The sequence below is a fragment of the Pelecanus crispus genome, chromosome 18 (genome assembly GCF_030463565.1).
Source record: "Pelecanus crispus isolate bPelCri1 chromosome 18, bPelCri1.pri, whole genome shotgun sequence".
Classification (NCBI taxonomy): domain Eukaryota; kingdom Metazoa; phylum Chordata; class Aves; order Pelecaniformes; family Pelecanidae; genus Pelecanus; species Pelecanus crispus.
The window spans coordinates 1534473-1600810 of record NC_134660.1 but is presented as its reverse complement, the minus strand read 5'-3'; the positions used below and the strand labels follow the sequence as shown (position 1 = coordinate 1600810).

General features: G+C 70.2%; 6 protein-coding genes across 6 annotated transcripts; 2 read left to right on the top strand and 4 right to left on the bottom strand.

Moving 5' to 3' along the window:
* Positions 1–15061: 15061 nt before the first annotated feature.
* TBX21 (T-box transcription factor 21) lies at positions 15062–24212 on the top strand. The gene is given in 12 exon segments (XM_075722997.1): positions 15062–15543; positions 21918–21969; positions 21971–22073; positions 22189–22208; positions 22210–22311; positions 22396–22455; positions 22457–22555; positions 23406–23467; positions 23557–23737; positions 23739–23984; positions 23987–24048; positions 24050–24212. Coding segments are annotated over 12 exon segments (1632 nt in total).
* Positions 24213–25191: 979 nt separating this feature from the next.
* On the bottom strand, positions 25192–34464 carry OSBPL7 (oxysterol binding protein like 7). Its single transcript, XM_075722707.1, is given in 28 exon segments — positions 25192–25300; positions 25415–25537; positions 25635–25761; positions 25843–25861; positions 25863–25985; positions 27367–27399; positions 27401–27512; positions 27599–27666; positions 27668–27678; positions 27754–27817; positions 27895–27995; positions 27998–28031; positions 29522–29807; positions 31082–31158; positions 31825–31935; positions 31937–31957; positions 32036–32116; positions 32305–32429; positions 32544–32595; positions 32597–32674; positions 32775–32867; positions 32961–33064; positions 33155–33275; positions 33369–33488; positions 33576–33689; positions 33809–33862; positions 34026–34148; positions 34372–34464. Coding segments are annotated over 28 exon segments (2577 nt in total).
* A 2195-nt stretch (positions 34465–36659) lies between these two features.
* Positions 36660–38940, bottom strand: MRPL10 (mitochondrial ribosomal protein L10). Its single transcript, XM_075722965.1, has 5 exons — positions 38901–38940; positions 38490–38659; positions 37448–37612; positions 37175–37319; positions 36660–36910 (listed from the first exon to the last, which is right to left on the bottom strand). The coding sequence occupies exons 1-5, from the start codon at positions 38938–38940 to the stop codon at positions 36660–36662; spliced, it is 771 nt and encodes a 256-aa protein (XP_075579080.1).
* A 429-nt stretch (positions 38941–39369) lies between these two features.
* On the top strand, positions 39370–42727 carry LRRC46 (leucine rich repeat containing 46). The gene is given in 9 exon segments (XM_075723012.1): positions 39370–39459; positions 39461–39629; positions 39720–39813; positions 40060–40168; positions 40584–40630; positions 40819–40928; positions 41649–41718; positions 42008–42314; positions 42317–42727. Coding segments are annotated over 9 exon segments (1407 nt in total).
* Positions 42728–43132: 405 nt separating this feature from the next.
* On the bottom strand, positions 43133–45152 carry SCRN2 (secernin 2). Its single transcript, XM_075723010.1, has 7 exons — positions 44896–45152; positions 44606–44787; positions 44319–44518; positions 44013–44228; positions 43737–43902; positions 43418–43595; positions 43133–43291 (listed from the first exon to the last, which is right to left on the bottom strand). Exons 1-7 carry the CDS (start codon positions 45064–45066, stop codon positions 43133–43135), a joined length of 1272 nt encoding a protein of 423 aa, XP_075579125.1. The 5' UTR covers positions 45067–45152.
* Positions 45153–50475: 5323 nt separating this feature from the next.
* SP6 (Sp6 transcription factor) lies at positions 50476–51579 on the bottom strand. Its single transcript, XM_075722988.1, has one exon. The coding sequence runs from the start codon at positions 51577–51579 to the stop codon at positions 50476–50478; it is 1104 nt and encodes a 367-aa protein (XP_075579103.1).
* Between the last annotated feature and the right edge of the window lie 14759 nt (positions 51580–66338).

The following is a 66338-nucleotide window of genomic DNA, read 5'->3' as shown; positions in this document are numbered from 1 at the left end:
CCGCTCACCCTGGTGATGCTGAACGTCCCCGGGGTGACACACGGGGGGTAAAACGGACGCGGAGCCCCCCAGCCCTACGTGGGACCCCGGCGCGGAGCAGCCGTGCCCTTCACCGTTATTTGGGAGAGGGGAGCAGAGGGACGACGCCAAACCCGGCGAGGAGCCGATGGGCGAGCAGCGCGGCGCGGGGGAGAGCGTGCGGCCCCGAAGGCGGCGGGGCTGGGACCGCAGAGGAAGCGAACAGCCCACGAGGTGCCGGGTAAGCGAAACACCGAGCGGGGCAGCGCCGCAGGCAGCCCGAAGCCGGAGTCGGGGCTGCAAAGGGAGGGGGTGCCCTCGGGCACGATGCTGGGGCGATGGTCGCGGTGGATCCCCGGCAGCGGGCGGAGGTCGGGGAGGGCAGCCGGGCTTCGCGCCTCCGTCGCCTGCCCGCACTCGGCCTCCGTACGGGCTGCTGCGCCTCCCGCCAACAGCGCCAGCGAACCGGCCGAGGCGGGGGGACCCCGCCAGGCTCGGGGTCTGGGGGGGCGATGGTGAGGGTGCTCCTGGTTAGCTGGGAGGAAGGGTCTGCCCCGTGCACGGGGAAGCCCCGTCCCTCCCACCGTGGGTACCGCCACTCCGGCAGCGCTGCCGAGACCCACTCCTCTGTGTTATTGTAGGGCCTACAGCCTCCCTGCCTGCGGGCTGAGGGTCAGGGGCGGCCCCGTGGCTGATTTTGTGCCCTGTGGGGGTGCACAACCTCGGTGCTGAGACACCCTGAAACTTGGCTGCCTTTGAGAAATCCCAGCCCCTGCCTGCCCTGGCTTTGGCTGGGCACATCCATGTGATGAGTTGTGACCGTCCTCTGGCCTCTCTGCCCCGGGGGAGGCTGCAGGAGGCGGCGGGGGCTCCGGACCAGCTCCCCGAGCGTGACCCTGAGCAGGGCACGGAGCCGGTTCCCAGGCACTGCGGCACGGCAGGCTGCGGGGCGATGGTGTGAAGGAGATAGGCCCCGTGCTGCCGGTGAGGCAGCGCGGCAGCGGGCGTTATCACAAGCTGATCTCTGCATCTGGCAGGGGAGGGAGAGGAAGAGCAGCCCCTGCCCAGGGCTGAGCCGGATCCGGCCCCTCGGCTGGGCACCGGCAGCCCTGGGGTGCCCACAGCGATGGGGGGGCTGAGCTGAGGGGCAACGCGGTGGCCCCCATGCAGACGCGACGCTGCGGGGAAGGTTCCCAAAAAGAGCAAACTGGGAGCGGCGGGGTGTTGCATCCCCCCTGGGGACAAAGCCTGATCCACACCTGGGGTGGCATCGAGGGCGGCCGGCCTCTTCTGCACCTGTCCACCAGTTTGGACTGGAAATGCAGTGGGACGGGGGTGGAGGGGGGGGGCCTGGTGGCGGGCAGGGGGTGCCCGGCCCCCACCCTCTCCCGCCACCCACTCTGCCCCCTGGCTCCTCTCTCTTTTTTTGAAATCACGTGATAAATGTCAAACGGCGGGTGCCGTTACTCATCCCGCCGCCGACTCAGCACCGCTTTCCTCCGGGGGCGGCTGCCACTGAGTCAGGAGGCTGCTGGGCTCCCCCAGGGGTGCGGGGACCCCCGGCCCCCCAAAACACCTCCGGCTCCTGGGCCGTGTGGGAGGAGCCGGGCAGCTCCGGGGACACGCATCACCCCGGGGAGATGCGTCCCCGTCCCCAGTGCACGACGCTCGTGTGAGTTCAGGGGTCCTGGCGCCCCGGGTTTGGGGCGTTCGCCTGCGACGCCGCTGCCCCGCTCCTCTGCCTTTGCGTGGCGCTGGGGGGGACGGAGGGCCGGCTGCGGCCCTGGTGTGCTCCTGCTTGCCGGGCGCACGAGGCTCGGTGCCCAGCGGTTGCACCGTGCCTGCGGTCGCGGGGCCGAGCACCTCGCCACGTCCCGTGAGCAGGATGTGGGCACATCACCGCCCCCCCCGCACCCCCACCCGTGGGGGACCACCCCAGCTCAGGCCCACTCTGCGGGGGGAAACCCTGAGACGTCCCCACCGCACGAGGCACCCGATGCCTCCCGTGCCTCAGTTTCCCTCACCCACCCCGCTGCGGCTCCACCGCCCGGCGTGCAGGGCAAGTGGGGCTGCCCGAGGGAGGGGGTGTGTGGTCCCGTTTCCTCCGACCCCCCCCACCCCCGGGTGCCACCGCCTCCTCGCACCTTGCAGGAGGGAGCTGCAAACCGCAGCGCTGGGCTGTGGTTTTGGTCTCGCCCTCACCCCCCGGGGCGGCAGGGCTTTCGCCTGGGGCGCCTGCCCGGGGCTGAACCGGCTGCTCCTGGGGGCCAGTGCCCCCCAGGCTGCCTGACCACCTTGCAGGGCTCAGGGTGCCACCATGCCACCCATGCGTGGCACCTCCCCGCTGCAGTCCTGGTCCCCAAATCCACCCCGGGACCACCACTGCAGCTGCCCTGCCCCAAGGGTGCTGAGGTGGGGGGACGTGGCCCCGCTGTCCCCAGGGCTCCGGGCAGGGGACCGGGGGGCTGGGAGCATCCCCCGCTGCCGCAGACGTCGCGCCCCGCTCCCCACGGCGACAGCCGAGAACCGGGATGAGGCGGCGGCCAGGGCCGGGGGTCTGGCGCGGGGGTGCCGCCGGCAGCAGCGGGTGGGAGGACCCACGTCGGGGCTCGGGGGCTCTCGGCGGGGGTCAAGCGTCCGGCTGGACCCACCGGGTCCCTGCTGTGACCTGGCTGTGCCGGCTGCGGTGACAAGGGACGAGGCGGTCCCGCCACAGCCGTGAGAGCGCTGGGCTGCGGAGGGCTTCCTGCGGTGGCAGGGGCTGGGGTCCGTCTCCTCCAGCCCGTCCCGAGGGCAGCGGGAGCATCCCCCGGGGGGATCATCACCCGAAACAGCGGGGACGGCCCAGCCCCTGCACAGAGCAGCCCCCTCCCCACGCCGCGGCTGTGCCCCCCACCCATGGTGGCACACGCCGCAGCACGCCTGGCTCCGCGTCCCCCACGCCGGCCCGGCATCGCAGCAGGTCACACCTCGCCGTTTCCTATGTGGCAACTTTCTTTTTCTTTTTTTTTTTTTTTTCCCAGCAGAAAACCCCTCTTATTTTGGGCCCGTTGAAAGGTTTCTCTTTCCAACAGGCTTTCGGGTTGTTTTTTTTTTTTCTTTTCTCGGCTTTTCTATCATTTAGGGGAAAAATGAAGCAATGCTCACTGCTCAGGTCCCGCTTTCTCCCGCAGCTGGGTCCTGTGACTCTGGGGAGACGGGGACCAGGGATGCTCCTGCCCCATTGCTGGGTCTTTGCCCCATTGCTGGGTGTTCGGGGCCAGCTCCAAGCAGGGAGGGACGGCGGTGAGAGCCAGACCCAGCGTCCCCAGCTGCGCGCACCGGGAAGGGTATTCTCTGATGTCTAGTAAGGGTTGTGCTGATGTCTGGCCCTGGGTGTTTCTTGCTCCTTCCAACTTTGCCCGCTGAAGGGCTCCGTACGCTCGTGGGGATCACCCGCCTGCACAAGCTGACCCCCCCCCAAACCGGGCTGGAGGGATCCCCGTGGCTCCAGGATGGCCCCAGGGGACCCCCCCGGATCAGTTTAGGGGCTGCGGCGGCAGCTCGGCCCAGCTCCCCTCCGTCGGGGTTTATAGGAAACGGTGCTGCGAGAAAGCGCCCGGCGCTCCTGCCTGGGTGAGCGTTTCTTTCCAGCCGTGGGCGCCGAAAGGCCCCTCTCTGCCGCGGATCCGGTGTGAGTCAAAGCCGGAGCCCTGGGGTTTAACCACAAGCCCCAGAGCTGCCGTGTCATGGGGGAGCATTGCCAGAGGCGTTTATAAGAAATGGAGGGGCTGCCCGGCTGGGGGAAGGGACCCTGGCCGGCGCGGGGGGCTTTGCCCACATCCTGGGGGAGAAGCCTTTCGGCTCCGCGGGCAGAGGCGGCACGACCGGTGGGTGCGGCGGTGGCCGCGGGCTCTCGGCCCACGTCTTCTGCAAAGGTCTCAGGGCTGCTGCACTTCGACTTCTCAGCTCGGCCCCTTCCCAGGGCTGCCTGCATTGCCCTGGGGTGCCCGCATCACGCCAGGGTGCTCGCATCACCCCAGGGTGCCAGCGTCCAAGCTGGGTACCTGGTGCCCGCACCACCCTGGGTGCCCACATCACCCTGGGGTGCCCGCATCACCCTGGGGTGCCTGCATCCAAGCCGGGGTGCTTGGTCCCTCCATCACCCTGGGGTGTCTGCATCCAAGCCGGGGTGCTTGGTCCCTCCATCACCCTGGGGTGTCTGCATCCAAGCCGGGGTGCTTGGTCCCTGCATCACCCTGGGGTGCGTGCATCCAGCCAGGGGGTCTGGTCCCTGTGTCACCCCAGGGTGCCTGCATCCAGCCAGGGGGTCTGGTCCCTGCGTCACCCTGGGGTGCGTGCATCCAGCCAGGGGGTCTGGTCCCTGCGTCACCCCAGGGTGCCTGCATCGCCCCAGGGTGCCCGTCTCAGGCAGCAGTTGCCGGTCTCTCCCCTGCCAGCTCCGGCTCTGGTTGCGGCACCGCTCGCTGCTGGTCCCCTTCCCACACGTGTGCCGGCAGCTGCCTGACCTTTCGCAGATGCTCTTCCTGGAGAGACAGAAGGTTTTCGCACGTGCCTCGCCCTCCCCAGCCCCGGCTCCCTGCAGCCTCCGGGGGAGCAGTGGTGGCTCCTGCGGCCCCCAGGGACCTCCTGCCCTTCACGCCGGGGATGTGCCGACCCTACTGCCCCGGGGAGCGTGTGGCATGTCCCCTCCTGGCCAAGCCACCCCGGTGTCCATCCTCGTCCTCGTGACGGGATCGGCTCTTTAGCATCCATCTGTGGTGACCCCCCCCGCCGCCCATTCCCAACCATCGGGGGGCCGCGGCCTCAAATAACAGCGGGGGGGACACACACACAGCCCCGGCTGCCATGTGCCCAGCGCCGTCACGGATGCTGCGGAGAGACAAGTGCCACCGGGCCCCCCGGGGACCCACAGGCTGCCGGCCCGACCCCGGCCTCGCACGCGGGACCCGCCATCTCGCTGCGGGGAGGTGACGGAGCCAACGCGCCGTGACATGGGCCTCGCGCCTCCCCCCGGCACCCCGCCGCGGCCAGCGCCTCGCCAAGCGCCTGCCGGGGGGGACTTCACGGCTGTCACAACCCATCTGCGTTGGGGGCCGCGTCTGCTGGCGCCGTAAGTGGGGTTAAACTCGGGGTCACCCAGATCGAGCATCCAAGGAGGGGGGGGTCTAGTGGAAGACAAACACCCCCCCCCCCCCAAATCCCCCTGTGCCCTGGCACCCCCTGTCCCCGGTTGCCGCCGGGCTGGGATGCAGGGGGTGATGCTCCGTGATGCGGGGAGCGCTGGGGATGCAGCGGAGGGAGGACGGAAAAACGCATCCCCCTGGTCCCCGCGCAGCTCCTGGGGACAGCACGGTGGTGGCCGGCCATGGTGGTGGCCCTGCGGCAGACGTGTCCCCGGGGAGCTGCTCCTCAGCTCTTGCTACGGGTCCTGGCTCTCACTGCAACCGCAGGGACCCACGGGGCCGTGACAGTCATGACCCGCCGGTGGCCCCGCTCTGGCCGGTGGCCCGAAATCCAGCACCAGGCGGGCACCCGGGGGCCATCGACACCCGCGCCTGCAGCATGAACTCCCTGTGACCGCCGGGACGGCAGCCACAGCCACCACCAGCGCGCAGCCACCCCAGGCACCGGCCGCCCTTTTGGGGAGCGCAGCCCCAGCACTCCCTGCTGCAACCCTGCCCTGAACCCCCTCCACGGGAATCCTCGGGCATCCGTGGCATCCCGGCGGGGCGGCTCGGGGCTGGAAAAGTGGCATTTTGGGGACAAACCCGGCCCCGCTTGTGCCAGTGGGAGCATTCTGGTCTGATGCCGAGCCCCGGCGCTTGGGAGGAGCTGGGCTTCGGGCAGGTGGGATTTGGGGCTGGGGTCCCACCACCCATGGTGCCGACAGCGCATCCCATCCCCTTCCGCCTCTACCGCACCCCTCCCTCATTTTCGGCTCCCCCCGCCGCCGCTCGGGCTCGCACCGTGCCGGCTGGACCCGCGGGCGGCTCCTTTTAACCAGCGGCTGAAATGAAACCGGCTCCAGCTCCTTCCCCCTGACCTATTTTTAACATTTGATTGGAATTTTTTTTTTTTTTTTTTTTTCTCTTCCCGCGCGCCCGGCCCCGGGTGCGACCGCGGTGTCAGCCCCGCGTCACATCAATTAACGCGCGCGGGGCATCATTTGTCACTTTGCATTTCCCAAAGGCCCCTCGCCGTGCCGCCGCGGCGGTGGTGGGCGCACGCCGGGCTGGGTGTGCCCCACCGCAGGATGGGTGCCAGGGATGCTCCTCCTGCCCGGCATTTCGGGGTGCCCAGCTCTGCGTGGTGGGGATCCAGCGGTCGGTGCTGCCATCCGCTTTGGTGGGGTCCCGCTGCTGGGTGGGAGGGTCCCCGGTGAGGGTCGGGACACCCAAGCGCGGCCCCCCCCAGCCCCGAGCAGCCGGTGTGACACCTCCACTTCCGTCGGCAGGGCCCCCACGGGTATTTTTAACTCCCGGCTTTGCCGTTTGGCACGCAGCGAGTGTCCGTCCTCGCCGCTGCCCTGCCTCCGGCTGCCTCCCCCAGCCCCTGCTGCCCTCCGGGGCAGGATCGGACCCTCCGGAGCTGTGTGGGTCCCTGTGGGACTGCATGGGACCTGATGGGACAGGATAGGACCCAGTGGGACAGGATAGGACCCAGTGGGACAGGATGGCACCCAATGGGGCAGGATTGGACCCTATGGGGAATGATCAGCCCCTGCATGGCAGGGTAGGACCCTGCAGAGTGGGATGGGACCCTGTGGAGTGGGACTGGATGCTGCAGGAGAGGATGGGACCCAGCGAGGCAGGATGAGACCCTACCCGGTAGGGCAGGACCCTGCAGCACAGGATGGGAACTTATGGAGCAGGATGGGGCCCTATAGAGCAGGATTGCTTCCTACAGGGCAGGATGTGGGGCTGGAAAGCAGGACCAGGCTCTGTAGGGCAGGATCAGACCCTGCGGGGGAAGATGGGACCCTTCAAGGCAGCGCTGGTCCCTGCGGTGCAGGATTGAACCCTATGGTACAGGGTAGGATCCCATGTGGCAGGACCTGGAGACCCAGCTGGGGCCCAGCGGGACCGACGGGACCTCGAGGGGCAGGAATGGCCCCCGTGGGGCAGGATCGGCGCCCGTGGGGCAGGATCGGCACCCGTGGGGCAGGATCAGCCATCGCCACCTCTTCTGCTGGGCTGGAGCATCCTCAGCCCCAGCCCAGAGAGGTCCTGTCCCCGCCCCACGTCCCCACGTCACCTGTGCCACCGAGCCCACAGGACCCCTCCCCTGGCCGGATCCCCGAACGGGGGCTCTGGGGAGGGCCGCGGCAGCGGGGTGGGCGATCTCGCACACGCGTGTGCCCGCTGGGGCCGAGCGTTGTCAGAAGCTGTAGCCCGTGTCTCGCCCGCCGCCCCCCACCCGGTCAGCGCACATCACTCCCCGACCTTCGCCTCCCGCTGACGAAGAGGAAGGGCCGGGGGCCTGAGCCCCGAGCCCCACGCGCCCCCGTCACGCTAAGCCAGCCAGACAGGGGCTGCAGCCCCCCGGGCCTCCCCAGGGAGCCGCGGCTTTTCACCGAGGATCTGGCTCCCGCTGAAGCAAATCTCCTCGTACAGGAGCGGGGCGAGGGGCCGGGGAGCGGCGGCGGGGGGTGAAACGGACTCCCCCCGGCCCGGCGGGCACCGGCGGGGGGGCCCTCGCACGCCCAGTGGACCCCCCACGCCGCGCACGCCGTGGGCCTCCTGCGCGCACGCTCGCACCGGCATCCTTGCACGCACGCGGCTGGCTCCCTTGCGCGCTCACAGGACACACATGTGCACGTCCATGCGCACCCCGGTCCCCTTGCACGCACGCACACCCCATGGCCCCTTGCACACCCAGGCTCCCTTGCACACCTGTGCATGCACCAGCAACCTCACACAGCTCCTGGTCCCCTTGCACACCTGTGCGCACACACTGGCACCCTCTCACACCCATACCCCTTGCACACCCACACCCAGCCCCTTGCACACCCATGCACACTCATGCACGCATAGGCTTCCTTGCACACCCATGCACACATAGGCTTCCTTGCATACCCATGCACGTGTAGGCTTCCTTGCACGCCCATGCATGCACAGGCTTCCTTGCACACCCATGCACGCTCCCCCAGCCCTCTTGCACACCCGTGCACGTTTAGGCTTCCTTGCACACCCATGCATGCACAGGCTTCCTTGCACACCCACGCACGCTCCCCCAGCCCTCTTGCACACCCGTGCACGTTTAGGCTTCCTTGCACACCCATGCATGCACAGGCTTCCTTGCACACCCACGCACGCTCCCCCAGCCCTCTTGCACACCCATGCACACACACCGACCCCTCGCACGCCCACACAGCCCCACGCTCGTTGATGCTCCCGCACCATGCGCGGCGGGGACGGCAGCACCCCGGACGCGGTGGCACCTGGGCAGGGACACGGTGGAAAGCTGCCCCATCACGCTGCCACCTCCCACGCAGGCTCCCGTGGCCAGGGTGAGGAAGAGGAGGAGGGACCGGAGCTGAACTGCGGTTCAGCCTCCTGGGGCCAGCAAGCAGGATCCGTCCCGCAGGCGGACGCAGCGTGCCCGCCACCGCTGACCCCTGTGACTCCGGGAGCTGGGGCTTTGAGCGGGACCACCCCACACCGGGGCATCGAGGGGGTCCCTCAGCCGGACCCCCAGTGCCACCCCACACCAGGGCATCGAGGGGGGTCCCTCGGGTGGACCCCCAGTGCCACCCCACACCGGGGCATCGAGGGGGTCCCTCAGCCGGACCCCTGGTGCCACCCCACACCAGGGCATCGAGGGGGGTCCCTCGGGTGGACCCCCAGTGCCACCCCACACCGGGGCATCAAGGGGGTCCCTCAGCCAGACCCCCTGTGCCACCCCACACCGGGGCGTGGAGGGGTTCCCTCGGCCGGACCCCCAGTGCCACCCACACCGGGGCATCAAGGGGGTCCCTCAGCCAGACCCCCTGTGCCACCCCACACCGGGGCGTGGAGGGGTTCCCTCGGCCGGACCCCCAGTGCCACCCACACCGGGGCATCAAGGGGGTCCCTCAGCCAGACCCCCTGTGCCACCCCACACTGGGGCGTGGAGGGGTTCCCTCGGCCAGACCCCCAGTGCCACCCCACGCCGGGACCCCACGAGCGCAGTGGTGGCGGTGGCGGGGGCGCGGGGGTTGGCGGCGTGGGGCCGAGCACCAGGAGGGTTTTGGATGGCAGCGGCTGGAACGATGTTAATGACTTTTCTTCCTGTTGCTCTCCTTTTACACCGAGGGCAGCTCCGTAACCAGAGCTGCTTCCTTCCCTGAGATTAAGGAGCCGTCTGCTCGGCACCCCCCGGCCGCTGACACCCCCCCCCCGGAGCTGCCACCGACTTGTCACCCCTGGCTGGCCCAGGCCTGGCCCGGGCGGCGCTGGGGAAGGGGCAGCACCCATCCCCAGCACCCATGGGTGCTCCCCTTCCAGCGGGGTCCAGCTGCAGGAGGTGCTGAGCATCCTCGCATCGCCGGTCAGGATCCCTCCCACCACCCCCGGGGAGGTGGTTTGAGGGTGCTCGGGGGAAGCCCCACGGCGGGACTGGCTCGCCACGGCCCCCTGCTCCCCTCCTTCCCCCCCCGGAGCTCCCCCGTGGGGCTTCCCCCCGAAGCGGGGCTGCCGACGGGCCCGGGTGGAGCGCGGCGGCCGCCTGCCAGCGCCCGGCGGTTTGGGGCAGGAAGGAGGAGGGTGCTGGTGTCGGGGTGCAGGGTGGGGAGCGGCGGCGTGGGGAGGACGGGGGTCGGGGCCCAGCACGGGGAGGGCCGAGCCCCCCAGAGCGGCCACCGGCTTTGCCTCGTTCCCCACTCGGCACCGCCCGTGCCTCAGTTTCCCCTGCCCGCTCTGACTCATAGGACACCACTGGTGGCTTGGGACCCGGCTGCGCTTTCGGGGGGGCGGGACAGGGTGCGTGGGGTGCCCTGGCTGCGGGACAGCCGGCCTGGGGGTGCAGGGGAGGGCTTTGCAGGGTGGGAGCCCGGGTGGGCTATCGGCAGGGGGGGGCTCAGCAGCCTGGCTCCGCTCTGGAGCACAGCGGGCAGGGAGCAGGGATGCGGCTCCGTTTTTCCCCGCGCCCTTCGGAACCCCTGGGCTGCAAAGCACCCGGGGCTGGATGCAGCCAGGTGCAGGATGTGGCCCCGGGCTGGGCTGCGCTGGGGGTCCCCTGCGGGGGTGGCAGGTGGCCAGCCTGGCCCGGCCGTGCTGCGATTTGCATTCATGCCTCCATGAACTTCTCAGCAACGCGCTGCCTTCGAGCAGCAGCGAGATGCAAATTCCTCCGGGGTGGGGGGAGTATTTTTGTTTTTCCCTGAGACCAAATTTAGCCCCCGTGGGTGCCCGGTGCCTTCGCGTTCGTTTTAATAATGAAAACAGGAACAATGCCATTTACTAAGAAAATAACCCCCAAGTTTCCCCTCGGTTCCCCAGAAGCCAAATTCCTGCTGGAAAAGCGAATCCCCGCAGCAGCACTGGCACCTGCCTGGGGTCTGGGCTGGAGGGTGACGTGGGGACAGCGGGGCTTGGGGACAGCGGGGCTTGGGGACAGTGGGATGTGGGGACAGCGGGGCTTGGGGACAGCGGGGCTTGGGGACAGTGGGATGTGGGGACAGCAGGACATGGGGACAGCAGGACGTGGGGACAACGGGACTTGGGGACAGCGGGGCTTGGGGACAGCGGGACGTGGGGACAGTGGGATGTGGGGACAGCGGGATGTGGGGACAGCGGGACTTGGGGACAGCGGGGCGTGGGGACAGCGGGGCGTGGGGACAGCGGGACGTGGGGACGGCGGGACGTGGGGACAGCAGGGCATGGGGACAGCAGGACTCGGGGACATTGGGGCTCGGGGACAGCGGGGCATGGGCTTGCACCCTGATGGGGGCTGGCTCCTGCCCAGTGCCCCTGCCAGGGATTTGGTCTCGGGCTCAGCAGGGCTGACGTCGAGGAGCAGTGAGATGCAGGACGGAGATGCGTCGCAGAGGTGACATGGAGCGGGGGGGTGTCCGGGATAATCCCCCCACAAAGGCTCTGACCCCCATCCCGTGCCGGCGCTGGAGACCCCAGGGATGGGGATATTCAATCCTGCAGCTGCAGGAGGAGAAACTGAGGCACGGGGCAACACCGGGACTTGTCTCAAGCCGGGGCTCGGCTCTCGGGAGACTGGAAATCCTGCTGGGGATGGGTGCAGGCTCGGTGCTGCGGCTGGTTCGGGGAGGGATGTGGCCCGTGGGGCAGAGCCTGCGAGGCGGCAAGCGCGGCCCCGGCCCGTGGGGCGTATCCTGCACCGCGAGCCGCTTCCTCCCCAGCCCCTCTCTGGGTGCCGGCGTTTCGGCGAGCTCCGGAAACCAGACGGGTGGCCAGGAGGGACCGAGCACGGGGGGCACACGCTGCCGCCCTTGGCCGCCGGCCCTGCGCTCTCAGGGATGCTCGGATGTGCAAAGCGCTGTGTTGCATCAGCCGTCTGCAGAGGGGAAACCGAGGCACGGGGCTTGACGTAGGGGAATTTGGCCCCGAGGAGGTCCCAGGGCTCTCCAGGGAAAGGCCCTGCAGGTGAGGATGCCCGGCTACTGCAGAGCCGCTGCCCAAATGCAGGTTTGGGGGAGGTTTGGACCCCAAATCCCGGCGCTCCCTTGCCACGGAGGGCTGAGCTGAGGCCGCTTGGCGTTGACTGCCCCATCCCAAGGGACGCCGCGTCGGAGGGGACCAAGCCTGAACCCCGGGCTGAGGATGCCCCGGAGCATCCCTGCCGCTGGCAGTCGGGGCCGTCGGAGGTGACGGCCAGGACACGGCTCCCAGCTCTGCTCCCTCCTGGCCCCAGGCGAGTCCCCCCCCGCACAGGGACACTTGTGACAACCATCGCCCGTGAGTCCCGCTGTGTGTCCCAGGGAGGGCAGGGTCCACGGTGTCACTTTACTGTGGCGGGGGGTGTGTGTGGGGGGGGAAGACTCAAGGACGTGACATCCTGGGGACAGGGCCACGCTCCTTCCCCCGCCCCACCGGACCCCGCTGTCGGCACCGTCTGAGACCGGGACCCCCGGGGACGAGGGGGATGTGGGACAGCAGTGGCAAGTCCCCGGCCACGGGCGCCGCGGGGATGCTCGTGAGCCCGACACCCGTCTGGGTGGCTGCGGCGGCTGATCTCGCAGCGGGGGGGTGCGCCTGTGAATTTATCCTCGCCGGCGATGGTATAATAGGAATGAATTAGCACGTCGTGACGTCAGGGAGTGCATGTGCTGCGGCACTTGCTTCCCCCCTCTGTTAATGAGTCGCTCCCCCCCCATCCGTAACCCCCCTCCGGCCTTTATTTTTCCTCCTAGAAAAAAATTCTGGAAATATCCTTGTTTTCCTTCTTTTTCTCCCTTGAGAACTCGGCGGGGGGATTCCTGCCTGATGGGTCGGGAAGGGGTGACGGTGCCCAGGGAGCTGGGAGGTCCCCAGGGAGCCGGGGTTGGGGGGGCAGCCGCCGTGCTCTGCCCTGGACGCAGACGCCGTGCACAGCGGCTGGGTCCTGGGGGGAGCACACGCATGTGCGTGTGCATGTATGTGCATGCACACACAGGCCAGGGGTGAGCGTATGGGGCGGGGGGGGCCGCCCTCACTGCAAAATCCGTGTGTTGTGTGTCCCCCCCCGCTGCCACATGCCCCAGCGCCAGCCCTTGCCCCCGCTAACTCCCAGGGGATTAGGGGCCGGAAAGGCAGGAGGGGGTCAGCGGCGGGGGGCTTTGCATAGAGATTGAAGCCCGGGACCCCTCTGAACAATGACACCGGTGAAAAGCCGGCCCGAATGGCTGCTAAGCTGTGTCTGATGGGCCAATACACAACCCCCTGCGAGACCCCCGGAGGTGACTCACCGTGGGGATGTGGGGGTCCTGTCCATCCGCCCCCCACGGCCCGGCCGTGGCCCGCACCACCCTGCACATCCTTAACTCCCCATTTCCTCCTGCCCCATGGCCAGACCCCTCCGTGGGGGAAGCAGAGCTGTCCCCATCCCCATCCCCATCCCCATCCCCATCCCCGTCCCCATCCCCATCCTCATCCCCATCCCCATCCTCATCCCCATCCCCATCCCCATCCCTGTCCCCATCCCCATCCCCATCCCCATCCCCATCCCCATCCCCATCCCCATCCCCATCCTCATCTCTGTCCCCATCCCCGTCCCCATCTCATCGCTGTCCCTATCTCCATCCCTGTCCCCATCCCCATCCCCATCCCCCTCCCCATCCCCTTCCCCGTCCCCATCCCTGTCCCCTTCCCCCGTCCCCATCCCTGTCCCCATCCCCATCCCTATCCGCTCCTGGTGCCCCCCAGCAGCACCGTCACCTGCGACCCCGGTGCCGCGGAGCCCCGTGGGTTTAGATGTGGGTTTGGTAGAGACCCACATGTGCTCCTTTCTCCCCCCGCCCCACACACACCCCCAGCCCCAGAGGGGTCCCGCAGGTGTGGGGAAGGCTGGGCCAAGCCTGGACCCCGGGAAGGGGACAGGGTGGCCGGTGGCAGTGCCGCTCGTCCTTTCGGGTGGTGTGGGAGCGACGGGCGCGGGGTGGCACCCAGCCGTCCCCCACCCTCCCGCGGCTCTGCCCCACTGGGAATGGAAAATATTGACGGGTGCTACACTGGGCAGCTGCCAAGGGAAGCGGCCCCTCCGGAGCAAAACGCGTTCGTGATGGCTGCAGGGGACACGGGGACTTCCCCTGGCACGGCGGGGTCAAGGACGGGTGCCGGGAAGGCCTGGCCTTGGGGTGGGCATGGGAGCAGGCACGGAGGGTGGGCACGGAGAGTGGGCAGGGAGGGTGGGCACGGAGAGTGGGCAGGGAGGGTGGGCACGGAGGGTGGGCATGGAAGGTGGGCACGGAAGGTGGGCACAGAGGGTGGGCACAGAGGGTGGGCACGGCTTGCCTGAGCTTCCCGGGGAACCCGGAGCACCCCAAGCCCAGCAGAAGGGCCCCCCCAAGAACGGGACGAGCCCCCAGCCCCGGTCCCCGGTCGCTTGCCAGCCTGAGCCACGTCCCCCATGTCTGCTGTGACACCAGGGTGTGCGGGGGGGGGACGACACCCCAACCATCGGGCACCCGAGACCCGCACAGAGTCTGGGGGCTGCCCTGGTGTCCCCATGGGGAAGCAGCCCCGGGCAAGCGGGCTAATTGAGGGATTAATTTGGGGTCCTGGGAGGAGGGGGACAGGGCGTTAGCCGGCCCCCAGGGCCCTGTGTCCCCCCAGAGCCCCAAAATACAGGCAGGAGTGTGGCCCCCGCACTGTCCCCCTGGCCACTCCATGCTCTGTCCGTGTCCCCCCCCAGTGTCCCCGTCCCCTCCCGTGTCCCCACCCCTGCCAGCGTCCCCACGGCCCCGGCTCCTCCCGCGTCCCCCCATCCCCTCCCACCTCCCCGTTCCCCCGTGTCCCCCCTCCCCATCCTCTCCCCACGCTCCGTGGCCCCCGCGTGTCCGGCTCCCCGCGTGTCCCGCCCCCCGGCCCGCCCCCCGCCCCGGTGGGGGCCGCCTCCGCGGGGGGGGGGGGGGCGGGGGGCGGAGCTCCCGGTGCGGATCCGCTTCTTTGGATAAGAGGCGCGGGGCCACGGGGATGGGCAGGTGGAGCGGCTGAGGGCACCGGCGGCGGCACCGGCAGCAGCGGGGCAGGGCGGGACCCCCCCCCCCCCCCCCCCGCCCCCCGCGCCGCCGACCCCCCCCCACCCCCCCGACGGCACTTTCGGGGGCTTTCCGGGTGTTCGCTTTTGGATTTTTGGTTTTGTCTTTTTTTCTTTTTTTTTTCTGGGTGGGTTTGGGTTTTTTTTTTTGTCTCCCCCCCCCCCCCCCTCCTCCCTTGGCTTTCCCCGGGCCGCCCCGGCTCGCCCCCCTCCCCGGGGCTACCGGGCATGGAGGGGGCGGCGGGAGCCCGGCCAAGCGGGCACCGCTGAATCGCGCCCGGCTCCCGGTGCCGGGGGCCGCCGGCGGGGACCCCATGAGCGGCTGAGCGGGGCCGGTGCCCCCCGCCCGTCCATGGGCGCGCTGGAGCCGGGCACCGGAGCCCCCCGCCCCGCCGCCCCCATGCTCAGCACCGCCGCCAGCTTCGCCAAGGAGCCGCCGGGCCCCCGGGACGCCGCCGCCGCCGCCGCCGCCTACTACGGTGATGGGGGGGGACCGGAGCCGGGAGTCCCCCCGCTGCCCTACGCTGCTCCCGGTGGCTTCGGCAGCCGGTTCCTGGGACCCTGCCCGCCTTACCGGGCACCGCCGCCGCCGCCTCCCGCCGCCGCCCCGGTGGAGGGTTACGCCGTCGAGGGTTACGCGGGCGCGGAGCTGTACGCGGGAGTGGAGGGCGCTTACGGCCCCGGGGCCGGCCCGCTGTGCCCCCGCACCGGGCCGCTCTGCGCCCTGCCCGGTTACCGGGCGGCCGGTAAGGTGCAGGTGATGCTCAACAACTACCCGCTCTGGGCCAAGTTCCACAAGCACCAGACCGAGATGATCATCACCAAGCAGGGCAGGTGAGCCGGGGGGCAGCGGGGGGCACAGCCCGGCACCGGGACCCCCACGGGCATCGGAGAGGGTGGGGGTGCGGTGTGGGCAGGGGTACAGGCAGCGTGGCGGCGGTGGGGTGGGCGCGCCGGCAGCGTGGGTGCAAGAGCGGGGTGCGGGACGGGCCTGTGGGGTGGGCTGGGGGTGGCCGGCGCGGTGAGGGGCTGGAGGGGGCTGCCTCACGTCCCCAAAGGGCTGGAGGTGTGGGAGGTGTTTGTGGGGCTGGGGGTCCCCGTCCGCCCGTGGGAGCGGGGAGGGGAGCTGTGCAAGAGGGGATCCCCGTCCCTGTGGGGCTGGGGGCGATGCCCGTCTGTGTGGGCAACGGGAAAAAAGTGGGGGTACAGCAGACCAGACCCCCCAGGTCTCATTTTCTAGGGGCGTTGAGGCTTGCTGGAAGGAGAAGGGGGTCTGGGGGGTGTCCCCCCTGTGTCAGGGTGGGAGAGCGGAGTCCGGACCTCCCGTGCCCAGGCAGGGTTTGTTGTGCCAGGAAGCTCACGGAGATGGTGCCGGCGGCCTGGAGGCAGCGTTTACCCAGCCTCGACCCACGGGCCGCATCCAGAGCTCCGCACTGCAACAAGTAGTGAGAGCCCGGTGCCTGCCGGGGCCCGGGAGGGTGCCAGCGGCCCCCGGCCACCGCACGAGCACAGTGGGTGGGTGGGTGACACCCCCTCTACTTGCCATCCTCCGTCCGGGATGGAAATCCCCCACCCTGCTCTGTGGGGCGAGCAGAGGCTGGGTGCACCCCGTGTGCCCGGGGACGGGGGAGCATTTTGGCAACGTCCCGGGTGCCGAAACAGCCGTGGGTGACACTGCAGCCGGGCACCGGCTGTCCCCTCCGTGCTGCCTCCCGCCTGGGGTGTTCACGGGCTGCGGGTTCCTGGGGCTGGGGGATACGTGGGGGGGACACCGTCCGCCCCACCCCTGCAGCACCCCTGCTTGCAGGGTCTGGAGGGGGCCGGGTGCGATACGGGCCCTGGGGGGCCATGGAGTCGCCCCGACTTGGAGCAAGGGGAGCCCGAAACGCTGGTGCCCACCCTGAGCCCGTCCTTCGGCCCCACACCGGGGTGATGTGGGTGGGGGGAGCCGGGCCCTGGGCTGCAGTTTGGGAGGTCTCGGCGGGATCGTGCTGGGGGCGAGGAGAGGAGGGTGGGCCAGGGCATGGGGCTCAGCCCTTTCCGGATCAGGCTCAGGGGCTGTGCCGTGGCTCCCAAAAATCCATGGCAAGAGGGAGACAGGGCAGCGCACGCCCGCTGCGTGCAGGGCAGCTGGCGGAGACCCCCCCCCAGCTCCTTCTGCTGCAGCGACCCCCCCACCGCTGCCATTCCTCCGCCCCGGGCTCCTCTTTCTGCCCAACGCCGGGGCTGGGCGCGGGGGCTGCCGGCAGCGATGCTCCTTGCCCTCTCCCCTTCCCTCCCTCGGCCGAGACAGACGGTGTCACTTTGATGCTGAGACCAACCTGCTTAATGTGTTGGAAGTCTAAACACGTTAGGGCCGCTTGGTTTGCCACAGCCGTTCCCAGGCCTGCTTCCCCCGCCGGGCTTGCGGCCGCTCGGCAGCAAACCGGCACCGGCACGGATGGGGTGACGTGTCCCCAGCATCGGCCGAGGGGGTGGCAGCAACCTGGGGCCCCCCCAAATGGTTGTTCTTCGCCTGCCATCGTTCAGGTCCTACAGAAACACGCTGGCATTCGCCCCGTTGCTTTCCTCCTCTCTTTTCCCGGCTGTCGTGGCGGGCGCCGGGGCAGTGCCCATCCCCGCCGTGTCAGGGCGGCTCAAGATCTGGTGCTGAGGGTCTGGAAACTGGGGTGCCCCCAGAGATCCCATCCCATCTGCCCCGCCGCGTGTCTGGGCTCTGCTGCCAGCTCCCAGCCTGAAACTGGGCCAGTTTGGGGCCCTTTTTCCAGCTCCGTCCCACCCGATGGCTCTGCAGAGGGGCTGGGGTCCGGGGGGGCCATGCTGTGTGCTGGGGGGGGGGCTCACAGCAAACCCAGCCTGGGAGATGTCGAACTCCGAGCCACAAAACATCCGTTTCCCCCAACCCCGAGCTGCTTTTGCAAAAAATCTGTGTGCAGGGCCAGGCTGCAGTGCTGCCGAGGCACAGGAAAAACCCCAAAGTGGGGGCTCGAGGGTGACGTGTGCCCTAACGCGGGCACCCCCCGGGCTCCGGGGCAGGGGATGCGTCCCGTCCCCGTCTTGCCAGGCTACGTGGGTCCCTCCTCGCTGGCACCCCTGGGGTGCAGCCCCCCGCGCCCCCGCAGAGAGGAGCTGAGGGCGGCTGGGAGACAGCAGCAGCAGGGCAAACCTGGCCGGGTGCTGGGGTTTAACCCCGCTGGCAGCTTCCCTGCCTGCTCCTGCCCCTCTACCCCGGCTCTGACGCCATCCCGTGCCATCCCACGCCATCCCGTGCTATCCCACGCCATCCCATGCCATCCCACGCCATCCCACGCCCACTCGTCCCCAGCAAAGATAATTTCCTGCAGGTTTCTCATGCAGGTCCCCATCCCTCCTCCGCTCTCCCCGGCTCTCGGGGCTCAGCCAGGGCAGGATTTCTGCGGAAACCCCCAAGGACTCGCCATCACCCCCGGCTGCGAAGGGCCTGGGGAATTCCTGCCACGGGTTTCTGCTGCGAAGCCAGGGCTGGCTTTGCCTTTTGGGGGGACACAGGGGCTGGCGTTGCGTTTGGGGGGGGACTCAGTGCTGCCTTTGGGGGATGCAGGGGCTGTCCTTGCATGTGGGGACGCAAGGGTGGCATTGCCTTTGGAGGCGACGCTGGGGATGGCTTTGCCCTTGGGGGACACAGGGGCTGGCGCTGCCTTTGGGGGGGACGTGGGGGACAGTTTTGGGGACACAAGGGTTGGTTTTGCCTTTTTGGGGGGGCTCAGGTTTGCCCAGGCCGGCAGCTGCTGTTCCCATCCAGGCTGGGCTGGGGGGACCCAGTGCCCGGCTGGCAGCTCTGCGGGGTTGGAGGCAGCAGCGCAGCCGTGCCGTGCCGTGCCACGCAGCCGTGCCACGCACCTATGCCATGCTGCGCAATGCAGCCACGCAGCGCCATGCAGCCACGCGCTGCAGCCACGCAGCACCATGCTGCCGTGCCATGCAGCCGCGCCATGTCACCGTGCCATGCATTGACATGCAGCCGCGCCATGTCGCCGTGCCATGTCGCCGCGCCATGCATTGCCAAGCAGCCGCGCCATGTCACCGCGCCATATCGCCACGCCTTGCCGAGCAGCTGTGCCATACAGCTGTGCCACGCAGCCGTGCAGGGGGGGCAGGTGGAGCGCGGTGGGCGCTGCGCCGCTCTCCCACGCGGCCGTGGTTCTTGCGGCTGCTTGGGCTGGGGCGCGCTGGGGTGCCATTGGGAGAGGGGGTGGCTCAGGAAGCCGGTGGCCCCCCCGGCGCTGCTGGGGTGCAGGCAGGGCTGGGCAGGGGGGGCACCGCTGGCGGGGGGGGGGGGGGGGGTGTGCTCCTGGCCATGGGCAGGTTTGCAGGTGGCTGCACCCCAGGTTTCTCTTCCACCTGGGTTCACCTGGACACCCTGTCCCTGTTCCCAATGTCCCCAGGGTCCCCCAATGTCACCTAGCGTCCTCTTGACACCCGCGTCCCTGGGATGTGCCAGCGTGCCCCCCCGCTCCCCATGTGCCCTGGCTCCCCTGCCCCATGGCCACATGCCCCGTCCCCCCCACACCCCCCCAAGTTGAGGGGTTCATTGAGAGACAAACCTGGGGGCAGCCTGAGAGCCAGGAGCCCCTTCCAGAGCTCCAGAAACAAACGTGCAAAAGGAGGGGAAACCAGGGGTGCCCACCAGCTTTTGGGGGGGTGGTGGTGTGAGCCAGCCAGGGCATCCTGCACCCCACCACGGCACCTCCCAAACCGCGGGGACCAAACCCAGGGGAACCAAGTCCTGCCCGAGCAGCAGCCCCCGGGAGCTCGAGCACCAGGGGATTTAAAAATAAACACGAGGCGTGCATGGTTTCGGGTCTTACCCCCGCCCTCCCGTGCCCCGGCCGAGCCCTGCGGTTTGCGCTGCGGCAGCGTTTGAGCTGTAACTCTCTCTCGCTGCTCCCCCGGCAGCGCGAGGCTCAGGGAGCCGGGGAACTGGTGGTGTCGGAGCAAGCAAGGTGCAAAAAAAAAAAAAAAACCAAACCAAAAAACCCCAGAAAAAGGCTTTCTTCCTCTCTGCTCCTTGCAGCAGCTCGGGGCTGGTGCAACACCCAGCCTGGCTGCTCGCCCCATGGCCAGCCATCACCCCGGCTCTCTGGGGTGCTGGGTGCCGGTGCAGGTGCCGGCGAGGCCTTCGGCACCTGGGAGCGCAGCGGTGGTGAGGCAGCGCCCGGCGAGAGCTCGGCGGGGGCTCGGAGGCAGCGCAGCCCCTCGCTGCCGCCCTTTGATGTGGCTACAATTTTTATCAGTGGCAGGAACCACCGTCCCTTGACACGGCCGCGTCGCGCTCGCTCCGGAGGCGATGTGGGCCCTGGGGAGATGCCCGCTTTTGGCGCACGGCCGGGGTCTGCGAGGGCTCGGCCCACCCTGGGGTACCGGGGCTGCTCGGGGCCGCCGTCCATCCCAGCCCCGGCGAGCACGTGTGCAGCTCCTCGCCATGAGCGCCGCTTTCTTTTTCTTTTTCTTTTCTCCCTCTCTCTTGCAAGGGCAATTTTGAGTCAGCGGAGCCCAGCGCGGGCTGTGCACGCTCTTTCCACCACCCTTTGCATGCTGCTTCCCCGGTGCCGCAGCGCTGCCCGAGCCGCGCTTCCTGCCGGGGCCGCGGCCGAGCCCCCACGTTCCTGCCTCGGCACCCGGCGCTGCGTGCGCTCCCAGCCCCTCGCTTTGCTCCTCACCCGCGTTTCGGCCCTCCTGGCCCACCCCCCAGTTGGGGTGCAGGGGCAGGACAGTGGCCCGGGGGGCTCGGCTGGTGCAGCACAGCCCCCTTGGCGCAGCGTGCCATCGCTGTCACAAGCTCTCAGGTCTCTGCCGTGGGGTGCGCTGGGGGCTGGGGTGGCCAGGAGCCGGCAGGGCAGGCAGGGCACCCCCTTCTTGGGCAGGTGGGAGGCAAAGTGACCCCCACCACCACCCAAGCTCCTGCCAGAGGTGAATCCTGCCGGGGGGGGCAGCCCCGCTGCCGGCTCCATCCCTTGCTCCCGCCGGGCTGAGGTCGGCTCCAGGGAGCAGCCCACCCTCCCTGCCCAAACCCACCCGGGTTCCCTTCTGGCACAGGGGGGGAGCAGAAGCCCCCAGCCCCACACGGGACCCCCTCAGCCAGGCAAGGCTTTCCGGGGCCCTTTCGGACAACGCTGGCACCCGCTTTATGAGAAACGCTGGCACTTCGAGGAAATGGGGAGGGAGGGGGCGAACCCAGCAACCCCCCCCCCCCGCCGCCCCCCGCACCTTCGCCCACCGGGTATGGCAGGCGTACGGCAGACGGGAAGCAGCACAGCCCGAGGGAGGGAGGAAGAGGGGAGGGGGCTGAGGGTGTGTGGGGTTGCAGCCCCCCAGCCCCCTTCCCCCCGGGGGGGTCGGGGTGAATTCCCCATCACCCCATGTGTATCTCACCCAGGCAAAGCTGGGAGGAGGGCTGAGGGTCCCCCGTGTCGGTCTGGGGGGGGGGGGGAGAGGGGGGCTTCATCCTGCTCCCCGCCGGCATTAATGCGGGTGACACGAACGGGGCAGCGGGGCCAGGGCTGCTAGTGGTGCTGAGGCTGGTGCCCAAATTTGGCTGCCAAAAGCCAAAACTCCGGTGGGTGCTGAAATGCCGCGGTCAAAGAGCCGAGCTCTGCCGGGGGGGGGGGGGGGGCTGAACCAGTGACCCCGGCCACGGCTCGAGGCCAACCTGCGCCGGCAACTGGGGCTACTGGGGCCGGTGATGGAAAAGGAAGGGGTGGGGGGTGTCAGATCTCCCACCCCAGGGCTGGGATTTGGGGTCCCCAGCCGGGTGTGGGGCGACAGCGGGATGCAGCCCCGCGGGGGGCAGCAGCTGCAGCCCCCGGGGCCGCAGGGTCCCCCCCAGCCGTCCCATCCCGTCCCCTTCCTGCCCTTGGCGCAGGCTGGCGCCCAGCCCGAAATAGCAGCGGGTGTTGGTTTCCGATCCGGAAGGTGCTCAGGGAGGGGGAGGAAGATGCCGGGGAGGGGGGGATCGGCCCCGAGAGCATCCCCCAGCTGCTGGGGTCAGTCAGCTCCTCCTGGGCACCCAGCCGGGCATGGAGCGGGGGGGGTGTCGGGCACCACGCTGCCTCAGTTTCCCCATCACCGCTCTTGCAAGGCAGCACCAACCCTCCCCGTGCAGCCCCTTGGCCCTGGCATTGGGGCGAGGGGGGGGTGTGACGGTGTCCTCGCCTCTGTCCCCTCCCCAGGCGCATGTTCCCCTTCCTCAGCTTCAACCTCTCGGGGCTCAACCCCGTGGCCCCACTACAGCGTCTGCGTGGACGTGGTGCTGGTGGACCAGCATCACTGGCGCTACCAGGGCGGCAAGTGGGTGCAGTGCGGCAAAGCCGAGGGCAACATGCCAGGTACGCCCCCCCCCCCCCCCGCCACCAGCACCCCCCTTCCTCATCCTCCTCCTCCTCACGGATGCCGGGCAAGGGGTAACCCCATCCCTGCTGCCCCCCCCCCCCCCCTTCCCAGGGAACCGCCTCTACCTGCACCCCCGACTCGCCCAACACCGGAGCCCACTGGATGCGGCAGGAGGTCTCCTTCGGGAAGCTGAAGCTCACCAACAACAAGGGCGCATCCAACAATGTTGGCCAGGTAAGGGGTTCCGCCGCCATGCCGGGCTGTGCCGGGTCCCCACATGGGCCCCCCGCCTTGACCACCCACTGCCCCCCTCCCCAGATGATCGTGCTGCAGTCGCTGCACAAGTACCAGCCCCGGCTGCATGTGACGGAGGTGAAGGGAGGGCGAGGGCGAGGAGGCGTACCCCTCCCCGCACACCCACACCTTCACCTTCCCCGAGACCCAGTTCATCGCTGTCACAGCCTACCAGAACGCCGATGTGAGTATGAGACCCCCCCGGGTCCCTAGCGTGGGGGTACCCCCCTCAAACAGCCCGCCCCAGCAGCACAGGAACCCCAGCAACCCCCCCAGCATCCTCCAGGGCCACAGAAACCACTGATACAACCCATTATCGCCCCAACATCACAGCAACCCCCCTGAGCAGCCCCTGGTAACCCCCGCCCAACACCCTGTAAGGCCCCCCCAGCATCAGGGAAACCCCCCTGGCATCCCCCCCAGGGTCCCCCCTCTGCCAACACCCCTGTCTGCAGCATCTCTGCAACCCCTGGTACACCCCCACATCCCCTCAGCATCCCAGTAGCCCCCCCCAGTACCCCCTGCATCCCCTCAGCATCCCAGTAGCCCCACCTGTACCCCCTGCATCCCCTCAGCATCCCAGTAGCCCCCCCCAGTACCCCCTGCATCCCCTCAGCATCCCAGTAGCCCCCCCCAGTACCCCCTGCATCCCCTCAGCTCCCAGTAGCCCCCCCCAGTACCCCTGCATCCCCTCAGCATCCCAGTAGCCCCCCCTGCATCCCCTCAGCATCCCAGTAGCCCCTCCAGTACCCCCTGCATCCCCTCAACATCCCAGTAGCCCCCCCCAGTACTCCCCCGCATCCCCTCAGCATCCCAGCACCCTGCAATGCCCCCCCCAGCCCCCCCACCAAGCACAGCCTGGGCCCCCCCAGCTGCAGCTGAGTCCCATGGGTGCTGGGGTGGGGTGTCCTGGGACAGGCAGGGAACTCTGGTGGGAAAAGGGATGGGGGGACATCACGGGGGGGGGGCGGGGGGCAGGCTGGCAGCAGCCCCAGCCCCCCCATCTCCATGCCCCCCCCCCCCCCCCCCCCCAGATCACGCAGCTGAAGATCGACCACAACCCCTTCGCCAAAGGCTTCCGGGACAACTTCGACTCGTGAGTGTCCCCCCCCCACCCTCCCACCAGTGCCCCCCAAACTGGGCCGGCAGGAGGGCGTCCCCCCACTCCTACCCTGTCCCCCCCAGGATGTACACGGCCTCGGAGGGCGACCCCGCCTCACCCCCGTCTCCTCCGGACGCTCCCGGCTGCCAGCAGCTCCTGCCCGCTCCCCGCTTCCAGCCCTTCCTGCCCGAGCAGTACCCGCTGCCCCCCGGGCACTTCTTCGGTGGGGAGCGGGGGGCTCCGCTGCCCCTGCCCCCCAAGGACCCCCCCGCGCTGGTACTTCACCCCCCAGCAGCCCCCTGCCAGCGGGCCACTGGAGTACGGTGGCTACGAGGCGGGGTACGGGGGGGGCAAGCTGGTGCCCTACGGGGTGAAGCCCTTCACCCTGCCGCCCGCCCCCCACCCTCCCCTGCCCTACTACCCCGAGGGGCCGGGGGGCTTCGGGGCAGCGGGGGGCTGGAGCCCCGGGCAGTACGGCCCCAAGGGCAGCCCCGGGGCTCTGGGCTGGTACCCCGGGAGCCCCGGGAGGAGAAGGGGAAGGAGGCGGAGGGCTGGCCCCCCGAGCCCCCTGCCACCCGCCTCGGGTGACTCCTCGGACTCGGGGCTGTACGAGTGCAAGCGGCGGCGGGTGTCCCCGTACCCCTCCAGCGCCGAAAGCTCCCCCCCACCCCGCAACGGGGACATCTACGACAAGGACGCGGGCACCGATGGCGGCTACTACGGCTTCTACGGCAACTGAGCCGTACTGGGGGGGGGGGGGGTCCTCAGACACCCCCCCCGCCCCAGGCACCCCAAGACCACAGGAGCTGGGAGCAAGGGGGTCCCGTGTGCCCCCCCCTATTTAACACCCATATCCTGGGAAGACTTGAGCGGAGGGGGGGGCTGCAGCCAGACAATCAGCCCCCGGTGCCACCCAGGTGGGGTGCGGGGGCAAGCGGGGAGGGGGGGGGGTGGGTGGGTGGGTGTTTTGTTTTTTTTTTTTTGTCGTCAGTGGTTTTTAGGGGGGGGGGGGGTGTTAATGCTGAAGTATTTATTGAGCCCCGCCCGTGCGCCTGGCATGGGGGCCGGGGGGTCGCAGCATATCTTGCAATAAAGGGGACGCTGTGGGGCACGGCTCTTTGCTCTCCTCTGTGGGCAGGCGGGAGGGAAACTGAGGCACTGGGGGGGGGGGGGGGCTAAGGGACACTGCCCCCCCCCCAAAATTCCTTGCTGGGGGGACCCAGGTGTCCTGGGGCCGGGAGGGGGGTCCTGAGCCGCAGGGCCGGGCAGTGGGAGAAGGAAGCTCTCTGCACCCCCCAGCTCTTTGCAGCCTTTATTAGAGCAGCCCCTGCGCAGTTTGGGGGGGGCTGGAGGGGTCTGCCCGCCCGCGGGCACCCCGGGGGTGCCCTGCTGCCCTCCCCCCCGTGAGCCAGGGCCCCCGGCATCCCGTGCCCCCGGGGCAGGGGGCACCCGCCAGCCCCTGCCCCCAAATGCCCCAGCCAGCCCTGAGGCTCTGCCCTGGGGTCGGGGGGGAGGAACCGCCTGTGCCCCCCCCCGCTTTTGTATCACAGTTTCGCTTAAATACCGGCAAAATGGGGGGGGGGGGGGGGCACTGCACCCCCAGTGCTGCGGGGACCAGCCCCGCTGCCGGGCACCACTGCTGTGATGAGCTGGGGGGGCTCAGCACCACTGCTGTGATGAGCTGGGGGGGCTCAGCACCCCACGGGGGGGAGGGGTCGCTACCACAGCACCGCGCTGTCCAGGTGGGCGAAGCCGGGGTCCAGGCGCAGCTTCCAGTAGGTGTTGTTGGTGACCCACGACTCCTTGCCGTTGGCGTCCGTCAGCCGCCTGGGGATGGGCTGGGGGGTCACGCCTGGGGTGCCACCAAGACCCCCCGGGGGTCTCCCCAATTCCCTGAGTGCCCCGCACCCCCCTGAGCCACGCGGTACCCCCGTGCCGGACCTGAAGAAGCGAGCCTGGTGCGTGATGTTGTTCTCCTCCATCACCCGGCGCCGGTCCCGCTGCAGCTGCTCGATCTGGCGCTTCTGCGTCTCGGCCGCCGGCACGTTGCCTTCTTCCAGGTACCTTGGCGGGGGGGGGGGGGGACGGACACACGGCATCGCTGTAACGAGCTGGGCAGCCTCAGCACGCCCCCCCCCGCCCGTGCCGGGGTGCCGCTCACCGCTGGTCGGGGCGCAGGCGGGTGTCGGTGGAGGGCAGGACCCGGCGTAGCTCGGGCGTGAGCTCGTTCAGCTCCAGGGCAAACTGGGTGAAGCCGTAGTTCCTCTCGTGGTCGGGGGGCATGGGGTCTGCAGGAGAGGGGCGGGGGGCACGCTGCTGAGACCCCCAGGACAGGGGGTCCCCCCCCGAGCGGCCCCCCCCATCCTTACTGGCTCTCCAGACGCACTGGGCCCGGGGCCGGCCCGCGGTGCAGCCCCTCGTGCCACTTGCCGGCCAGGCGCTCCAGCACCGTCCCGCTGCGGCTCAGCACGGCCCCCTGCACCTCGTTGGCCCCCGCGCCCCAGTACCGCGCCTGCAGCCACAGCGGGAGGGGCGGGGTGGGCGGGGGCCGGGGTGGGGTCATTTGGAAAGGGTGGGGGCCGTCGGGAAAGGGGCGGGGCCGCCGGGAAAGGGTGGGGCCCTGAGTGGGGGGCGGGGCCTTTGGGAAAGGGGCGGGGGCTTTGGGAAAGGGGCGGGGGCTTTGGGAAAGGGGCGGGGCCCTGAGTCGAGGGGCGGGGCCATGGGGAAAGGGGGCGGGGGCCATTGGGAATTGGTGGGGCTGTCAGGAAAGGGTGGGGCCATCGCGGAAAGGGGCGGGGCCATCGGGAAAGGGTGGGGCCCTGGGGGGGCGGGGCCATTGGGAAAGGGTGGGGCTGTCAGGAAAGGGTGGGGCCATCGGGAAAGGGGCAGGGCCCTGTGTGGGGGCAGGGCCATTGGGAAAGGGTGGGGCTGTCAGGAAAGGGTGGGGCTGTCGGGAAAGGGGCAGGGCCCTGTGTGGGGGCAGGGCCATTGGGAAAGGGTGGGGCTGTCAGGAAATGGGTGGGGGCCCTGAGTGAGGGGCAGGGCCATTGGGAAGGGGCGGGGCCATAGGGAAAGGGGCGGGGCCATAGGGAAAGGGGCGGGGCCATAGGGAAAGGGGCGGGGCCCTGAGTCGAGGGGCGGGGCCATGGGGAAAGGGGCGGGGCCATTGGGAATTGGTGAGGCTGTCAGGAAAGGGTGGGGCCATCGCGAAAGGGGCGGGGCCATCGGGAAAGGGTGGGGCCCTGGGGGGCGGGGCCATTGGGAAAGGGTGGGGCTGTCAGGAAAGGGTGGGGCCATCGGGAAAGGGGCAGGGCCCTGTGTGGGGGCAGGGCCATTGGGAAAGGGTGGGGCTGTCAGGAAAGGGTGGGGCTGTCGGGAAAGGGGCAGGGCCCTGTGTGGGGGGCAGGGCCATTGGGAAAGGGTGGGGCTGTCAGGAAATGGGTGGGGCCCTGAGTGAGGGGCAGGGCCATTGGGAAGGGGCGGGGCCATAGGGAAAGGGGCGGGGCCCTGAGTGGGTGGTGGGGCCATTGGGAAAAGGGTGGGGCTGTCAGGAAAGGGTGGGGCTGTCAGGAAAGGGTGGGGGCTGTCAGGAAAGGGTGGGGCCATCAACAATGGGGTGGAGTCATTGGGAAAGGGTGGGGCCCTAAGTGAGGGGCGGGGCCATGGGAACAGGGTGGGGCCATCCAGGGGCGGGGCAAGAACAGGCAGTGTTTAGATTGGCGTGTGGGTGGAAGGGGCGGGGCCACACCCGAAGCGGTGGGGCCAGGTAATGATGATGTGGAGGAGGGCGGAGTCGGGAGCACAGGGAAGGGGGGCGGTGCTACAGGGTGGGCGTGGCCGGGGGCTAATGGGCGTGGCCGGGACAGGGCGGGGCAGGGCGTGGCAAGGCACACCTTGCAGAAGGTGATCTTGCAGTGGTAGGAGGCGGTCGCGGGTGTTGCGGATCAGCACCTCCCCGTAGTGCTCGATCCAGCGCGGGCCGCTGAGGACGTTGTGGATGCACGTCGTCACCTTGTTCCACTCAAAATGGTCGCCGGTCCTGCGGGCACCCCCGCACCGTCGGCTGCGGCAGGCGGGGCAGGGCGGCGCCGGGCGGGGCCGGGGCCACGGGCCGGGGGTCCTCACCTGGGCAGCCGGACGTTGACGGTGCCCACGGGGACGATCTCCAGGGATTTGCCCCAGAATTTGTTTTTTCCACCTCATGTCTGCGGGGACGGGAGGAGGTGAGACCCCCGCCCCGGCCCCCCTCACCCATCCCCAACGCCCTCCTCGGCGCCCACCTTGCCAGAAGACGAAGTTGTCGGACTCGGCATGGCAAGCGGAGATGGGGGGGTGGTGGCAGACCTGGGGGGAGGCAAAGGGACACGCCACCCGCCCCGTCCGGCCCCGGCCCCGCTCCCCGGCCCCGGCCCCGGCCCCACCTGCTCGCTGATGAAGCGGAAGCCGCGGTCAGGCCGCACGCACTCGTAGGTCTCGCCCAGCACCGGGTTGAAGGGCTTGCTGCCCGCCCGGTAGTAGGTGAGGCGTAGGCGGACACGGCGAAGGCGGCCACGTAGACCTGCCACCGCAGCCACGCGCTGAGGGCGGGGCACCGCATCGCCACGCCCCCCCACGAGGGGCGTGGCACCCACTGGCCCCGCCCCCCTGGCCCACGCCCATGGCCAGTGCTGCTGGGGGGGGGCGGCTGAGCACCCCCCCCCGTGTCCCCCCGACCCTGCACCCCCCCCTGCTCCCACATGCCCCAGGAGCCCCCCGTGTCCCCCTGAGCTCCCTCTGTGTCCCCCGAGCCCCCCGAGTCCCCATCCCTGACCCCCCCGTGTCCCCCCGGCCATGCACCCCCCCTGCTCCCACATGCCCCAGGAGCCCACCCGTGTCCCCGTGTGTCCCCGAGCTCCCTCTGTGTCCCCCGAGCCCCCCCGTGTCCCCATCCCTGACCCCCCCATGTCCCCCCCACCCTGCACCCCCCCTGCTCCCACATGCCCCAGGAGCCCCCCCGTGTCCCCTAAATCCTCAAACTCCTGTCCCCCGAGCCCCCCAAGTCCCCATCCCTGACCCCCCATGTACCCCCCGCCCTGCACCCCCCCTGCTCCCACATGCCCCAGGAGCCCCCCGTGTGTCCCCGAGCTCCCTCTGTGTCCCCCGAGCCCCCCGTGTCCCCATCCCTGACCCCCATGTCCCCCCGGCCATGCACCCCCCCTGCTCCCACATGCCCCAGGAGCCCCCCATGTCCCCTAAATCCTCAAACTCCCCACGTCCCCACGAGCTCCCTCTGTGTCCTCCGAGCCCCCCGTGTCCCCATCCCTGACCCCCCATGTCCCCCCGGCCCTGCACCCCCCCTGCTCCCACATGCCCCAGGAGCCCCCCGTGTGCCCCATGTCCCCTAAATCCTCGAACTCTCCGTGTCCCCCGAGCCCCCCTGTCCCCCAAGCCCCCAACCTTCCCGAGCCCCCCGTGTCCCGCACATCCCCCGTGCCCTCGACCTCTCCATGCCACCCTCCCGCCCCCAAAGTCCCTCGTGTCCCCCGAGCCCCCCATGTCCCCCAAGCTCCCCCTGCCCCTGATGTCCCCCAAGCTCCCCTGTGCCCCCTGAGCCCCTGGTGTCCCCCACGCCCCCTGAGCCCCCTTGTCCCGCGAGCTCCCCCTGTCCCCATGCCCCCCGTGCTCCCCAAGCCCCCTGAGCCCCCCGAACCCCTGGTGTCCCCCGTGCCCCCTGAGCCCCCCATGTCCCCCAAGCCCCCCCGCCCCTGATATCCGCCATGTCCCCCAAGCTACCCATGCCCCCAGTGTCCCCCTTGTCCCCCGAGCCCCACCCCTGCCCCCAGTGCCCCCTGAGCCCCCCAAGTCCCCCAAGTCCCCCCTGCCCCCGAGCCACCCGTGCCCCTGGTGTCGCCCGTGTCCCCTTGTCCCCCGCGTCCTCAAGCCCCCCGAGTCCCCTGAACCGCCCATGCCCCCGAGCCCCGCAAGCCCCCGCTGCCCCCGAGCCGCCCGTGCCCCCGGTGTCCCCCGTGTCCCCGGTACCCCCGTGTCCCCCCAGCCCCCCGGGCTCACCAGCCGCTGGCGGGGGTCGCGGGCGCGGCTGGCGCGGTCCAGCAGCCCGCTGTACTCCAGCTCCTCGCAGAGCCGCTGCAGCGTGTTGAGCGGCTCGTTGAGCTGCACGGGCAGCGCCACGCGTGACAGGTCCTTGCCCACGCTGCTCCGCAGCAGCCCCCACAGGCTCACGTCCCCCGCCGGCGCGGGGGGGGCGGGCAGGCGGCTCCGCCGCCGCGGGTCCGGACCCGGCAGCTCCAGCGGCGGCGGCTCCGCGGGCGCCCCGGGCCCCTCCGCTCCTGCCGGGCACCGGGCACCGGGCGCTGGGGCGGAGCCGGACCCCCCGCTCCCGGCCCCCCCCGTCCCGTTACCCCCTGGTCCCGGCTCCCCCAGGTCCCCCCCATTCCGTACCTGTGGGGGCTGCCCCGCCCCCCCCGCCCCAGTCCCCCTCATTCCGTACCCGTCGGGGGGCTGCCCGGCCCCCCCATTCCATACCTGTCGGGGGGCCGACCCCCTGCCCCTGTGTCCCCCCCCGGCCCCACCATTCCATACCTGTCGGGGGGCCGACCCCCTGCCCCTGTGTCCCCCCCGGCCCCACCATTCCATACCTGTCGGGGGGCCGACCCCCTGCCCCTGTGTCCCCCCCGACCCCCCCATTCCATACCTGTCGGGGGGCCGACCCCCTGCCCCTGTGTCCCCCCCGACCCCCCCCATTCCATACCTGTCGGGGGGCCGACCCCCTGCCCCTGTGTCCCCCCCGGCCCCACCATTCCATACCTGTCGGGGGGGCCGACCCCCTGCCCCTGTGTCCCCCCCGACCCCCCCATTCCATACCTGTCGGGGGGCCGACCCCCTGCCCCTGTGTCCCCCCCCGGCCCCACCATTCCATACCTGTCGGGGGGCCGACCCCCCTGCCCCTGTGTCCCCCCCGGCCCCACCATTCCATACCTGTCGGGGGGCCGACCCCCTGCCCCTGTGTCCCCCCCCGACCCCCCCATTCCATACCTGTCGGGGGGCCGACCCCCTGCCCCTGTGTCCCCCCCGGCCCCACCATTCCATACCTGTCGGGGGGCCGACCCCCTGCCCCTGTGTCCCCCCCGACCCCCCCATTCCATACCTGTCGGGGGGCCGACCCCCTGCCCCTGTGTCCCCCCCGGCCCCACCATTCCATACCTGTCGGGGGGCCGACCCCCTGCCCCTGTGTCCCCCCCCGGTCCCGTTCCACCCCGGCCCCCCCATTCCATACCTGTCGGGGGGCGACCCCCCTGCCCCTGTGTCCCCCCCCGGTCCCGTTCCCCCCCGGCCCCCCCATTCCATACCTGTCGGGGGGCGGCCCCCCTGCCCCTGTGTCCCCCCCGGTCCCGTTCCCCCCTCGGTCCCCCCATTCGGTACCTGTCGGGGGGCTGCCCGGCCCCCCCGGCTCCCGTCTCGCCCCGGTCCTCCCCATTCCGTAGCTGTCGGGGGGCTGCCCGGTCCCCCCCAGGTCCCTCCCATTCCTTACTCGTCGGGGAGCGGCCCCCCTGCCCCTGTATCCCCCCCGGCCCCCCCCGCCCCGGTCCCCCCCTTCCGTACCCGTCGGGGGGGCGGCCCGGCCCCCCCGGCTCGGCCGCGTCCTCGCCGGCGCTGGCCTCGCTGGCGCAGGATTCGTCGTCCGAGGGCTGCGGGGGGGCAGGGACCGTCGGCGGCTTCGGGGGTCCGGGGGGGGGGCTCTAGGGGTTACCCCACCGAGGGGGGGGGGGGGCAGGAGGGGCTGCACCGGGCAGGGCCCCCCCGGGACGAGCCCCAGGTACCTGGGATGGGCGGGGGAGGGGGCAGGATGGGGAGAGGGCGGGGGGTATCGGTGGGGCTGCAGGAGGGGGGAGCGGGGGGGGGGGGGCACCTGCAGCACCCGGCCCCCACCACCGGGCTCGGAGACTGCGGAGACCCCGAGCGCCTGGAGAAAGGGGGGGGGAAACGGGGGCTGGGGGGGATACAGGGGCTGGGGGGGGGACACGGGGAGCAGGTGGGGGCACGGGGATACAGGGGCTGCGGGGGCCATGGGGAGCAGGGGGGACACAGGGACCAGGGGGCCATGGGGACCGGGGGGGGGACACAGGCACCGGCAGGGGGGCCATAGGGGCTGGGGGGGGACACGGGCACCGGGGGGGGGGGGGGGGGGCACTCCCAGGCTGGCTATCAGGGAGGGGTCGGGGAGAAGAGAAGGGAGAGATGAACCCCCAGCAACACCGGGAGGGGGACGGGGGGGGGGGTCCGCAGAGCCCCACCCCTGCCACGGCCCCACCCTGCCATAGCCCCCCCCCCCCCCCCCCCCGTCCCCGTCCCACCTCGTTCTCAGAGGAGCTGGCGGAGAGGAAGACCTCGCAGGCGTCGAAGAACTCGGTGTGCGAGTCGGCCAGCGAGACGATGCTGCGGTTGGAGAGCTGCTGCTCGCGGCCCCTTGGCCGGCAGCGCGTCCGGCTGCGGGGACAGCCACCGCCTCAGCACCCCCACCCGGGGACCACCCGGACCCCCCACCCCATCCCGGCTCCCCCTGACCTCGTCAGGGTGCAGCGAGGCGAAGGAGTCCAGGGTGGTGTCGGAGGAGACGGAGAGGGAGTGGAAGCGGCGCAGGGCGGCCTGCGGAGGTGGGGGGGGGGGAGGCTGAGCCGAGCCAGCGCGGGGACATCGGGGAGGGGGCATCACCCTCAGCACCGGGCTGAGACCCTGCCGACTCGCCGTACCCACCACCAGCGACCACCCCCGGGCCCCGGCCAGACCCAAAGCCCGGGGGGGCGGCCCTGCCCGTCCCCCATGCGATCCCTCACCCCGGTTTTGCCGGCACTGCCCGGGCGTGGGGCTGAGCGCCGTCGGTCCAGCGCCTGCCGCATCTCCTCCAGCCGGGCCCTCTCGGCTGTCAGTGCAGCCACCACACTGCTGAGCGAGCCGTGCACTGCCGGGAGACACGGGCAGGCGGTCGGGCCGCAGCACGGCACCCCGGCACCCACCCTGCCGCCGCCGGCATTCCTGGCGGGGCTCAGCACCCACCCCCCCCAGCCCATCCCACCTTTCTGGGCCAGGACCCAGAAGCTCCTCTGCAGCTGGCTGTACTCGGGGGGGGAGGCTGAAGGGCAGCTGGCTCTGCGACGGCTCCAGGTAGCGTGAGAGGTTGGGGACGGAGCCGTGCAGGCGGCCCACCTTGGCGGGGGGAACGCGGGGGTCAGCGGGGGGCTGCGTCCCCGGGCAGCGGCTCGGCCGGCAGCAGGCAGAGCCCGGCAGGATGCCCGCTCCCCCTCACCCTGCCGATGGTGTCGTCCTTGGCGAAGCTCTGGGTGCACCAGATTTTGGTGGTCCTCCTGCCCTTCTTGGGCCTCTCCGCGGCGGCCGAGGGCTGTGAGCGAGAGGAGGGGGCTGCAGCCGGCCCCTCCCCGGGAAGGGAGGCTGCCACGCCGCTCAGCCCCGTGCCCACCGCTGCCGCGCTCACCTGGCTGCCAGAGATGAGGGGGGCCGAGGGGATGCGATGCAGGGCCTCCAGGCTCTGCAGCATGCCGGTCAGCTCCTGCAGCTTCGCCTGGCACTCCGACAGCTCTGCAGCGGGCACAGAGCGAGCCCAGTCGGGGATGGGGGACAGGGCATCCCCCCGCCCTGACTCCGCGCATCCCCTCCCGCCCTGCTCACCGGCCGAGCAGCGCTCCAGCCCCTCGCTGTCCTTCAGCCAAGCGTTCACCTTGTCCCGGGAGCTGGCAAGGGCGGAGAGGGCAGGGGCACTGCCCGAGGGCAGGATCCGCGTCCACGGGCCCTGCGGCAGCAGAGAAGGGGCATCGCCGGGGCTGCCGTCGGGACCCCCCGCGCCGGACACGGCCTCGCATCGCCACCCCGCAGTGCCACCCACCTGCGCGTTGGTGGGGGTCCTCCCTGCGGGACCCCCCCTGGGCCAGGGCTCGGGCCTCTCACCCTGATGATGGGAGCAGAGGCTGCTCACCCAGCTGCTGAAGAGCTCCGGGGACTTGATCTGCGGGACAGGGGCAAGTTGGGGTGGGGGGGGACCCGGAGGGGGGTTACCCAATGCCCCAGCCCCGGCTCCAGCCCCCACCAGCACCTTGAGGTGGTAGATGTTCTCCCCTGTGTCCAGGTCGACCCGCTGCGCCTTCTTGTTGATGGACATGACGGACTGACGGACGTCGATGGCTCCGTGCAGCTTGCCCTTGAGGACCTGGGGGAGCCCGGGGACGCCTGTCAGGGGGAAGACCCCCTTCCTCCGGGGGCCATGGGGTCTCCCCCGCCCCGAGCCCTCGGGGAGGCTGCACGGACACAGCCTGCCCCCGCACTCACGTCCTGGCGCGTGGTGGAGTATTTCAGGATGCCGTTTTCCAGCACAAAGTACCTCTGGGGACAGAGAAGGACGACGGTTGGGGGCGGGCGGGGGGGTAGAGACTGGTCCCTGCAGCCCCCCCATCCAGGGGCCCAAATAGCCCCAGGGATGGGGAGGGCACCCAGCACCGGCCGGGTGGCCGGGGGTCAGCTCCCAGTGCCAGCTCTGCCCCGTTACCTTGTGCCAGCCCTTCAGGGGCCATTTCCTCTTCTTGAGCAGGTAGCCCTCGTGCCGCTGCGGCTCCTGGCCCGGGCTGCCCCGCACACACGGCTCCTCCACCACCTCCCAGCTCTCCGAGCCCTGCCGGGGATGGGGGTCCCTTGGCACCGCGGGCAGCCGGGGTGCTCCCCACCTTGTCCCCAGGCAGGGACACTTGGCACTCCCCAGGGGATGGAGCATCTCTGGATCCCCCTTCTTAAAGTGGGGTGAAGCCCCCCGATGCCCTACGGCACCCCCAGTCCAGCCTGGGTACATCACTAGGATCCCGCTGGAGCCCCCCGCCCCAAGCCCGGAGCCCCCCGACCTGCTGAACGCTGCTGTGCTTGGAAGACACGGTGCTGTTGGAGCGCGACAGGGCCCTTTTCGGAGAGGACAGGTCCTTCTCGTGGCTGCCCATGGCTGGCGAGAGGGGAGGGATGGGGGGACCGGGCCAAGCCCCCCTCCCATCCGCACTGCGGGGCTGGTGGTCTGAGCTTGGCTGTCACGGCCCGGGCGGTGGGAGCCACTGCAAGGAGGGGACGCTGCGTCAGGGAGCCCAGGGAGGGCATCTCCCACCCTGCCAGCCATTTTTGTGCCCTGCCAGCCAGGTCCTCACAGGGACAAGGGGTGAGGGGGATCCCCCTGCCCCCCGGAAGCAGGAAGCCTCACGCGTGACTGCGGTTGGGACCCAGAAGCTTCTGCGCGAGATGGAGCCTTCGACCCACCCAGCCTTATCTCGCCGCCTCCGCCAGCGCCCAGCCCTCGCCTGCCCGCCGCCCGCATGGCGGGTCCAGAGTCTGGCCCCGCCGCCCCGCTCCCATCGCCCCACGGACTCGGTGCCATAGGGCAACCCCGCGGCGGGCACAGCCAGGACGGCGACGCAGGGAACGGAGACCAGGATCAGCCCCAGATCGTCTCGACGCCCCCGAGCTGGGACATGGCCCCTGAAAACCCGAATTCAGCCACGCTCCCTCCTGGCAGGGCATCCCTTTGCCCTTCTCAAGTACAGGAGGGGGAAACTGAGGCACGGGGGAGCTTCCCCCTCCCTTTGCCAGCCCCGTTCCAGCGCTGCTCCTGCCAGGGTATCCAGGCATCCCGGCTGCTGTCGTCGCGTCGAGTCCCTGGATAACCCTGGATAACGGCGGCCAGGCCCCGGCACGGATGATAACCGCGGCATGGATAACGGCGGCACCGCGCACCCCTGCTCCGAGGGGAGGAGGACGGGGGGCTCCCACCGCAGCCCGGCCCCCCCTGCCCGGCTTGGCAGCGAGCGGGGACCCCCCCTGGGTGCTGCCGGGGGGGGACACGGACACCCCGCAGGGGAACGGGGCTGGGCCGGGGTCCCCCCGAAGCCCCCACCGAGACGTTGGGGGGGGACACACAAAACCCCTGCCCTTGCAGGGCCACGGCCACGACCCCCGGCAGCGTGGGGTAAAGCCCAGCCCCGCGTCCCCCCCCGCCTGCCCCACGCAGATGCCGAGCCCCCCGGAGCAGCGGGCAGCAGGGGCCGGGTCCCAGCGGGGGTCCCGGCGCCTCCCCCCCCGCCTCCCGGGGCCGGGTCCCCGGTGCTCACCTGTGCGGGCGGCGGGCAGGCAGCCGGGGCCGGGGCCGGTCGCATCCTGCCCGGCGGCTGCAGGAACCGGAACACGGAAGGAGGCGGAGGCGCCGGGCCGGAGCCGCTCGGCTCTGCCCCCTGCACCGTGGAGGACCGGAGGCGCCAGCACCGGGGGCCCGCAGGGGCACCGGGACCCGCCCCCCCGCTTCCACCGCCGGCTGCCAGCACCGAGCCGGACCCACCCGCGTCCCGGGCACGGGTGGAGCCGGACCCCCCGGCTGGCACCGGGGCTGCGGGACGGCTCCTCCTCCCGGGGCCGTGTACCGGGAACGGGTGGCACCGGCTCCCCCCTCCCCGGGCCGGTCCCACCCCGGCAGGGGGGGAGAGAAGGGGCCAACCCACCGGCTGCACCTACGCAGGGCAGGGGTACCCCCGGGAGAGTCACCACCCCACGGGGGTCCCGGCACCCACACCCCTGAGCTGTGCTTCAGCCCCCCCCCCGGCATTCCCCACACCCCAGGGCCGCTGGAGCAGTGCCCAGCTTCTCCCCACGGCCTCAAGGGGCAGGAACCCCCCACACCTGGCCCCCCAAATCCAAGACGAAGCCTTGGGCATCTCTGCCACCACGCAGCTGACTTTAATGGCCACGACCGCGATCCCGCGGATGCCAGCGGCACAGCACGGCTCTCCCTTGCTGTCCCCATTTGGGAGGGCGCGGGGGTTTGGGGTGCTGGATGTGTCCCCCCCACGCCGTTGCCAGCACCGCCACGGGTCCCCGCCGCGCTCGGCCTCCTCCAGCCGATCCCAGCGACCCTCCAGCCGCAGCCCCGCAGCGCCCGAAACACAGCTGGGATGTTCCCAGGCGCCGTCGGTGCAGGGACCGAAGGGAAGGGGCTCCCCGAAGGGGCCGGTGGTGCTGCAGGACCCTCAGTCCCAACGCTGGCTGCCCACCCCGGGGCCAAACCTTCGATCTGTGACGCCCCCACCCCGACCGCAGCCGGTGAAGGAGCCGACTCCCGGCCAACACACGGGGCCCGGCTGGGGGCCGGGGGCCAGCGTCAGCGAGCCCCCGAGCTCTGGGCAGGGGTGGGCTCGGCCAGGCTCCCCGTCTCCCCGTCCCGCAGCTGGCGGATGTGCTCATCCAGGAGAGCCGTGAGGTGCGCGGAGCCGCGCTGGAGCAGGGAGGACGTCTGGGAGGGCAGGAGGGCCAGGGCACCCAGGGTCTGCCCCTGGGCAGCCTCCAGTGAGGGCAGCTTGGCGAAGTTCTCCACTCCCTGCCTGCTCAGGATGGTGTCGTGGATGCAGGCGCCTGGAAGAGAGGAGCAGAGCTGAGCTTGGGAGATGGGGAGCTAGAGCCAGAGCCCTTTCGTCTTCCACAGCCGCGCAAGAAAAGCTTGCTCCTGCAGGCAGGAACTCCCAGCCCTCACTGTCTGTCCCCTCATTTTAACGGACACGGCAACGATCTCGCAGACTCCGTTAGCGTGGGCCCAGCAGGCAGGAGCACCTCTCCCCGGCGCTGGAGGAGAGCCCCGAGCCCAGTGCCGGCAGCTGGGGATGCGGGGAAGGCTCTCACCCAGGAGGTTGATCTGTGGCACTCCCTTCAGCACCCGCAGCATCTCCTTCGCCTTCGCCTCCCGGCTCACCAGCAGGATATTGCGGGCCACGAAGAGAGGGAGGAGGTTCTTGTACTTGGACTGGGACAGCACGGGTCTGACGATCTAGAGGAGAGAGCTCTCAAAATGCAGCTTTGCACCCCGGCAAGCAGCACACACAGTCGTCCCAGCTCTCATCCACCTCCTCCCCCTGCCAAACTACACCCAGATCTTTCCGGCAGCTCTGCTCCTACCTCGTTCAGGACGAACTTGACCTCAATGCTGTGCTTTCGGAGGTAGTGCCTCATCAGCACCATGTCCTCGCTGGGCATGGAGTTGTACTGACAGACGGCAATCATCCGATTGTCCCGGAACACCTCCTCCACCTGCCGCCGTAACAGCCGGGCATAACCGTCGTCCTGAGGGGAGCAAGCAGCGATGGGCCGCAGGGAAGGGGCAAAGGCTGCTGCCTCCCCCAATCCCACCCTGCAAACGGACCCATGGCCGCGAGACACTGCCATGGGTCACAGAATCACAGAATCATGGAACGCTTTGGGTGGGAAGGGACCTTTAGAGCTCATCCAGCCCAACCCCCTGCAGCGAGCAGGGACAGATTTAACCAGATCAGGGTGCTCACAGCCCCGTCCAACCTGACCTGGGATGTTTCCAGGAATGGGGCCCCAACCAGCTCTCTGGGCAACCTGTGCCAGTGCTTCACCACCCTCAGTGTAAAAAATTTCTTCCTTATATCCAGTCTAAATCTATTCTCCTTTAGTTTAAAACCATCACTCCTTGTCCTGTCACAACAGGCCTTGCTAAAAAGATTGCCCCCATCCTTCCTACCAGCCCCCTTCCAGTACTGAAAGGCCGCACTAAGGTCTCCCTGCAGCCTTCTCTTCTCCAGGCTGAACAACCCCAACTCCCTCAGCCTGGCCTCGCAGGAGAGGGGCTCCAGCCCACGGATCATTTTTGTGGCCCCTTTTTGTGGATGGCGAGATGCCGCCAGGATCGGGACTCACCTGGTTTCCAGCACTCGATTACCAGCTGGGGCATCTCCCAGCCACCCACAACGTGATGAAAAGGGGCAGCAAACGCCCGGGCAAGCTCTCGTACAGGCGGCCAGCTGGGCTAACCCCGGGGCAGGGCCGTCCCGGAGGTCCGTACCTCACCGGGTGGGAGCCGCAGACCCCGCGTCCAGTCCCCGGAGCAACACGGGGAGTGCAAAGCCACTCGGTCTCCTCGGACACTGAGGCCCCGCAGACGCCCACCCCCAACGGCCACACGCCAGAAAATTACCTCCTGGAGCGTCTCCTTGCTGCGGGGCAGGCAGCGCGGCGGGACGGCCGGCCGCGGGGCCAGATACTCGGTCACGGCCATCAGCTTCTGGCGCTGGAAGTGCATGGCCTTCCAGTGCCGGGTGACCGCCTTGGAGCCGCGGCGGACGAACTGCAGGGCGGGCAGCCAGCCTGCGGAGAGGGGGCACACGGGCAGCGCTCAGGGCCGGTGCCAGGGCCCCGGGGGAGCGCGAGAGGAGCCGGGACCGGGGGGGAGCAGGGCCCGGGGGGGGGAACAGGGACCGCGTAAGGGCCGTAGGCACGCCCTCCCCCGCCAGGCCCGCGCCCGGCACCGCCTCCCACCCCTACCCGAGCCCCGTGGAGGCGCCAAGCCCCGGCGCAGAGCCCCGAGCCCCGGTGAGGCGCCCCTCACCCCGCCGCCATGGCGCTCCGCCGCCGCTCAGCGCCCCCATCTTTGCCGCTGTGGGGAGGCGGTGGAGCCGCGGCGCGCATGCGCCGAGAGGACGCGCCGCGCCGCCAGGGGGAGCCGCGCCCGAAGCCCCGCCCCTTCCGGGGCCGCCCGTCTCCTAGCAACGGGCACGCTGCGGCCTGCGCCGCGCCCGCCCCCCGGCAGCCCGGCCCCGGGGTCTCTGTGCCCCTGCCCGGGCGGCCTGGTCCCGGTAACCCCCCGGCCCCGGGGGTCTCTGTGCCCCCGCCCGGGCTGCCTGGTCCCGGTAACCCCCCCTCGGCCCCGGGGTCTCTGTGTCCCCCGCCCGGGTGGCCTGGTCCCGGTGACCCCCTCCCCCGGCCCCGGGGTCTCTGTGCCCCCCACCCGGGCACCCTGGTCGCAGTGACCCCGGCCCCAGGGTCTCTGTGCCCCCCAGCCCAGGGATCCCAGCCCCATGGTCCCTCCAGGCCCTGGGGTCTCTCTGCCCCACCTGGGGGTCCCAGCGCTGATCCCCCCCAGCCCAGCAGCCCTGTCCCCACCGACCCCCCCCAGCCCACAGGTTTCTGCCCCCCATTGCCCCAGGACCCTTCCCCTTGCAGGGAGCAGTGGGGCCAGCCCAGCCCCCCCAACACACCCACCCAAGGGTCCCAGGAAGGGACAAGGATCCAGGCCACCCCCCCACCATGACTGGGCAGGGGGAGACCCTGCTTGGGGGTGAGGGAGCCATTGAGTGGCCTGCTCATGTGTCAGCGTGGGGGGCCGGACGCCACTGCACTGGGCCCTGACACTCTGAGTTTCCTACAGGCCGTGAGCAGATGTCCCCAGGGGTGACCCTCACCAACAGCCTCATCGCCATGAGGAGCCGAGGGCTGCAGCAGCCTCCGCACCCAGAGAACCGGTGAGCACCCGCGCAGAGCCCACCAGCATCGCCTGGGGAGGGTCTGCTGGCACAAAGGGCACCCCGAGCACCCCTCTTCCTTGGGTCTTGCCTGTAGACCTGCTTCCAGCCACCACGCCAGGAAACATGAAATTATGACTCTCCCCTTCACTGGTTTAGTGGTGGACTTGGTAGTGCTAGGTTAATGGTTGGAGTGGATGATCTTAAAGGTCTTTTCTAACCTAAACAATTCGATGATTCCTCTAGATCCATGGAGCCGGCTTCCCCCCCGACCATCCGCTTGGACCGGGAGAACATCTGTGCTATCGGGAGGCTCCAGAGCCTGCGGGAGATTCACAGCCTCTACCTGCAGCAGGTAAGGTGCTGCGGCAGGCGCCAGGCAGTGGAGATCAGCTCCGGTCCTGCAGGTAAAGACCTCCTCAGGGGCACCGCAAACACCCCCAGTTCTGCTCCAGAGTTTTGCCTCTGCATGGCCAGAGGGGCTGGCAGCGCTCCCCTCCGATGACAGTGCCACTGACGGAATTTGAGTGAGGGCCTGGCGGCAGCCATTCCATGTTTTTCAAACCCACATGAGGAGCCTTAGGGTCCTCCTGAGCTTTGCCGGGCTCCCCGTGCCATGCAGCCCCAGACCCTCTCCATAAAACTCCCGTGGCACTGGTGGGACATCATGTCACCTCTGTGAGGTGTTGGAGTGATTCCGGGGTGCTCCCGAAGTCTGATTTTTCACGCAGTAGAAAAACGTGTTGCTTTTTTTTTTTTTTTTCCCCCAGAACCAAATTGAGAAGATTGAGAATCTGGGCTGCTTTCCCAACCTGCGGTATGGGCAGCTCCTGCCCCCAAGGAGGTCGTTTCCCATGGGCAGAGGAGAGCAGGGCTCCCTCCTTCCCTTGGCAGAGCCGGGGGGGTTCGAGCTGCAGCCCCTGACAGCCTGGTGCCGCTGGCTCTGACCCTGGGGGGCCGTGGCATCCTCCCGCCTCACCCCACTGCCCTCCCTGTGCTCTGCAGCTTCCTCTCCCTAGCTGGAAACCGCATCCGCAGAGTGGAGAACCTGCAGCCCCTGCGACACCTGCGCATCCTGGACTTGTCCCACAACCAGATACAGACGCTGGACCCAGGTGAGAGGCAGGAACGGGTCCGGACGTGGCCTGTGTCTGCCCAAAACATGCCTCAGGTACCAGGGAAACACCAGCAGATCCTTGGTCCAGGATCCACCTGGGCCTCTGGCCCTCGGGTCCCAGCCAGAGCCCCAGCAGAGCCACCCTGGGGCTGTCCCACTTGTTCCAGCGTGACAGCAGAGGAGCCCGGGGGCCAGGTTTGAGCCGTCCCTTCCACTGCAGACTCCAGCTGTCTGCTTCCACCTCGTGTCCTGCTCCGGCAGAACGTTTCAGCGGCTCGGATGAGACTTAGGGATTCCAACCTCATGGCAAAGCTGCTCCAGCCCTGACAACCCTTCCTGCATCTTTCAGCCGGCTCCTCCAGTGGGTGATTTTTGGCAGAAGAGGGAGGGACAGAGGGATAATATCTCCCTCCCTTCCTCTGCAGCATTGCTATTGTGGCACCAGGCCCTCTGCTTGCAGACAGGGGTGAGAAAGGGAACAGTGAGGGCCTGGGAAAGGGAAAACCCTCAGCTCTCACACGGGAGTGTGTGCAATACACATTCCCGCCCTCCCTGCCTCAGTTTCCCCAGCTGTGAGGCGAGACGCTGCTTCCCACGGCAGGGCTGTCGCCTCGGGAGTGGGTGAGGAGCTGCAAGAGCCGGGGGGTGCCGGGGTTTGGCAGAGGGGGGTGTCAGGTCCCATCTCAGCACCCTTCTGCCTTCTCTTTGATCTCCGCAGACGAGCTGCCCCGCACCCTCCGTCTCCTTGACTTAACGGGAAACGAATGCACCCACCAGCACGGGTACAGGTGGGTCGGGGGAGCCTGTGTGAGAGAGCAGAGGGCGAGATCAAGTCCCTCAAACCACGTGAGCCCCTCAGCAGGGTACAGCCCCCCCAGATATCAAATACAGCCTGAGCCCCCCCCCCAAACCCCAGAAATCGGAATCTGTGCCCAGGCCAGGCTGTGGGGTGGGCAGGGCAGAGCGGTGCCGGGGGGGTTCGGTGCCAGGGGGGTTCAGTGCCACCCCAACGCACCCCCAGCCCCAAGGCGATGCCACATGGCGGGGGAACATCCGCTCTTCCTTGGGTGCTTGCAGGGAGCTGGTGCTAGGAGCCCTGCCCCACCTCCTGCAGCTGGATGCCCAGCTGGTCCACGGTGGCCTGGGTGAGGAAGAGGAGGAAGGAGGCTCTTCCAGCAGCGAGGATGAAGACGACGAGTTGCTCTCTGAGCCAAGTGGCCCTTTCACTGCAGGCAAGGGTGCGCAGACTGAAGCAGGACATGTTGCACGCGTGGGGGTTAAGCAGGCCGGTCCCTCCATCCCCAGGAGCGACAGAAGCGGCAGGGAGCTCAGGTGGCCCTGCCAGGTCTCCTGTAATTCTCCTCCCTCTCCCTCCCTCCGTCCCTGGCAGATTTCTTTGCGGATCTGCACCGGGAGCTGGCCGGGCACTCGCGGCGGAGGCAGAGGCAGACCCTGGAGGAACACCGGACCCGTCTGGAAGAGCTGGAGGAGCTGCGGGAGCGTCGGGATCTGCTGCTGCCTCCCGCACCGCTGAGCCCAGGCAGGCAGGGAGCCGCCTGCATCGCAGCCCCGGGACCCAGGCGGTCTCAGCCCCGTCCCCAAGCAAAGCCAGGGACGCAGCTGCCACCGCTGCCAGGACCCGGCAGGCAGCACGCCTGCCCGCAGCCCCGGCGAGCTCCTGGCAGGAGCCAGCCCCGGAGCAAAGCTCTGGAGGAGGAGACTCACGCCAAAGGAGCAAGAAATAGGCAGCTACCCCAAATACCCCGCACCAGCACGGCACCGCGCAGCTGGGATTAAAGTCTCTTTATTCCTACACTGACCCGCCTGTCTGCCACGGAGCCCCCAGCCCCACAGCCAGCCCCAGAGGGGCCGGGCGCAGGCAGCTCTGCCTGACAGTGGGAAATAACATGCCGGGCTGTGGGCAGGACTCCAAAGCCTGCTCCACGTCCCTCTCCTTCCCTCCGCACCCGCATTTCAGGCCACGGCCACCTCCCAAAAGTGCTGATTCCTCCAGGGCAAGTTAGGGGGGCTAGAGGCTCCGCACCCCCAGGCAGGTCGAGCCGTTCCCCACCACGCCGTCAGCAGCAGATCCGTGGCGGGAGGAGGCGAGGAGCCGGGGCCGGGCACCGGGAAGGTTTTTGTCATCCCCTATCCAGAAGCAATGCCGTGGGGGGGGACCCAGCCCACCCACCTGCGCGGGGTTTATGCGTAAAACTTCATCTCTGCCTCCACGCAGTCGAAGAAGAGGTCGGCCAGCTCCTCTGGGCGGGGGGCCACCGTGCCCCTCAGCAGCGCGTTCATCCCCTCCAGGCCCTGCTTCTCCAGGTCCCGCAGAATCTGCAGGAGCTTCTGGCCCCGCTCCTGGCGGGGTTGGGGACAGAGGAGAGCTGAGACCGGGCACCCTCAGGGAATTCGACTGCCTCCCACATCGCCGGGGGCAGCACGAGGGTCCCCGGGCAGTGGCGGCTGGGGAAGGGTCTGGGGTACCTGGTCCCTCTCCATCAGCTCCAGCGCTGCCTGATGCCGGCGGTAGAGTTGGTGCCGCCGATCGACCGTGCTCTGGAAGCGCGGGATCTTCTTGGCGGGGTCGTCATGGAAGGTGGGAGATCTCACCTGCGGCACAGGCTTGAGGCCAGCCACAAAGACGAAGGGCTTGAAGACGGACCTGCCAGAGAAGAGCATGGAGGCCCTGGGACCGGCCAGCGCGAGCACGGATGCTGCTCCCGGGGGACGCTCAGCCCGGGGCACGGCTCTGCCTCGTCCCCGTCACCCCCGGAGCGGGGCTGTTCCCCACTGGTGTCCACACCTGGAGGGGTCAGGGGTGGCCGTGAAGAAGTGGACGCAGGGCAAGGCGGGGTCCCGGGGCAGCACGGACACCATGCTGCCCGCCGTGCGGAAACCCTCCGAGTCCATGCAGATCCCGCTGGCCTTGTCCCGCAGGATGGCCATGAACGTCTCCGCCGTGATGTGACCTGGCAGGTGAGGCAGAGCCACGTCACCGCCGGCTGCCGCGGCCACGGGAAGCGTGGAGATGCCAGGGCAAGCCGTGGGCGGACGTCCCCTTCCCCGTCCCCGTCCCCACCTGCGCGCTGCCGCAGCTGCTCCTTGCCGGCGCGGTAGCGGGCTTTGGCAGCCTCCATACGGGCAGGCTGCTGCGTCAGGGAGAAGACTTCGGCGAAGCTGAACTCGCCATCCCCGCTCCACCAGCCCTGGCTGCGGGCTCGCTGCCGCAGCCCCGCGTGCTCGGCCGTGATCTCCCTCCCGATGCTGAGCTGGTTGGAGATGTTGCGGCTGCCCTCTGCGAAGGCCGAGGCGGGGGGTCACGCTGGGGGACGCACACACACAGACAGGGCTCTCCGTCCTCCTGGTACAACCACCGCCTGCTCACCTGGGATCCGCTGGGCCGCCCAGTATCGCCCAGCCGTCTCCAGCACCCAGGCCTCGGCGCGGTCAGCCAGCAGGAAGGTGTTGTGGTAGACGAAGGGCACCGGCTCCTCCTTGCAGCTCCCGCCCTGGCCGTAGCGCTCCAGCAATCCCGTGATCACTTCCAGGGCTTCCCGGGCAGAGCTGCCCCGCTCCAAACCCAGCCTGTCGTGCCAACAGCACCCCGTCGGCCGGCGGTGGGGGACGGCGTGGCCGGGACAGGGGTGGGGACACGCACGGCACCGTCCTCACCTCACCAGGTCCATCCCCAGCAGCGCCTCATCCTCCCCAAGGGGCTCGCGGGTCCAGACGCCCTCGTTGCCCACGCAGACGCCGTGCTCGTTGGCGCCCATCTCGGCACCCCACAGCCAGGCGGGACGGCTCAGCACCACCGCGTGGGTCCTCTCCGCCTGCTCGATCTCCAGGTAGGTGCACTGCGGCGTTTTGGGAGGGGCGGGGGGGGGACACACGGAGCGGGGCTGAGACCTGGCGCGCTCGCCGCACCGACCCCGGCAGCCGCCCTGGTCCCGGCACGCTCTCACCTGGACTTTGTCCCCGAGGCGGTGGACGGCAGCGGGGACGTAGACGATCTCCTGAACCTCGTGGCGCGGCCGGTCAGCGTTCTTGCCAAAGATGACGGCGGGCGTCGCGGTGTGCGGCGGCAGGGCCACGAAGCAGTCGCAGGACGAGGGCGCGGGATCCCGCCCTGCCATCCTAAACCGGGCGCAGGGGACCGGGGGGGGGGCACCGAGGGGGATGTCACCCTCTCGTCCCTGTCCTGGACATGTCCCCAGGGTCCCTGTGGGGTTGGTGGCCGTGGGGAGATGGGTGGGGGGGGTCTGGGGGATGACACGGTCCCCCAACCTGGGGGGACATCGGGGACCCCATCCCGGCACGGCCTGGGGGGCACCTCCTGTCCCGGGACCCCACAGCTCTTCACCGACCGGGGACAACCCCCTCGATGGCCCCGGTAACCGGGACCCCCTGCACCGACCACGGACGAGACCCACCCCCCCCGCCTCGCACAGCCCCGGTTCCCGGGACCCCCCACCACCACAGCCCCAGTTCCCGGGACCCCCTCCCGCACAGCCCCGGTTCCCGGGACCCCCCCACACACAGCCCCGGTTCCCGGGACCCCCCCCACACACAGCCCCGGTTCCCGGGACCAACCCCCCGCCTCGCACAGCCCCGGTTCCCGGGACCCCCTCCCGCACAGCCCCGGTTCCCGGGACCCCCCCACACACAGCCCCGGTTCCCGGGACCAACCCCCCGCCTCGCACAGCCCCGGTTCCCGGGACCAACCCCCCGCCTCGCACAGCCCCGGTTCCCGGGAACCCCCCCCCGCACAGCCCCGGTTCCCGGGACCCCCACACACACAGCCCCCGTTCCCGGGACCCACACACACAGCCCCGGTTCCCGGGACCCCCCTTCCCGCACGACCCCCTTCCCGGGACCCCCCCTTCCCGCGGACCTGCCGCTGCTCCCGCCCCGCCCCCGCCGCCGGTCCCGCCCCCCCGGCCCCGCCCGCTCCGGGGGACGGCGGCGCCCCCCTGTGGCCGGAGGCCGCACGGCGGCAGCGGGCGGGGACCGGCACCGGCACGGGCACCGGGCCCCCCCCCGTGGGGCGGGGGGCGACCGGGCCCCAGAGGAGCCCGGGCAAGGGGGTCCCAGGTCGTCCCCCGTGGGGCAGGGACGGGGGACCAGGGTATGAGCTGGGGGGGTCCCGTGGGGCAGGGACCCCCGTGGGCAGCACCCCTCGTGGGTAACCCCCTCCCTCATGGGCAGCACCCCCGTGAGCAGCATCCCCCGTGGGCAGCACCCCCATGGGCAGCACCCCCGTGGCCAACGACCCTCATGGGCAGCACCCCCCGTGGGCAGCCCCCCCCCCCATGGGCAGCGCCCGCCCTGGGCAGCCCCCCTGTGGGCAGCACCCCCATGGGCTGCACCCCCTCATGGGCAGCACTCCCCGTGGGCAGCCCCCCCTGTGGGCAGCCCCCGCCCCGGGCAGCACTCCTCGTGGGCTGCCCCCCCCCCCCCGGGCAGCATCCGTCATGGGCAGCACCCCCATGGGCTGCACCCCCCCCGGGCAGCCCCCCCATGGGCAGCACCCCCGTGGGCAGCACCCCCTCATGGGCAGCACCCCCGTGGCCAACGACCCTCATGGGCAGCACCCCCATGGGCTGCACCCCCTCATGGGCAGCACTCCCCGTGGGCAGCCCCCCCTGTGGGCAGCCCCCGCCCCGGGCAGCACTCCTCGTGGGCTGCCCCCCCCCCCCCCGGGCAGCATCCGTCATGGGCAGCACCCCCATGGGCTGCACCCCCCCCGGGCAGCCCCCCCATGGGCAGCACCCCCGTGGGCAGCACCCCCTCATGGGCAGCACCCCCGTGGCCAACGACCCTCATGGGCAGCACCCCCCTGGGCAGCACCCCCTCATCGACAGCCCCCCGTGGGCAGCCCCCCCGTGGGCAGCCCCCCCATGGACTGCCACCCCCTCATGGGCAGCTCCCCCGTGGGCAGCCCCCCCGTGGGCAGCACCCCCTCATGGGCAGCCCCCCGTGGGCAGCCCGCCCGTGGGCAGCACCCCCTCATGGGCAGCCCCCCGTGGGCAGCACCCCCTCATGGGCAGCCCCCCCGTGGGCAGCCCCCCCGTGGGCAGCACCCCCTCATGGGCAGACCCCCCGTGGCAGCGCCCCGCCCTCCCCGGCCCCTCCGCAGCACCCTGCCCGCGGGGGGACCCTGGGCGCCCGCCCGGCGCGTCCCGGCGAGCCCGGAGGGGTGCGGGACGCAGCCCCCCCGGGGGGGGCTCAGCCGCTCCTCACCCCCACACCCCCCTCCTGCACCCCCACCCGAGCAGCCTCGCAGGCCCGAGGCCAGGGTGGGGGTCGGGGTGCCCGGACAGCAGAGATTTTGGTGGAGGGGGGGGTCAGGGTGCGCGGACGCCTGGGACCCCCGGCAGAGACGCAGCCGGAGAGCCGGGGCGTGGAAAACACGCGGCGTTTATTCCAGTACAAAAAAAAAAAAAAAACCAACCAAAACAACAACCCACCCCCAAACCCACAGCCCCCGCCGCCTCTTCACAGCACAAACTCCCCTCCCCGGGGGGGTGGGGGTGGGGGGGGCACCCATCGCCCCCGGCCTCAGCACCCCTCGGGCCACCCCGCTCCCGGGGTCCCCCGCTTCCCTTTGCGCCCCCGCAGCCGCCCCCCGCCCCGGGCTGGGGTTCAGGGTGTGGGGGGGACACCCGGGGCCCCCGGCTGGGCCGGTTCCTCCCTGCCCCGGGGAGGCGGCTCGGGGGTGGGAGACGCGGCGGTTCGGGGCGCGGGGCCGGGATCCCCACGCCGCAGCAGGCTGGACTGGTTTCGGCGGGTGGGAGCCGGCCTCCGTCCCTCCCCACCCGGTTTTACAGCCTTCATTGCCCCATCGCGGCAGGCAGGGCCCCGGGGGGGTGCGGGGGCAGAGCACACCTGGGGCCCCTCCTCGCAGCCCCCCGCCGGGGTTCGGAGCCGGGTGGGGGGGCCCAGCCCCCGGGGGGGAGGGGGGCAGCGTGGCGAGGCTGAACCCCGGCATCGCCACGGGACCCCCTGCTCGGCGGTTCCCTCCCCAGCCCACCCTTGGGGTGCCCCCGCCGCAGCCCCCCCAAACCTGCCCTGGCAGCTGCAGCACGGGGGACCCCGACACGCTGGAGCCCCCGGCCGCTGCCAGAGCCAGGCTCGGCTACCAAAATCCGATGAGCCGCCAGCGTGACGCCGCGGCACCCCGGGGAGGGTCCTGAGCCCCGCCAGGGTCCCCCTCGAGAGGTGAAATCCCATCCGGGGGGCACCCAGGGGGAATTTTGTGCTGGAAAAGGCAAATGCTGGAGTCGGGGACGTCCTTCGAGAGCTGCGGGCAGCCCAGGTCACCCGAGTCCTGCGGAGGGACGGTGGCGGCCGTGCCGGGGCTGGGGACGTGTCCCCACGGACCCCCCAGCGAGACTTCACCTCGTGCTGGGTTTCTCCAGCCCCACGGCTCGTCCCCGGCCCCACGGCGCAGTGGGGCTGGCATCGGCCCTCGCGCACCGACGGGGACGGGGATGGGGACAGGGACGAGACCCTCTAAGGGGGTCCTACCCCCCTCCCCATCCGTAAGGCCCACGGCCACAGCTTCAGCCCAAGACGTCCACTCTGCCTGAGTGGCAAAGCCTGGCTTCACCTTAATAAAATAATAATAATTAATAATAATAATAATTAATAATTAATAATAATAATAAAACAATTGAAACCGAAGGCCTCGGGGTGCCCTCTGGGCACGGACCCCGCTCCACTTCACCTCCACCCCTTCCCACCCAGGCCCCGGGGTGCTCCGAGCCCGGGCAGCCCCCACAGCCCCAGACACGGGGCGCCTCCGAGCCCCCCAGGATGGGGCCACGCCGGGAAATCAGCCCCCCCCCCAATCTCCCCCCTCCCTGGATTCCCAACCGGTGTGAACTGGTGCTGGCTGGGGGGGTTAGAGCAGCCCCCAGCACTGGCCCCCAACACGCCCCCCGGTCCCAGGTTCAGCGTCTCCTTCTGTGTCCAAGGGGTTCTGCCAAAATCGGGGGGATAAGACCCAAAAGGACCAAAACCCAAGAGTTTTGCGGACCATCAACCAGGGGGGGAAGGACAGAGATGGGGTCCCCTGGGGAAAGGGGGACGGCCCCAGGGAGGGAAGATACGGGGTCCCTGGTGGGGGACGCCCCAGGGTGTCCCCAGGAGATACAGGGACCTGGGAAGGGGCAGTTTGGGGTCCCCGGGGGGACAGGCAGCATGCACAGGGTGGGGGACAACAGACAGAGGTCCCCTGGAGATACGGGGTCCCGGGGAGGGATGGCTACGGGGTGCCGGGGGGACGGGCAGCATGCACGGGGGGGACAGCTGGGGTCCCCTGGAGATTTGGGGTCCTGGGGATGGATGGCTCCGGGGGGACAGGCAGCATGCACGGGAGGGGGACAGCCGGGGTCCCCTGGAGATACGGGGTCCCCGAGGGACCTGCAGCACACCCAGGGGCACGGCTGCGGTCCCCAATGGGGTCCCCGGGGGAGGAGGGCAATGGGGTCCCCGGGAGATGGGCAGCAACGCCCGGGGGAGATCCCCCACAGTCGCGGGGTCCCCGGGGAGCGACGGCCGCGGGGCGCCGGGGGGGCAGGCGGGGGTCGTGGGGCGGCGGGCAGCGTGGCCGTGCCAGGCCAGAGGAATGTGGCCGCCCCGGCTCTCCCGGGACCGCGGCTGCCTTGTGTGCTTCCCGCCCGGGGCCGCGGCGGTGGGTGTGGGAAAGCTGCAGGTGTGCGCTTGGGCAACCGCCCGCCGCCGCGCCACGCGCCCGCCGCGGCCCCCCACGGCCCCGCCACCGCTCATCCGAGCGGGATTTCTTTTTTTTTTTTTTCCCATTTTAGCCTCAATTTGGGCCAAAAAAAAAAAAAAAAGAAGTTTTTTGCACCCCCCAAACTCCCCAGCCAAAGCGGGGCTGCAGGGGATGTGGGACCCCCACTGGCCCAGCATCCCCAGCCGGGGCAGGGGGCCGTGGGCACCCCCCGAGCCCCTGTGGGCAACCCTGCGGGTGCCAAAACCACACGGGTGGCGAAAAAGCTGGGCTGGCGCTGGGGGGGGGCCGAGCCCGGGACGCCAAGGGTTTGTGGGGAACCACGGGGAAGGGGCCGGAGGGCTGCAGCCGTCCTCCCCGAGCGAAGGCTCCCGGGTTTCTCCTCTCTCCCTTTCTCCTTCTCCTTCCTCCCCTTTGGGGCTGGACGTGCCCGGGCAGCGCCTGCTCCTTCGGCTCCCATTGATGTTCCTCCCAAACAGCCCCGCCGCCTGCCAGCAGCCTCCCGAAAAAAAGATTTGGGAAGCCGGGGGAGGATGGGGGGGAACCGGGGCGGGAGAGCGGGAGCGGGACAAGTGAAACCCCCGCGGGGCAGCTGCGGCTCCGGCGCTCCCCAACCGGCACCCCCCCAGCGTGTCCGCCCCCTCGCCACCGCTTTGAGCACAAGGTGCCAGCCCTGCGCACCCCCCCTCCCAAAACCGACACCCATCGGAGACCGGCCCCGAAGGGTCCCCTTGGCCCCCGGGTCCTCCCCCACCTCCATCCGCGTCCCCCCCCGGGGCTCAGCGGCTCAGTTTGTGGGGGCGGCGTTACCCCCCTCCGACTCCCTCTTGCCTCCCTTGCCGGCCGACGGGTCCCCGGCGCCCTTGACCTCGGGTTCGCCCCCGTCCTTGCCCCCATCGTGCGTCTTCATGTGCTTGCCCAGGTGGTCGCTGCGCATGAAGACGCGGCCGCAGATGGGGCAGGCGAATTTCTTGGCGCCGGTGTGGGTCTGGAGGTGCCGCTGCAGCTCGTCGGAGCGGGTGAAGCGCTTGCCGCAGAAGAGCCAGTTGCAGACGAAGGGCCGGTCGCCGCTGTGCCAGCGCAGGTGGGCTTTCAGGTGGGAGGTCTTGGCGTACGCCTTCCCGCAGCCGGGGATGTGGCAGTTGTGTAGGTGCTTGCGTTTCACCCCCTCGGGGCAGGGACCCCCCCTTTCCGCCTCCTGGCAATTGGGGCAGCGGCACGCCGCCTGCCCCCCGCCCCGCGGCACGGCACGACGGGCGCCTTTCGGCCGCCCGCCGCCCTCCGCCTCCGGCCCCTGGGGCTCGGGGGGTCCCTCCAGCACCTTCGCCCCCTCCGGTCCCAGGAGGTGCTGGGTGGGGGGGGGCAGCAGGTGGGCGGGGGGGGCGCAGAGCTGGTGCTCCCCCCCGCCGTACCCCCCTAGGGCTGGCGGCAAACCAGGGTGCCCGGGCACCTGCAGCCCCCCGCCCTGCCCGGGGGGCAGCTCCATCCAGCTGGCTCCGGCGTGGAGGTCCCACCAGTTGACGCCTCCCTCTTCGCCGGGGGGAGCGGGATGGGGGGGCCGAAACCAAGGCTCGTAGGGATGCGCCATGTCCGGGGCAGCCGGCAGCAGCTTGGCGTAGGTGCCAGGGGCGGCGGGGCCTTCGGCGGGCAGCTCTAACCGCGGGGGGCCATGGGGCTCGTAGGTGCCGGGGGTGGCGAAGGCGGCGGCGGCTTCGGGACCCGCCAGCGGCAGCTCCGGCGGGGGCAGCGGGGAAGCGAAGTCGGCGGCGCCCGCCGCGGCGCTGCCGTGGGGCTGGAAGGGCTGCAGTGGCTGCAGGTCGAGGTGGCTCGGAGAGGCGCGGGGCGCGTCGGAGGGCTGGGTCCCCAAGGAGCCGCAGACCGCTGTGAGCATTGCCGAGCGGCGCGGGGCGGCGGAGCAGACAGACCTGTAGGGCCGAGGAGGGCCGGGCGGGGAGCAGGGGGAGAGAAGAGCTGTGAGAAAAGTGGGGGGCACACCTCCTAACCCCCCTGCCCCTCGGCACGCCGGCACAGGGCGGGGTTTGGCACCGGAGATAGCCCCGGCACCGTATTCCCCGTCCTGCACCGGTACGGTCCCGCCATGCCCCGGGTGACGGCGTCCCCAGCACCCATCACCCTGTCACCCGCGATTTGGGGGACCCCCTGCCCCAGCAAGAGGGTTTCTCCGCTCCGCAGCCCGGTGTGACACCAGGACGGTGGCATCGGGCAGGGGGTCACCCCTCAGCACCCGTGCCCCTGCCCCTACGGACCCCCTGCCAGCCCCAAAGGGGTCGGTGCCTCATTCCAAAATCTAAGGAAGCCGCCGGCATCTGCCTCGTCACCTCCCCGACCACGTCCCTCCAGCGCAGCCGGGGTCCCCGAGGGGACGCGAGCGGGGTCCCCAAGCCCGTGCCCCCACCACGGGGTGACACGGCACCCACGGGGGGACACGGCGCCCACGGGGCCACCCCGGTTCTCCCGCACCCTGGCCGGGCTGGGAAACCATCGCGCCCAGCTCCACGCCCACCCCAAGGCCCTGGCCCGGCTGGGAGCCCCCCAGGCTGCCGCGGGGGCAAAATGCAGCCGGGGGGGGCCCCGCGCCCCGGGCTGGGTGGCAGCAGGATTGGGGAGCGGAGCCGGCTGCGGGGAGGCAGCGGAGCCCCGGGGCCGAGCCCCCGGCAGCCCTTTGAAGCCGGGCTCTGGGCTGCCTTCGCCCGTGGTCCCAGACCCCCGGGGCAGCCGCTGCACCCCCGGACCCCCGGGCACCCGCTGGCTCCACGGCACGGCGGCCGTGACTCACCGGGAGCTGTGCAAACCCCACTGGGGACGGGCCCCACCCTGGTGTCGAAATCCACCTGCCGCCACCGGCTCCCGCCCCCCGACTTCCCACTGGCGCCGTGGCGGGGGGCGGCTGAGACCCCCCCCTTCCTGCAAACCCCCACCGTCCCCTCCCACCACCGTCGCCCGCTCCCAGCCACCCCCCTGCCGCCCTCAGCCCGTGTGGGGCAGGGACAGACCCCCGGGGATGCACCGGGGGGGTGCTGAAGCTTTTGGGGTGGGGGATCCCCTGCACAAAGGGGGCCCCCAGAGCCCCCTGATCCCCAGCACCATGCACCTGGGGCAGGGAAGGGGTCCCCAATGCTGAAGACCCCCCCAGCGGCATGGGGACACTGTTTTTCCCTGCCAGGCAGCACTGGGGAGGGCAGGGAGTCCCCAAGGATAGGGGTGGGAGCCAGGGGGTCCCAAAATCCCCCCGACGGGACCCACCTCCACCTGCCATACCCAAGTCCAAGCGGGAGCACGGGCGGTCACGGGTGGGACGAGGCCCCAGGACCGGTGGCCTGAGCAGGTTTTGGGGTGCTGCTCCTCAGGGGGGGCTCAGCGCTGCCCACCCCAACCCTGGGGGGGTTGGCACCAATTTTGGGGCTGGCTCCTGGGGACTACCCCTGCCTCCTGGGGATGCCAGCAGGGTAGGTGATGGCTGGCCACCGAGGGGGTCACGGCTCCCAACCCAGCACTGGTCCCTGGGGGGGTCCTGAGCCCCCCCAGCCCCCTGCTCCCCGTGGGTGCCAGATCGCAGTCAAAACCACGAAACCCCATCGTGACGGCCCTTTGCAGGGCTACAGAGTGGCAGCCTGCACCGCACAGGGCCCCCAGGATTGGGGGACAGGGAGGACCTGGCAGGGACATCCCGCAGCCCCCCAGCCCCGACGGGAGGAGAAGGGACCCCCTGCGGGGTCCCGGGCAGGTCCCACCCGACACGGACCTGGCACAGCCACAGTGAGCTCTGGGCAGCGACGGCCGCAGCCGTCCCGGCGCACCCCGCTCCCAAACGTTCCCCTCAGCTCGGGGGGGTCCCAGCGGGACCGAGCCCCCCAGCCACGGCCCCGGGCGTACCGAGCCCCACAGCCGCGTCGCACCATCTCCGCCGCGGCTGCACCCCGTCCAGCTCCACTGGAAACCCCTCTCGAAGCTAGGGAAGAGGGACCAGCGCTGGGATGGGGGCACTGGGACGGACTCCCCCTTCATCAGCCCTGCCCTACCCGGCCACCCCAGCCACGCGTGGAGGCTCCCGGGGCGTTTTTCCACCCGGGAATGATGACAGGAAAAAAAAAAAAAAAAAATCCCCAGGGGCCCCCAAGCGTCGCCCTCCTTGGCGGGGCTTGACGACGCGTTGGCCATTTCACCGCAGGGAAACTGAGGCACCGGCGAGTGATGCGTCCCGTGAGTCACGGTCCAGGCTGGGCAGAGGCGGCTCTGCCCGTCTCCCGGCCTCGCCGGTGCCTCGCCCCGCGGCAGGGCTGGGCAGGCGGCTCTGCCCTCGGCCCTCGGCCTTGGCTCCCGCCCGGCCGGGCATGGGGAGCCGCGACGGAAGGCTCTGGACCGACGACGCTCGGTGCCGGTGCCGCGGGTTTGGGGTGACGCTGCGGTTTGGGGGTGATGCTGTGGGTTTAGGGGCGATGCCGCGGGTGCGGGGTGGATGCTGTGTGGGTTTAAGGCGATGCCGCGGCTTCGGGGGCGAACGGCCGCCGCGTTCACCCCACAGCCACGCTCCCACCGGAGCGAAACTCCCGGGGGGCTTTGGTGGGGGACGGGGACAGCACCGGGGGGTGGGGGCAGCTCGCCCAGCCCCCTGCTCCGCACCCGAGCTTGGCACCGGCGCGGGGTCCCCGTGGGGCAGCGGGGGGGGCGGTGGGAGGGGGCTTGGCGCTGTAAACGGGGGGGCGAGGGCCGGGCGTCGCGGGTGGCCAAGGGGCCGGCAGCCTCGGGGCTCGGTGGCCAGTGGACGCGGCGGCGGCGGCAAGCAGGGACTTGCCGGGGCTGGGCCGGGCCGGGGCGGCGGAGCCGGCGGCAGCGCGTTCCCAGCCGCCGGTCGGGGCGGCCGCCGCAGCCCGCAGCCAGTCGGGGGTCCCCGCCGGGGCTCCCCCCCGCCGCTCGCCCTCCCGCGGCCGTCGGGGCGATGGAGGGCGGGCAGCGCCCGGGGCTACCTACGGGTCTAGCGGCGGCGAGCTCCCGGCGGCTCCGTCCTCATCGGCGTGGCGTGGGCGCTGGCTCCCGAGGGGACCCCGAGGGACCCTGCGCGGCTCCCCAGGGACGGGGCACCCACTGGGCCGGGCGAGCAGGAATGGCTGGGTCCCAGCCCGGCTCCCGGCTCTTCCCTCCTCCCCACCGTCCCAGCTCCACCCCTCCCCGGCCCAGGTGATTTTAACCCTTGGAGGCAGAGCCCCAGCCCCGCCGCTTGACAGGAGCCTGGTCCCGGTCCCAGGATCCGGCGCATGAAAGCGGAGGGAGGGGACGGGAAGTTCGCAGCAGACACCGCAAGCAGGGGGGTAATTAAAGAAGAAAGAACCGACCGCCTCCCTCCCGCGCCCGTGGCCGCCCTCCTCCTGCCGCCCTCCTGCCAAAACCCCCCGGGGACCCCCGGGCACCCCGCCGAGCCCCGCCGCCTGTCCCGTCCCCCCCTGCCCGGGGGTGGCACCCAAAGGTGGCCGCCTGCCCCTGTCCCCGGGGATGGCACCCGTCGAGGTGGGGGGCTCGCCGCCCGCCCCGGTGCCCCTCGGCCGCATGCCGCGGGCTAAATGGGACAGGCACAGGGGACAAGTTTTGGGGCCAGAGCTGGACCCGCAGAGGAGGGAGCGGGATGCTGGTGGGCAGGACCCACCATGACCCAGATGGATTCAGGGCACCCCAAAAAGGGTCCCGGAGGTCCTGACTGAGCCCATCCGTCCCCGCTCGGCCCGGGGGTGTCCAACCCTCCCGCCGAGGCTGCCGGCACAAGGGGCTGCCGGGAGGGAGAAGCCCTGGGAACTGCGAGGCGGCAACGCGGCGGCCGGAGGAGCCACTTAATCACCAGGGCGTCGTGTCCCCATTTCCACGGCCGAAATCCCTGGGCCGGCACGGGGCTGGCTGCCGGCGGCTGCAACCCTGCGGGGACCCCCATGGCCCCAGGGGAAGCCCACCCCGCTCCGAAGGCCACGGGGAAAGGCGTTTGTGCCTCGCCAGAGCCGGGACCTCGGCCCGCAGCACTGCGAGCCCGGCCGGCCGAGCCTGGCGTGCCGGCGCGTGGGAGCCCACGTCTCCCTGCCATGCTTGCCAAGCGCCCGGCCGGGCGGAGGGCGCAGGGAACTCCTTCGCCCAGGGGAAAACTCTCCTGGTTTTCATCATCCCAGGGATGGCTCCACTGCCGCCACCGAAACACGGCTGCCTGTGGGGTGAGGGTGGCCCCACGGCTTGGCCAGGCTGCGGGATGGGGACCCCGGGATGGGGCCCCCGCGGCGGGCAGGGGCAGGGCAAGCCGCTGACGGGGGCTTGGCTGTAAATAGGTGGTGGGGAACACGCGCCCCGGTGCTCAGGTGCTCTGTGGGGGATGCAGGGGGACCCCAGCCCCAGGGTCCCGCCGCCTCTTCTCCCCTGCGCCCACCCGGGAGGTGCCGGCGGCTGTTCCCCTGGCCATGGGGAAGGGGGATGCTCCAGTTTGGGGACACCCAGACGCTGTTTGGGCCTGGGTGGTGGCCCCATCGCGGCCACCAGCAGCTCTCCGGAGCAGGGAGCGGTTTGCAGACTTTGCCCGTACAGCTCCGGGCACCATCCAGCCAGACCCCCAGCCCGAGCCCCGTCCCGGCGGTGCCGCCGGAGCAGGGACCCCCCGGCGTGCCTTTCCCCGTGCACATGGTGGGGACGTGGCTCGCCCTGCGTCACTTCGCTCCGGGGTCTCCTCCCAGTCTCCCCAGCGCTTCAGGGACCGGTGGTGCGGGAGGGAGATGGGTCCCTGCCCGGGGGTCCTGGGTGCCGGCTGCGGGGGCTCCTCTCCCCCCATTCCTGTTGTGGCCCCGCTCCCCGCCTCTTGGCCACGGAGGGGCTGCGTGGCAGGAGGATGTGGGGCACCCGGTGCCTTCTGGGGACAGGGACGAGGACCTGGGGAGACCCTGATGCACCCAGGCCACCAGCACCCACCCCAAGGCCCCCCCACCATCCTCTGGACCACATCCCAAAACACCGCTCCTGGGCTGGGGGGGAAGGAGCCGCCCAGGATGCGGCCGGGAACAGCGGGAGGCTGAGAGCTCGCGGCTGGATGGGGTGGTGGCACAAGGATGGGGGGACGGGGGGCACGGGGGGAGGGGAGGCTGGGGGGCTGGGGGCGGGGGGTCCTGGAGCCACCTCGAGCGGAGCTGGAGCCCCGTCTGGGACCACACATGGGGAGGAAATCACGCCGATGCCAGAGGATTCCGGGGGGGCATCTCCTCGCCACCGAGTGTCTGAAACCCCGAGCCGTGCCTTGAAATTACAGCTAATTACAGAGCCCATTTGCATAAATTACAAGGCGAGAGGCAAATGCTTCCAATCCCTCCCGAGCGCTCCGGCAGCAGGAGCTGCTCCAGCCGCTGAGGGGGGCTGAGGGGCAGACGGGGGTCCTGGGTCCCACACGGAGCCGGGACGGGGGCGGGAGGGGTCGGCGTTCCCCAAAACTCCACCGGACCCGCGGTGTGCGGGTGGGCATGAGGCAGCAGCCTCCCCCCGCACCCCCTGCCCTCGACCCCTTGCTCGACCCCCCAGAGCTGGGCACGGCCGGGGGGGCATCCACAGCCCTCGCTGCGCCCCGATGGGCGATGGGGACCAAAGGGGCTGGCACGGGGTGCGGGCGGTGCTGAGCTGGGGGGGTGCAGCCCTGTGGCTCCTGGGGGTTGGGGACACCCCTGTCACCAGGGGGAGATGGGGGGGGGGGGATGATGGAGGGATGGAGGGATGGAGAGACAGAGGGACAGAGGGATGGAGGAGAAGAGGGACGGAGGGATGGAGGGATGGAGAGACAGAGGGACAGAGGGATGGAGGGATGGAGGGATGGAGAAGAGGGACAGAGGGACGGAGGGATGGAGGGATGGAGGAGAAGAGGGACAGAGGGATGGAGGGATGGAGGAGAAGAGGGACAGAGGGATGGAGGGATGGAGGGATGGAGGAGAAGAGGGACAGAGGGACGGAGGGACGGAGGGATGGAGGACAAGAGGGACAGAGGGATGGAGGGATGGAGGAGAAGAGGGACAGAGGGACGGAGGGATGGAGGAGAAGAGGGACAGAGGGATGGAGGGATGGAGGGATGGAGGAGAAGAGGGACAGAGGGACGGAGGGACGGAGGGATGGAGAGAAGAGGGATGGAGGGAAGGAGGGACAGGGAGATGGAGGGACAGAGAGACAGAGGAACAGAGGGATGGAGGGATGGAGGGATGGAAGGATGGAGGGACAGAGGGATGGAGGGATGGAGGAGAAGAGGGATGGAGGGATGGTGAGACAGAGGGACGGAGGGATGGAGGGATGGAAGGACGGAAGGATGGAGGGACAGAGGGACGGAAGGATGGAGGAGAAGAGGGACAGAGGGATGGAGGGATGGAGGGACGGAGGAGGAGAGGCATTCCTGGTCCCCCCAGGGCCAGGGGGATGGGGAGCCAGAGGAGCCGAGATGTCCCCCCAGGCTGCAGGAAGATGTTGGGGGACAGAGGGACGGCCGAGGCCCCTCCCGGCCCCGGGGCCGAGCACTTCCCACGGCTCCTGGCTCGGGGGAACGGATGGCAATTTCCTCTGCTGCCATAAAACAAATTGGTGTCTGTGGGGGGAGCGGGGCCGGCGCGGCACTGAGAGTGTGTGCATGCGTGTGCACACATGTGCAGTGCTGCTGCATGCGTGTGCGTGTGCAGGGGGTGTCATGTCCATGCGTGTGCTCATGTGTGCAGGGCATGAGGCCCCCCCCCCCCCCCCCGTGTGGTGCACCAGCTCCCTGCGTGTGCGCACGTCCATGTGCGTGTGCACCCGCCGCCTGCAGGCACCCACCCACGCATGTGGGTGCTGAGCTCCACGGAGGCTGGGTGCCCAGGAGCGGGGTGCCCGGGGAGGGCGCCCGGGGGGGTCTGCAGCGGGTGCCATGGGGCTGCACTGTCTGGGTCGCCCCGTCCTGGGGGGGAGCCCCGGGGGCGGCCGCAGGGCCTCAGACGGGGAGAGCTGAAGCGCCCGGATCCTCCCCCGAGGTTTTGGGGGTGCTGCCCCCGGCCCCGCACCCAGACAGCCCTTGGGGGGTGACGCTGGGCTGATGTTGAACCCCCTGTGGGGTGCAGCCGGGGGGTGCTGGTGGGAGCCGGGGGGGACACCCCGAGCCTGCCAGTGCTGGCACGGTGGGGACGATGCCTGGTGGGTCACGTACTGGGGTGGTCCTGGGTGCTCCCAGCCCCATGGGGTGCTCGCAGCCCCATGCACCCATGGGTTAGCAAACGTGGTGACCGGCACGCGGTACGGGGTCCTTCAGCCCAGATTGGGACCCCAGGGGACCTCCGGCACCCCCAGCACGGGGTCCCAAATCCCTGTGCCTGTACCCGGAGGGCACAGCCTGGCACAGTCCCCATCACTCCCGTAGCCCTTCGGCCACGGAAGAAAATGGGTCCTGTCCCTGTCCCCAAGCCATGCCATCATGGGGGTGAGGGTGCAGCCCCGTGCCAGCCGTCGTGCACCCGGGGACGCAGCTGCGTCCCCGGGTGCACGACGGCTGGCACGGGGCTATCCGCCCGGTCCCTGGGGGAAAAGCTGAAGGCAGGGCACCCGCCTGCCTGGCAGAGATATCTCCCGGGATTATCGTGACGGGCTTCCCCTGCCCGCAGTGCGTGCCAGGTCGCGGTGTGCCCCGAGGGAGCGTTTCTCACCGAGAGCAGGAATTACTGTCGGGACTTGACCTCTACGACGTGGCGACGGAGCTGACGGCTCGGTGTAGTTTTAAATATGGCTTTTAATTAGGCCCGTGTAATCTCTCTGCCTATCTGCGCCCAACCGGCCCGGCTGTCAGTCACTGCGTGGGGAAATCTGGCCCGGCATTGCACATCGGGGATGCGGCACATGGATGCACCGGGGATTGGGACATGTGGCTGTGCCAGGGATGGGACATGTGGATGCATCGGGGACAGGGACACGCAGCTGCACCGGGTATGGGGCACACGGATGCACCGGGGACAGGGCCACACGGCTGCACCGGGTATGGGGCACACGGATGCACCGGGGATGGGGACATGCGGTTGCACTGGGCATGGGACACATGGATGCACTGGGGATGGGGACATGCGGTTGCACCGGGTATGGGACACATCGATGCACCGGGGATGGGGACATGTGGTTGCACTCGGTATAGGACACATGGATGCACCAGGGACGGGGACATGCAGTTGCACCAGGCATAGGACACATGGATGCACCGGGGACAGGGACACGCGGTTGCACCAGGCATAGGACACATGGATGCGCTGGGGACGGGGACACGCGGTTGCACCAGGCATAGGACACACAGATGCACCAGGTATAGGACACATGGATGCACCGGGGACAGGGACACGTGGTTGCTCCAGGGATAGGACACACCGATGCACCGGGGACAGGGACATGTGGTTGCACCAGGGATAGGACACACGGATGCACGGGGGACAGGGACATGCAGCTGCACTGGGGATGGGACACGTGGCTGCACTGAGGACAGGGACATGCAGCTGCACCGGGGATGGGACACGTGGCTGCACTGAGGACAGGGATGTGCAGGTGCACCGGGAATGGGGAAATGGGGACACAGTGGCCCTGGGAACAGGGACACATGGCTGCAGCAGTGATGGGACACGCCGGTCTGCCAGAGATGGGACACAGGGCTGCATCAGGGACAGGGACACATGGCCACACTGGGAACAGGGCCACAGCACTGCACCAGGGTTGGGGACACATGGCCACACAGGGGACAGGGCCACACAACCACACAGCGCTGTGCCAGGGCCCCTCGGGGTTGGGGCTGACGGGGGGCACCTGGCCACCCCCCAGCCCGCGGGGCCCCGCGCCAGCCTGTCCCCATCCCCTGTGTCCCTGCGGGGCCAGCATGGGAGCAGCTCTGCTCCGGGTGGGACCGAAGGGGTGGGACGGCACCGTGTCCCCCTCGCTCCCTGCGCGGCTCCAGGTCCTCTGGGTCCTCTGGGTCCTGCCGGCGCAGCCTGGCTCTGCGGGGATCCCTGCCTCGCTGCACGGTGTCCCCATGTCCTTGTGTCCCTGTGTTCCAATGTCCCCATCCCAGCCTTGCTGTGCTGACCTGCGTGTCCCTGTCCCTGCCTCTCCCAACCTCACCGCATGGACCAGTGTCCCTGTATCCCCATGTCCCCAGCCCAGCCATGATGTGCCAACCCGCGTCCCTGTCCCCTGCCTCGCTGCACAGACCCTTGTCCCTGCATCCCCGTCGCAGCCTTGCTGTGCCGACCTGCGTGTCCCTGTCCCTGCCTCTCCCAGCCTCACCACATGGACCTGTGTCCCTCTGTCCTCATGTGCCCATCCCAGCCATGCTGTGCCAACCCAAGTCCTTGTCCCCTGTGTCACTGCACAGACCCTTGTCCCTGCATCCCTGCGTCCCCGTCACAGCCTTGCTGTGCCGACCTGCATGTCCCCGTCCCCTGCCTCGCTGCACAGACCCTTGTCCCCATCCCCACCCTGCTGCCCAGAGGTGGCCTGGCCAGTGCCGTGGGGATGGCCCTTTCCCAGGGACGATGACAGCAATCGTGCCCGCGCTCGCGTCCGCGCCGGGCTCACAGCCGAGAGCCGGCGTCACTGCCTGCCTGGGGAAACTGAGGCAGGGAGTGGCAGGCTGGGACTTGCCCCAGCAGCCGGGGCGGGAGCGCCGGGAGCAGAGCCGAGGCCGCACGGGCGCCCGGCCAGGCGGTGGCCCTTGGGCACCGCTGCCTCCCGCCGCCGACTGCCCGGGGTCCCTCCGTGGGGACGGTCCCACTCCCCTCCCTCGCCCCGGCACGGCTGGGGTGCAGCCTGCTGCGGGCTGAGCCCGCGGGGACCCCCGCACCGGGGGTCCCTCCACAGAGGGTGGCGATGCTGGACGGGGACCCCAGGGTGTCGGGCTGTGGGGTCCCAATCCCAGGGCGGCTGGGGGTCCCAATCCCGGGGGTGCGGGGTCAGAAACAGGGGTACGGGGCAGGCAGCGGCACGGCGTAGCCGCATCCCACACGTGCGCGTCCCCGTGCCCCCGGCACGCGGAGGACGACGCTGGCGCGGCGTCGGGAGCGTCGGTGGCTGCGGTGCCTCCCGCAGCGTTTATGAGCTTGGCCGGAGCCAGGTCCCGGGGGTGGCCGTGGGCGGCCCCCACCCAGGGGACCCCGCCGGGCACCCAACCCCAACCCTCCCCTTCCACCTGCCGCACCGGGGCTTGCCTTCGCCCCATGGCAGGACGAGGACCCAGGCGTGCGGATCGCTCTGCCCAAGCGAGCGCGGCACCGGCACCCTGAGATGCGCCGCTGGGACCCCCACGTGAGGCCGGGGCGGTGGGGGGCCGGGGGCCGAGGCGGGGGTCGGAGGCGCCGGTGCCAGGCGGTGAGTAAGCAGGAGCATGAGGAGGGGAGGTAATTAAAAGGGAGGCACTCGCCACAGCAAGTTCCCACAAATGAAGGCCCCGGGGCCATAGACACTGCACAACAAAGCACCGAGCAATTATTTGGCTCCAGTGGGAGGTGCTGGTCCCGTGGGGGCTGGAGCCAGCTGGGCACCCCCGGGCCTGGCATGGGGTCGGGGGACCGGAGCAGCCGGGGATCCCCCAGCCGGTGGCGGGGGTGGTTGGTGGCCCCTCAGCTGCTGTTGTGGGGGGTGGCCCTGGAGCTGGGAGCGTGGGGAGCTTGGGGTGGGGGCGTGCGGGGCGCAGCTGCTGGGCACCCTGAGCCCTGTGAGGGGAATGGGCACCCTGACCCCTGCGAGGGGAATGGGCACCCTGACCCCTCCCCAAGCACCCTGACCCCTGCGAGGGGAATGGGCACCCTGACCCCCCCAATCACACTGACCCCTGCGAGGGGAATGGGCACCCCAACACCCCCCAAGCACCCTGACCCTTGCGAGGGGAATGGGCACCCTGACCCTTGCGAGGGGAATGGGCACCCTGACCCCCATGAGGGGAATGGGCACTGTGACCCCCCCAAAACACCCTGACCCCTGCGAGGGGAATGGGCACCCCAACACCCCCCAAGCACCCTGACCCTTGCGAGGGGAATGGGCACCCTGACCCCCCCAAAACACCCTGACCCCTGAGAGGGGAATGAGTACCCTGACCCCTGCGAGGGGAATGGGAGCCACAACACCCCCCAAGCACCCTGACCCCTGCAACGGGAATGGGCACTGTGACCCCCCAAAGCACCCTGAGCCCTGCGAGGGGAATGGGCACCCTGACCCCTGCAAGGGGAATGGGCACCCTGACCCCCATGAGGGGAATGGGCACTGTGACCCCCCCCAAAACACCCTGACTCCTGCGAGGGGAATGGGCACCCCAACACCCCCCAAGCACCCTAACCCCTGAGAGGGGAATGGGCACCCTGACCCCCCAAAACACCCTGACCCCTGCGAGGGGAATGGGAGCCACAACACCCCCAGGCACCCTGACCCCTGTGTGGGGACTGAGGCCCCCGACCCCCTCTGGGCACCCCAACCCCTTCCAGGCACCCCAGCCCCCCCCGGTACCCCCGCCCCCGGGGGAGATGGGGTCCCTCAGGAGCGGCGGGACTGGGTGCCACCAGGCTTTGGGTCGCCCCCATCCCCGGCTGCCGCCCCGCACCCCGGGGTGCCGGGGCCGCCCTGCGCCGCCTCCCCTGGGGAGCCCCGAGGGGCCGGCGATGGGCGCCAGGCCGGCCCGCGGGGTGGGGTGATGGGATCGGGGTGGGGGGGGGGCCGCTCCCCGGAGCTCAACCGCGGGGCCCCGAGAAGGCCCGGATGCCCCCGGCTTTGGGGGGCGCTGGGGCCGGGCGGGGAGGCAGCACCGGCGGCAGCACCGGCGGCAGCACCGGCCCCACGGGCGCGGGGTCCCGCGGTGGCGGAGCACGGGAGGGCCCGGCAGGGGAGGGCCCAGGGCACCGGCCCAGGACCGGGGAGCACCAGGAGCGGCGGGACCGGGGCCAGGACCGACCGGGGCCAGGACCCCCCGGGGATCCCCGGGACTCCCCGCCCCCGCGGGGACCCCGCTGCCGTCATCAGGCTTCAACGTTTCAGACACCACCACCCCCCCCACCCCAGGGGCGAGGCCAATCACAAGCGGAGCTCGGCGGCCTCGCGTCTTCCATTGTCTTCTCTGCGTGTCAATCAAGATGGCTGCGACCAACCGAGAGGCGGCTTTTGGGTGGCTCCCGCCCACGAGGAAGTCCGCCTCCCCCGCCTCGAAGGGTTGTCAATCAATCAGCGGATGGCGACAGGCTGGGCTTGTTCCCATTAGCCAGCTGCGCTGTCAATCAGAGATCTGCCCTCCCATTGGGTCTCTGCTTCCGTCCGTCACCCCAGAGGCCCGCGCGCATTGGCGGAGCTGTCACTCCATCACGGGTCCTATTGCTCGGTGGAGCTGCCCATCAAGCGGCAATCCGCGGCGGATTGGCCGACGATAAAGCATCTCGCCGCCGGTTGGCCAGAGCGCCGGTAAGCCGGGTGGAGATTGGTCAAGAGGCCGCCGAGGGGGCGGGCCACCTAGGGCGGTGCCCGGGCGGCCCCGGAGGAGGAAGATGGCGCCGTGAGGGGGTCGGAGCCGCCGCCGCCGCCGCTCCGGCCGGTCTGTGCGGGCCCGCGGCGGGGGCGGGAGCGCTGGAGCGGGTGGGCGGTGGCGCGGGGGGGCGGCAGCGTCAGTGGCGCGGGGGCCGGAAGGGGCGTGCGGCCTCTCCGGCCCGCCCTCCCCGAGCGCCGGGCGGGCGGGCGGGCGGCGCTTCCGGGGCCGGGGCCCGGTCGGGGGCGGGCCCGCCACCTCGGCCCGCCTCCCCGGGGACCGCCGCCGCCGCCGCCGGGAGGGGCCGGGCGGGGCGGCCCCGCGGCCGGGGGGGGCCCGGGCCGTGTGCGGGGGGTGCCCCGGTACGTGGCGGCGGGGGCCCGGGGGTGCCCGGGCGGTGGTAGGGGTCCCCCCCGGGGCCGCCCCGCGCTCCCAGCGGTGCCCGGCTCGGGGGGGCGGGGGTGTGTCCGTGCGGGGCGACCCTGCCCGGGGTGCTGCGAGGGTCCTGGGGGTGCGCGGGGAGCGGGTGCAGGGGGTGCCCGGGCCTGGGAGCCCCCAGGCATGGGGGCGTGGAGGGGGCGCGTTGCCCGGCGGGGTGCGGTGCTGTGGCTGGGGTCTGCGTGGGAAGCCGGCCCGGTTTTTGGGGAGGGTGTATGGGGCTGGGGGGGAGCTGGAGGGCTGCGGAGTCGGTGGGGTGCTGCTGCGTGTTTTGGGGGGGGCTGTGCGGTGAAGAGCACCTCAGCCCCGTCCCGTTCTGGCCCCTGGGCTGTGGAGCGGGATTTGGGCTCGTTCCCCTCGGGCGCTGGCCCCGCGGAGGGGCTGCAGGGCCGAGCTGGGGGAGCCGTCCCGGGGCTGGGGGTGCAGCAGGCAGATGAGGACCGAGGCGGGTAGCTCTGGTCCCTGGGGATGTGCGGTGCAACAGGATCTCAGCGGCTCAGGGAGCCGCGGATTGATGCTGCTGGAAGTTTCCACTGGGGCCTCTCGTCGCTCTGGGGGAGCTGCTGCTCGAGGGTGCCCCGCGATCCGCTTGCTCCTGTGCCTCAAAACCTCTCCTTCCTCGTTTGTGAGGAGCTGCTCCCTCCTCCCCGAGGCCGGTCCTTCCGCAGAGTGCCTGTGCATCCTCAGCGGTGCGGCTGTCCTGGCTCGCTTTATTTTAGCTGCTTCTCCTCTTTCTCCTCCTTAAATGCAGCCAAAGCACCAGGGAATTTGCCCCCAGCATCAGGGAAGGAGAAAACAAACTCTGATGTTGGCAAGCGGCTGTACGCCTGCGCTGTCACAGGCGTGTCGGAGTCAGACCAGGAGATAAAACACCAGCAACAGAAATCCTGGCCAGTTTATTCTAAGGCATTGCTTGATTTCCTGCTGTTAATATGTAAATATGCAGGTGTTTGAGCTCCTTTCTGCCCGACTTTGAATACTTGCTTGTGGCCCTGACAAACAAATAGGGCTGCTAGCATTGGCGTGTTTTTTTTCCTCTATGACTGTGCTTAGCTTCATAATCCTGAGCGTTTTTTTGCAGTTGCTGAGGTCTTTCATGGATTTGAGGGGACTCTGATTCACGCTCAAGGTGCTAATTAAAACTGCGGTAACTCGGATCAGGTGTGTCAATTGGTTTAAACAGAGAGCTGAAAGTTAGGAGTACCTTCACCCCCCGTGCCTCCAAAAGAAGGCAGATGGGGAGGGTATTTTGGGGAGCAGAGACTCCCCTGCAACTGGAATACGTGGACTGAAGGCTTGTGCCCTGTCTGTAAGTTGGGGGGGGGGGCTGTAAGAAGGTAACAAGGATGTCGTGGTGATAGGGCTTGAAATCGTGCTCTAAAATGTACAAAACTTTTCCAGACCCCCCCGAAAGGGAGTTTTGTAGCTGCCTAGAAGTGCCTGCGCTGCTTGGGCTGCAGGATGGGGCGTTGGTTGTGGCTCTGAGGACTGGCAGGTACCTTCTCGTGAGCATTTGTCTGTCCCGGGCTCCTCTGCTGAGCTGGAAGCCGTAGATCCTGTGGAGGATTGCCTGGCAGCTCCCCGAGGAGAACGGCTTGTCCTGGTTAGGAAGGAAAAAAACCCATCTCTCCCCTTTACATCTCTTGTAGAATATTGAAGATAATGGCACAGTTTCCAAAGTAAATAAATTCTTGTGGGAAGTGAAGGAG

Bases quoted from the DNA above. Each gene is read 5' to 3' on its own strand.
- SP6 (XM_075722988.1), bottom strand. From the start codon at position 51,579: ATGCTCACAGCGGTCTGCGGCTCCTTGGGGACCCAGCCCTCCGACGCG.
- MRPL10 (XM_075722965.1), bottom strand. From the start codon at position 38,940: ATGGGGGCGCTGAGCGGCGGCGGAGCGCCATGGCGGCGGG. The intron at 37,320-37,447 runs GTAGGAGCAGAG...TCTCTCCTCTAG, and splicing joins TCAAGTTCGTCCTGAACGAG to ATCGTCAGACCCGTGCTGTC. The intron at 36,911-37,174 runs GTGAGAGCCTTC...CCTCTCTTCCAG, and splicing joins GCCACAGATCAACCTCCTGG to GCGCCTGCATCCACGACACC.
- SCRN2 (XM_075723010.1), bottom strand. From the start codon at position 45,066: ATGGCAGGGCGGGATCCCGCGCCCTCGTCCTGCGACTGCTTCGTGGCC. The intron at 44,519-44,605 runs GTGAGGACGGTG...TTGGCACGACAG, and splicing joins CTGGGGATGGACCTGGTGAG to GCTGGGTTTGGAGCGGGGCA. The intron at 43,596-43,736 runs GTGTGGACACCA...CTTCTCTGGCAG, and splicing joins GCCACCCCTGACCCCTCCAG to GTCCGTCTTCAAGCCCTTCG.